The following is a 72,089-nucleotide window of genomic DNA, read 5'->3' as shown; positions in this document are numbered from 1 at the left end:
TGAAAGGTCCAGGAAATGACAGCCATGGGAAATTGATACTGAAGATAAGTTCAGCACAGATCAGCCATGACCATATTAATTGTGGGGGCATACTTGATGATCCAGTTAGCTTTCTCTGCTCTTAATTTCTTCCTTTCATTGTTATGGCTCTGTCCTCTCTCTCAGCCACTTTTGAGGTCTTTAACTTCCAGCTAGGCTTCATAATACCATGATTGACAAGCCCCAACCCCAAAAGATTTTGACTGCGAGTTAAACCATGTCCCAGGTTTAATGGATTCAAAAGGCTTTCAATTCCAAATAAACAAAAACAAAATATAATGGAAAAAATCTACTTCAAAATCAAAAACACTTGAACAATGGCATTAAAGCAGAAAATGTTTTTGTAAAACTCTGTCATGGATGGTCCCAAGCACATCTGAAGAGTGTTGGGCATGGACCTAGTATCCTCAATCCATCAAAATCTGGAGCTACAGAAACACCAACAGAAATTCCAAAAACTTCATTTCTGGGAAGGGAAGGATCTTCAAAGATGGGCTACACCTGGGGACTGGCCCAGGACAACGGACTCTGGTGAATTACTGGCTGTGGCCTATGCCCCAGCAGGGGTGATGGGTTTAGGTAAGAAAGCTTTTTTTGAAGAAATTCTCAAGAAGATTAAAATGACAGATCATTAAAATATAGGGAAACATGAATGAGATACCTTGTTGAAGTTTGAGCAATATAAACATGATGAAGCTTGAAAGGAAAGTGAAGATTGGTAGCTCGGCTGCTTGGTTGTAAGGTTGTTCATCGAGCCTGGAGGTTAGGTCGTAAACATTTCTTCACCAGTCGGGGTGACATCATCAGTGCTCAATTGAGTGTTGTTTCTACCGAGTGCTTGCAGTTATATTTGTGGACAGAAGAAGGGAGAATAGTGAAAGAGACTGGGAAGAGATAGAAGAATTACAAAGGGCTGATGATGATGAAATCTGATAGGAGAGGAACGTAGGGCATGAAATCGTCAGGCAGATGGGATGGGTAGATGTGAACAGTGGGGGAGAGGAACTATTGGGAGGGGTGTGTGGGTGATGGGCAATTGGAATGGATGGAATTGAGGAAAAAAACAGGGTATTGGGAGGATTCTGTAGCTGTAGGAAGAATTGGATAGGTTAGGAGATGGTGGGAAGCCGTTGACCAGAATTTGGAAGTATTCATGACATTGAGGATGAAGGTGACCTGCTATTCCTCCAGTTGGCATTCAGCTGTACTCTGGCAATGGAGGCCATCGCAGACAACCATGAGAATATAGAGATGGGGTGGAGAATTAAAATGGCTTGTGATCAGAAACTCCAAACGGCCTCAGCAGACAGTGTACAGGGACTTGGTAAAGGTACTATCTTCTTTGCCTTGACACCGTGATGTATATGATGCCATATTGGGGGCAGTGGATGCAATACTTAAGACTGGAGGGATTACTTCTGAAAGCTTGCCTCTCCTGAGAGAACTGTTTAGGGCTCTGTGTTATATCTGGGTACCTGAAGCTATAAAGCATCAACACTAATCAGGGAAAAAGAGTGGGGAAATAGACTCATTGGGATGGACAGCCTCTTTCTACATTATAATGAAATACGTCAGGATCACCTCGGTCAGGGTGATCTCTGGCCGAACCTCTGGCTCTGCTGCCCACGGATTACTCATCACCTGTGCCCCCACATCACCTCATGGAAAGTGTTCTGCAGTGAGACCTCAGCATTGTTGGGAGCCTTGCACAAGCTGTAGCCAAGAGGGCTAACCACAAAGCATGCACCACGTCTAGTGAAAGCCCAACTAACCATTCTCAGCAGTGACTTTTGATTTACTTTGTTACTCCCTTCACAGATCAGGCCAGGTTTGTTTCTTGCTGTTCTTCCTTCAGTTATAAATCCAAGCTTCTCTTTCAGTGCTAATTTACTGTCTCAGAGAATACAAAATTTACTCTTGTCAAAACTGCCTCAGGTGATTGCAAAATGAAAGCTCTTTAGTCTGTCAAAATATTCTGTATCACCAGTGAAAATTATTATCAACCATAGGGAATTGCTTCTGTACAGGCTATTATCTTGATCTCCTTTCCATTACAGCTGTACGGCCGATGTCTACAATTGCCCACGCAGAGAACCTTGACATACAGTATTTCCAGTGTCTTATTTCCACATATTTAACTTTTTCTACCTCAACATATCATGTCGTTGATGGGGGCATTGTAACCTCACAATACCCCCTTCCTTTTTTCTTCCAGGGCCATTCACTGTCATTGAGATGGTGCTGAGGTTGAGATGGCTGATTGCTTCAAGTTCCCAGATATGAATATCACCAGCGACTTGTTCTGGTCCAGCCACTTAGATGCCATGGCCAAGAAAGCCCTTTAACACTTTAACTTCCTCAGAAGGCTAAGGAAATTTGGCATGTCTCTGATGACCCTGAATAATTTTTACAGCTGCACCATTGAAAGAATCTAATACAGAAGCATTGCAGTGTGGCTTGGCAAAGGGTCTGCCCAAGGCCTCAAGAACTTGCAGAGAGTTGTGGATGCAACCAATATAATCAAGAACCCCTTCCACCCCAATCATTTTTAAAGGTTTTTAGAATTTATTATGTTATAATATGCATTATATGATCATTTGAATAGCATATATCATAGTTATTATATATTTCAATATAGTATATATTATAATGTGCTCATTATATCAGTTTTAATATATTTCAGTACATGTAACAATACTAAAACAACAACCGATAATCAGTAACATTCTCAAATTCCTCAAACTTTTTTGGTAATTTAGGTGTCATTCTCACTCACCTCTGTCCTGCAACAGTGTCTTTCATTCCACTTTTGCTTCCTTAGTTGCTAACAATTCCTGGACCCTGTGAATAGACGTTGATTCATGCGGGGGTTGATTCATATTGGGAGTACTTCCATAATTCTAAAATGCTGATGGAGCTGAAGTTAGGATATGATTGGCTTGAGACCGAATGACCAGATTGTCATTCCTGCTGAAGGGTCTCGGAAACGTTGTCTGTACTCTTTTCAATAGATGCTGCCTGGCCTACTGAGTTCCTCCAGCATTTTGTGTGTGTGTTGCTTGGATTTCCAGCATCTGCAGATTTTCTCTTGTTTGTGAACAGATGGTCTTAGATGGTATGAGAACAAGCCACTTTTATTTGCCATCATTTTGACTCTTATTATTTTCCTTTATTTTGAATATACTGGCTTTCTGGGAATGTTCCACAGCCTTACCATTGGCAACATATTAGACTTTAGTACATATTCTGATGCCAAAATAGCATGCCCAAAATGTTCGGCAGAACAACATGCAGCCAACATACAAGAAGCAATAACAGCAATAATCAAACCCATTCCCAAACATCCCCACCTGACTATTCACACATACAGATAGGCCTCCAACACCAGGGCAGACTGCTTCTAGGCTTCCAACTCCCAGACCATGGACACAGATTTACAGATATTGGGCTTTCAATCTCCAGACTCACTGACCTTGGGACTTTGACCTCTGGACGCAGCAGCTTCTGGGTTTCGACCCTAGTGCTTGCCGATCACAGTTCTCCAATCTCAGGACCTGTTGACCGACCTCAGGCCTCCAATCCCAGGACTCACTAATCTCCAATTCCTGAATTTTTAACTCTCGGAATCACTGACCATTATTCTTGGGGCCTGCAGACCTTGGGCCTCAAACCACCATCCTGGGTTCACTAACCCCTGACCTTGGAGTCCACTAAACAAACAAAGAAGCTTAAACTGAACATATAACCTTTTAACTGCCACATTAGATTATCTAATCATACCATATCAGAGGACTTGCCTTTGTTCCAACCCATTTCTCAAGAATTTCTCTGCTATCTTGTTTCTCTCTTTCCCAGATCTGCTGAAGAGTGCAGCACTAAAACATTCAAAGCTCCTCGTTCCCTAGGCACTGAACCATTTTCTGTTTTTGTTTCAAAAGACCACGTATCTTCATATCTGAGCTACTGATTTATGTGTAATGCCCTGGTTCATATTTTTACTGTTATGCTGTATGTATTTCACTTTGTGCTGTTCTGTGTGAGCTGCTTGTTTTTAGTTTATGTTTGGGTTATTGTTGAAGATAAGAGATGAGAAGAAATGTCTGCCATCCAATTAGGATGGTCGAATTGAAGGGGAGGCTTCTCTGGTGAGAGACGTTAAGGTTGGGCCCGGGGTTTTTTTTAGTGTGGTTTGAGAGAGATGAAGAGGAAAAATGCAAAAGAGAAGCGATCAAAGGATTCAACCCAGAGCGGGACCATGATTCCACGAAGCCTGGGGTGAGATTGATTGAGGATCGGTGACTTGGGGAAACCATGAGCTCCAACTGGAGCACATTAGACTGTTTCATTAAAATGGGGCCTTTTCTTTTTTTTTGTTCTTTTCTTATTAACCATTTAGTCAAATTAAGTATTATAATGCTGTTTTTTAATTGTATGCAGTGCTCTGTCTGTTATTTCGTGACACTTATTTGTAATAGGGCAGCGAATTACACAACATCCACACAAACAGAGGTTTTGGGGTGGGCATGCATCTCAATCTCACATGTTTGGCAGAGCCAAAGATCGTCTTCCCTAAACTTCTGCAGCTGAGAAAATCAGGGTGTCTCATATGCTACCAGAGGTTTCAAGGTTGCTAGTTACATTAAGTCTATTTTTGCCATTTTAATACAACAAAATCATTAATCTAATACAAATAAAATCCTGAATTTTGCTGCAACCTGTTTAGTGTCTCCTAAATTTTACCTGTTCAACACAAGTTCTTGCCTTCTCATTTTTATCCACAGTTTCACAAATCTTCAGAAAAATAATCACTTTGAAATGAATCATCCATTATATAAAATTATAATTTCCTTCTGAAAGATGTTTTTAAGCTGCTTATTGTTCATGAATCATCTTCGAGCTTTGAACTGATCTATTAACACTCAAGCACAGATTATTAAGACACGTTAAAATGCAGAGTGATACTAATACCAACTATAAACTAAGTGGATGTTTCAATACTCCATATTGAAAGATAAATTATATCTTTATCATAGCCAGTGTGCTCTTCCCGACAATATAGCACAAATGTCAATGACTTTAATTATGAGGAGAGATTGGAGAGACAGGGTTTGTTTCCCTGATATGGAGAAACTTGAGAGGTAGCCTGATAGATGGGGAGACAATAACAGAAAGAACTTTTATAATAGACAATAGGTACAGGAGTAGGGCATTTGGCCCTTCGATCCAGCACCGCCATTCAATGAGAACATGGCTGATCATCCACAATCAGTACCCCTTTCCTGCCTTCTCCCCATAGCCCTTGACTCTGCTATCTTTAAGAGCTCTATCTAAACTCTTTCTTGAAAGCATCCAGAGAATTGGCCTTCACTGCCTTCTGAGGCAGAGCATTCCATAGATCCACAACTCTCTGGGTGAAAATTTTTTTCCTCAACTCGGTTCTAAATGGCCTACCCCTTGTTCTTATACTCTGGCCTCTGGTTCTGGACTCCCAAAACTTTCCTTTCCTAATGGAGCTCATATTCAAGTCAAGAGAGCATAGAGTAAAGGTGATAGGTACGATGATTAGGGGTGATGAGAGGAAGAGTTTATTTTCCATACAGAGAGTTTGGAGTCTGAATGTGGCATTTTTGGTGATAGTAGAGGTGAGGATTTACAAGGCAATTTTAATCGTCTAGGTCACTGGGCCAGGGAATATCAAATGGCATTCAATATGGATGTGCAAGGAGCTGCATTTTGGGAAATCAGTCCAGAGCAGGATTTTCACAGTGCCTGAGGGCTGCTTTAGAACAGAGGGATCTAGAAGGCCAAATATACATTTCCTTGAAAGTACATTCTCAGGTGGAAGGGTGGTGAAGAAGATAAGTGGCATGTTGACCCTCAGCAGTTACAGCATTGAGTATAGGAGTTGGGATCTTGTGTTATATTTGTAAAAGATGTTGGTGAAGATGACATCAGGAGTATAATGCACAGTTTTGGTTACCCAGTTTCAAAAGAGATGAGCTTTGTCATGTATACAGCGAAAGATACAGTGACACGTACAACAAGCTGGAGGAACTCAGCAGGTCGGGCAGCATCCGTGGAAATGAGCAGTCAACATTTCGGGCCAAGCCCCTTCGTCAGGACTCTAGAAGCAGTGAAATGTGACATTTACATCAACGACCTACAGCGTCTGAGGATGTGCTGTGGGTAGCCAGCAACTGTTGCCGTGCTTCTGCATAGCATGCTGACAGCTTACAAACTCTAACCCTCACATCTTTGGGAGAACCTGGAGGAAACCCACTCAGTCACTGAGAGCATCTCCATACAGATGGTGGTAGAATTGAACTAGGTCATAAGCATTGTAATAGCATCACACTAACCATTCTACTAGCATAAACTTCATTAAGTTGGAAAGAGGATTTACAAGAATGTTGCCAGGACTCAAGGGCTTGATTTGGAGGGAGTGATTGGATAGGCTATGACTTTTTTCATTGAAATGAAAGAGACTGAGAGGTGACCTTGTAGAGATGTATAAAATATGAAGGGCAAATAGTGAATTTACGCAGTCTGTTTCCCAAGGAAATGAAATCAAAATGTCAAGGGCATGGGTGAGAGGTGAAAGGTAAAAAAGGGATCTGAAAGGCAACTTCTTCCTGTAGCATGTGGTCCCTATATGGACCTAACTGCCAAATGAAGTGGTTGATATAGACATAGCAACAACATTTGAAAGGTATAGAGCACAGGTGACAGAGGTGTGACTTTATAGAACTGTATAGAATCATAAGGCGCATAGTTATGCTACAATGCTTTATAAAAAATAGTCATAGAAAAAGATTAGAGAGGTATGTATCAAAGGCGGGAGCACTGAACAAGCTTGGATAGACTTCTTGATCAGCATGGACAAATGGGCCAAAAAGCTTGCTTCCATCTAGTGTTACTCTCTGACTCTATAAACATTTACACAACTTGAAATGCCAAGACACAGTGTTTTCATGTGAACAAGGTTGCTGGAGAGACATAGTTATAGAAATGAAAAGTAGTCTTTTATTCGACTCACACAAATATGCGGACAGCCTTTCAGAGTTATGAGGGAGATAGAGAGTAAGGGAGAGAGAGACAGAGTGAGACTCTCTGATCCAACATTACAGCATATTTTTGTATGTTAAAGAACAAAGGTAACAAGATAATTTCTATAGTTACAATGCCCTCATAATGCTTTTTTTCAGTTACATGTTACAGTTTCAAATGCCTGGATTGTCCCACCAAGACCCCAAATAAGTGTTAATTACTGTCATATTCATGCAGTGGGGTTTTGACTGGATCTGTGCATACATAGTTGGTTAAGTGCCTGTCTCCAGTTAGTCTGGTCTGCATTTTACTATTCTGAGTTGCATTTTAAATTTAATCTCAATGCATATTCAGATCTAAAGGTTGGTTGCTGAAGTCAATATTCCCTATATATTCTAACCCTCCAAAACACCCAAACAACAGAAGGCTATTGTCCTAATTGAATTTACTTTGATTAGTATAAGAAGAGTGCAACGGCTTGTGCAAATGTGGTGTGACTCTTTGCTCATTGGATGTCTCCTCTTTTCAATTCCATCTATCCTTCATCTCTCTCTCACTCTCTCAATTGGTTCCCATTAGCACTTTTCTTACATATCATATTCCAGAACTTCTGTTGCCTTTGTGTCTCCTCTCAACACACACCATTCTCCAGTGTCTATCTCTACTTCGGCTCTTCTCTTCCCCACTTGGCTTAAATATCCAACATCCCTCGTCCCTTCTCATCACCCAGTGGCTCCTGTTTCTGCCCTCCCCACTCCTCTTTAGACAGGCTACCTTCCCTGTCCACACTCAGTCCTGATGCAAGACTTTTGATCTGAAATGTCGATAATTCCTTCCACACTTCCCACAGATGTGGTTCCACCCGATGAGTTCCTCAGTAGATTGATTTTCTAACCAAAAATTTGAAGCCTGTCTTTATTTTGAAAAGCCATCTGAGACCATTAGTTGAACAATGCATCATTTGTTGCATATTTGTTTCATGGATTTTTCCTTGGGCATTTTAAAGTGAAATCTGAGACATAATTTGCTGATTGGTAATTTACGACAGATTTTTAGCCTCACTCCTGTCATTTATCATTTTACTAAGCAGCATGATTATCATTTGTACACAAGAAGTGAAGAAGATTAATATGTTTAGAGAAATCCATTTAGCTTCATCTTCATACACTAAATTAACACAACAGTTGCATGTAAGATAGCAGCAATAAACTTGAACAGTAAAATCATCGACAGTGTTACACTACCCATTCATTTAATGGTCGAAGGGAAGAAGAGACTTTTTTGTTATTTTAGCCTAGATCTGCAATTAGAAAATTATTTTGAATATTCACTGTTTCTCCCTATCAGGGAGGGCCTGAGGGCCAGCATTTGCTATTTCTCCAGGGTTTGCATTTGGAATTCTATGCTTAACAGCCTTGTAAAGTCCTCACAGATAAGGTGGCAGGGGATTTAAAAGGGACAAACAAGTGTGGTAGGTGTTTGTATCTTGCTTCTAAATTAAATGTATTTAACTTGTCAATTCTTGTTAAACTGCATAGAGGACTTCTCACTGCAGCCATTCTAACTGTGCAGGGATGTTCTGACTGGGCTGATGGTTGGGGGGGCAGGGGGAGACCTATCTCATTGCTAACCAATAATTTCCAATATTCAATGTTCAAAAACAGTTCATTCCGATGTTTATCTCCCTTATCTTGTTGAGCAATTAAACCGTGAAACGGAAACTATTCATCATGAAGTTTTGTCAATGACAACACCATCCTGTGTTTATAAAGAACCTCTTACATGTTGGCCTTTTGCTGAAGTGTTAAGAGACAAATAGTGAAACTGAGCTACAAGAAGAAATTGAAGCTATTAAGTGGGACTTAAGGGCAATATGGATAAAGGAAAACAATAAGATAAATGCATCAGAAATAGGAAATGGTGGAGGTAATTTGTATTCCCAACCATCTCCACACTTCCCTATCCCATCATTCTCCCATACACCTCCTCAGCACTGCCTTCACGTACCAACCTCGTGTGCCTTGTTTCCATTATGAATGGATGCTTTATGGAGGAGCTCCTGAGATTAGGGTCTTAGCAGCAGAAAACATGACCAACATTGTTATTTTGATTAGAGTTAGTGTAGAAGCCACAACTACCTAATTGAAATAATTGTTTCAAAATATCAAGTAGCTAATTACATGCTCTGATTATTCTTTTCTATGTTCTAAGACTCGTTGAATCATACACCATGGAAAAAGACCCTGAGCTTAACTCGCCCATGTTGACTAAAATGTCTTTCCAAGCAAGAACCAGTTGCCAGTATTTGGCACATATCCCTTAAAACTATTCCATGATCATATCCTATAAAGTATTTGCATTGTGAAATACTAATGATCTGTTTTCTAACTATTCAGAAATCCCTCTTATTCAGTGTCTAATGATTTTTACCACACTATTCTGTAATTCCTGGGAATCCTGGTTCCAGTACTCCCTGAAACTCACAGGGACCCAGGTCTTTACATGTTCTTGAAACTTGCTAGGGGCACGCTTCTCATGGTTCCCTGACACTCACTGAAATCCCTATTCCAGGTGACATGACACCTACTAGGATTCATTTCCTGTGCCCATTCCCTCTGTTTCCCAGAAACTTACCAAAGCTCTATTTCCTGCAACCTTTTGAACTTAACCCAGAACCTTAGTTCCCATCAGCCATTGGAACTCATCTTGCATGGCAATTGATATTTTCTATGAATCTGAAATGTTCCTGTGATTCCTGCTTGGTAGCTGGATATGAAGAGCAACGTTTGCTTCAATTCTGTTCCGGTCCTCTCGCTCACTTACTTTTCCAATACCCTGATGAATTGTCCTTGACCTGAAATTTTTTCTCACTTTCCACAGGTGCTGCTTGATCTGGTGAAATTTTCCAACATTTGACGTAATGATTATATTGAAGATAGTGTCAATGCTGCTTTCTGCTTTCACCCTTGGACTGCAAGTTCTGACAACTTTGCTATTGATATCCATTTCCATTTCCTTCACATTTTTGAACCCTGATTCTTCAGGACCCTTTATCCATATTTCTGTTGATAAACCACCAATCAATACCCACTAAAAAAACATAGACTTCTGCAGCAACTTTGATGGCACATCATTGCAGTCTGCATCCTGTAAAGACTCTCCCAGTTTCTCTACACTGTTGGATCTGATTAAGTGATGCTTCCAAAGCTGGTAGTACTGATGTTTCTTCCCCTTAGCTCAGCCAAGCATTTTCCTCCATACTGGTTGCCATATCCCTTCCAATCCCTAAACCATTTTGTTCCTGTCCTGTAACCAAAATGTAATTTCCTGTCTTGCTCTTTTACTTCCTCCATCATTTCTGACACACTCCCAACTCACTTCCTCAACATCACCTTCCTATACCAACTGTGTGTGTGCCTTGATTCCCTTTTAAATGGATGTTTTAAGCAGGAGTTCCTAAGCCTAGGAACATAGCAGTAAGCAATATGATCACCATTGGTGCTAAGATTAAAGTCCAGGCAGAAGCCACAGAGAGAAAAAAAATCTTATTGGAGTAATGGTTTCATGGTATGAGATTGCTATCTGCATGCACAGATGATTCTTTTCTGTATTCTGAGAGTCATGGATGGGATCCACAGCACACTTCACATGTGAAACACCGATACACTTATCAATCACTCAGTTTAGTGCTGTACGTTTACTCTCACCTCTCACTACGTGGTATCTTCTTTACCTTACAGCAAACCTGTACCACTCTCAAGCATAATTTTGGCTCCAAGGGTAGTCATAGCCGAAGGGTGGTAATGGGGACGAGCTCCCACTAACAAACAAATGCTCTTCATGGCGTGCGTCTCAACCAGCCTCTGACAACAAAGTCCAACTCCTGGCCTTCACGTGTGGCATAGTTCTTATGCCCAGCGGAGCTGTTCCCACTGACAGGAGAAGGGGCAAAGGCGAACAACTGGTGCCTTAAAACCAGTTGGTCTGGGCAGATGGGGCAGGTTAACCACGGATGGTAGGTCATCTAAGAGAGGGAAAACTCTGATTTCAAACCTCTGCTGCCTTGCGGCTATACCCACTCACAGGAAAGTGTTTAGGAGTAAACCCTGAGGAATAATCCGGAGTCGGAGTCCCAAAGGCGGCTCTGCTGTACCCAGCACCGGCACGGCAACTCCTGCAATACTACAGGCACCAAAATGTATCAACTTCTGTTGTTCCTTCGGACCTGTCATCAGCATGGGGAGTGGGGGTCCCACTGCATAGGTAACAGATGTATCTTCATAACAACTCTGCCCTGGATTGCGCCCCGGAATGGCCACTGCCTGGTGACTACCAGAGGTGCAGTACCCATGGTCAACTATGGCCGATGGAGGCCATACAATTCTATCCCTTTAACCTTTGCTCCTGATCTCTTCAGCCTAGGCCTCCTACAGTGTTCCCAGAAAACTTACAATCTTTTCAAGGAGCGGATCTCAGCCTTTGATTAGGCAAATTATATGCATTAATATTCAACATGATTCAAAAAAAAATCAGACCCATACACTCATTGATGCTTCCTCATGATTTATCTTTTGTTTCATTCTGATCTCAGACCACAGACTTCTGCCTTGTGCTACAACAGCATTCATCTCTTTTGCCATGCATAGTCCTTATTTATTAATCATTTGATTCTTTTCTTTTTGTTTGGAACTGTTTTCACTCAAACTACTTCAAGTTCAGATGAAAATTCTCTAGCCAACATGCTGACGTTCCCTGTCTAGTTGTATCCTGATCTGGTATGGAAGCTTAAATGCACAAGACTGTAACAAACCACTAAGAATAGTGGATTCAGTCCAATATATCACAGGCACATCCCTCCCCTCCATTAGTAGTATCTACATGAGGTGTGGCATCAAGAAGCCAATGTCCATCATCAATGATTTCCCCACCGAGCAAACTATGCCATTTTCTTACAGTTACCATCGGGAAGAAGGTACAGAAGCTTGAAGTTCCACACCACGTAGGTTGAAAAACTTCTACTTCTCCTCAAACATGTCAGTTCTGCACAACCCTGGTTACTATATCATTGTAGCAGCACTATATCTACTTTGATCGCTTTGTGCTACAATAACTTTGTTTTCTTGTTTTAATTCTGTCCTTTCTTGTCTAATTTATCTTCTGTTATATTGTTCTTGTGAATGATGCTTACCTAATGTTCATGTCTGTGATTGCACTCATCTGTGGCTGACCTAGTGCAAGATATGGAACTGCCACATACTTGTTCTTGCAGAAATGTGGCTCTAGGACAACATCCCATGCACCATAAATCTTTGGGCCATGTCACTCAGGGACATGTGCTAATATTATTTTTATATGCATGTGCTGTCATAACTGCATGTACCATGTGTCAGGTGTGGCTGCATGTAATGAGTTTGCACCTTAGTGTCATGGTCCGGTCCATGGACTCCAGACTCCAGGTCTTCTGGCATTCCCTTGTTTCATTTAGGCTTAATCATAGGCACCTGATTCTCGTCTTGGGGCCGGGAATATAAGTGGCTCTGGGTTTAAGGCTGGGGTTTGGTTTGTCTTGTGTCTGTCCTGTTGGCATTCTGTCCTCACCTCTGTGGGGGAATTCAGCCTGTCCTTGCTGTTACCCTATGGTGGGATCTGTCGCTCCTGGTCCTTGCCTCTATTGGATAAGTCAGGCTGTCATTGCTATTACCCTGAGGCTGAATTGTTCCTTTCTTTCCCTCTGAAGCCCTGCCCTGCAACCTGTGCCTGGAGCCCCAAACCTGCCTTGCCCCTGCCTGGAGCCTTGCCCTGTTTGGAACTGTCTGTGTCCATGCCTTTGCTAGGTAGGTCCAGCTATTTTGCTGCAACCTAGTTTTGGGAACTGCCTCTGTCCACGTTCATGCCTTTTCTATATAAGTCTGGCCATTTTGCCTCTACCTAGTGTTGGGAACTGTCTCATCGTGTTCAGCATTCTGTGTAATGAGTCCTGGCTCTATGTCCTGTACCCAAGGAGGGGTCCCAGCTTGGTGTTCCATGTTCCTGTTCTCCCTCGACCAGGGCTCAATGTTCTCATCTTGTTGATGTGCCTTGCCCAGCCCAGGAGTACCTTGCCCAGCCTGGTGCTGGGATTCCCTCGTCCTGTGCTGGGGTTCCTTTGACCTGTCCAGGAGTCTCACATCCAGTCCTGTGCCTCTTATCCTATAGCCACGCCTGGTCCTCGCCAGGTTCTGGAGTTCGAGCCTGAGTCAAGACCAAGGTTCTGGGTCCTTGTCCAGTCTCTGGCTTGGAGTCCAAGCCCAGGCTCCTAGTTCCCAGTTCTATGTCCTGGTTCCACTATCCTTGTCAAGTCCTAGCCCAGGCCCGGAATCCTTGTTTCATCCGGGGCCTTTGTCTTGTCCAGTGTCCTTTCTTCCTCACTTCCCTTGCATCCTTCTTGTGCCTAGTCCTGCTCCTGGTAGTTCAGTCTTGCTTTTGGTTCCACTACCTTGGACCCCCCCCCCCCCACCTGTTATGACACTTAGTCCTGGAGGGAAGTTGTTTCATTTAGCTATATACATGTGTGTGGTTGAATGACAATTAAACTTCAACTTGAACTTTATGCTGCTACATGTTCTTCATTGTACCTGTGCATAGAAAGTGGACTCGACCTTGTGTATATGAAAATAGACTTGACCGTGACTGTGACTTTGACTTTGCTAAATTATTTTCTTGTTCTCCATACATGCTGTTTTATTCATTAAACATATCCTTTTATTTCTTTAATGTTCCAGTTTGGATTTGCACAGAATAATCTGTGTTCTTTGCCTTGACAAACTGAGATTTCAATACACAGATCATGAGATTTTCACTGTTGTATTTAAATACACAGTAATCAGGACTTTGACCTTTGTTATCATTAGTCTAATTAGATGCTTAATTGTAAATTAACTCAACAGACTGCTGATCCCCTTTCCAGTAAACACAAGTACACTTGGACAACATTAAACATAACAAGCAACTTTCACTTCTATTCAGAGACAGATGGTATCTGTAGAATAACTTTCCGTGTTTTGAGCTGGAGGCAGGCTTTTCCAGTCAAAAATAATGAAAGTGAAACAAGTAATAGCTGACGGTGAAATAGCAATGAAAGTATCCTGATAATACCTATGAAGCGACATTTTTAGTAGCAGCCTTTCAATTCCATTCCAGCTTTTCAGTACATTTAGTAGAGCTGCTACCTTGCAATTCCAGTGACCTGGCTTTGGCTTTGACCACTGTACTGTCTGTGCGGACTTTTCACATTCTGCTGTTGACAGCATGAGTTTTCCCCTGGCTCTCTGGTTTCCTCCCACATCCTAAAGATCTGTGGACTGGCAAGGTAATGGACCACTGTAAATTGATACTTATTTGGAGCTGATTGGTTGAATCTAGAAGAGATAGAGAGCAGTAGAAATGTTGGAGAAAAAAATAGGAATAATAGGATTAGTGTAAATAGGTATACCACGCTGGGTTATGGACCTTAACCCTAAAGGTCCACTGTCCCTCATGGATGGTGCCTGCCCAGTTAAGTTCTTCCTCCTAGTGTGTTTGTGTAAATGGGGTGTTGATGGTCAACATGAACCTAATCCACTGAAGAATCTATTTCCATGCTGTTTGACACTAAGACTCTGTTTTGATGACTAAAATCATGACAAGAGGGAAAGCTGTTCACTGTCATTAGCCATACATTGAAATAGCACTTAAAAAACTATGCACTGCTTCTAAAGTTTGATCCCATTGAAGAAGACAGATTTCAGCATTGGAGTGCATTTCCAATGTATACTTGTGAAAATGATAAAGGAAATCATGTGCTAGTCTAGTGATTGAAGAAATAGACAAGGGAAATGTAAAGTGGTCTATGAGTAAGAAAGTCACATGGAACTTGAATGACTTCTCCCAGAGAGAATTATTACAACTACTGTGTTAATGGATCAAAGAGCTATTGTTTTGTTCTTTTTATGTAACTCTAAACTGCAAAATATGATAAACGCAATGTGGTGTTAGTTTTATCGGATCAGCCGTAAATGTTTTTTCTGCACTTTAAGTTCCATTATTTCTTTCAAATAATTACTTTTAATGGTGATTAACTGGAGTGTTAATTAATTAACATTTTAATTAGTATCATTTTACTAGACAGTATTGAAAATATTTTCACTTCAGATCTTTAATTAAGTGGCTAAATGAGGGAACGTATAGCTCATGGTGAATTTGTGATGTTTTCAGTCCAACTTAGAGATGTGCAAAACACATTAATTCTCTTGAGAGCTGAAACAACAGGTGTTTCAACAAATCTGTGTTGGGCCTGCAGCCTGACTCGACAAGAGGATAATCGACATTCCTCACATTCAACAACAACTTGTCACAAACAATTGCAAAGCAGTTAGCAGCAAATAGAAACAGAGTTGTTGACCTTGAGTCGGTTCCTTCGCCCCCTAACTGCCACTATATCCATCTTCCTGTTCCATGGCTTTGTTAGAAACCACCTTCAGTTTTAGTTACTTCACTATTCCATTCAGTTTGTAGCAGAATTTGACATTTCTACCTGTCATCACTTTGGCACAGATTCTCCAATTTTGTTTTCCTTTCCTTTTTTGTATAGTCTGGGCTGCAAGGCAGAAAAAGCTTAATCTGATTTTAATTCTACTCAACTGCCATATTAACACTCTAATATTAACCTTTCAAATATATTGTCTTTGTTCCACCTAGCTGTTCCTCACCTTCTCTGCTTTCTGTCCCAGAAGATACCCACCAGATCCCCAATAGCATCTTCTCACTGCTGTTGTCAAGCAGGAGGTGCAGAACCCTGAAATCCTACATCAGCAGGTTCAGGGATGGCTACTTTTCTACAACCCATCAGATTGTGGAATTAGTCTGTATAATCCTAACCCAATGTCAGCAACAAAGCAATACGGACCTCTTCTTGAATTACCATGCACTTGTCTCAGATTGAGCTTTACGCTAATGACTTGCTTTCACAGTCCTTTCTCTCTTCACCAGCTTATATAATTTATGTGTTTGTGTTGGCTGAATCGATATGCCTGTTGCAAGTGTTGTGGCATCCACATCAGACTTCGAGGAGAGTGGTCCCTGGTTCTAATCCAGCCAGCTCCTTGCACACCTTCCATTTGTGTTGGGTTGCTAGCAAACTGGCTTTGTAAAGAACAGAGAAAAATGCTAAGGAAACGGAAAAGTTGCTTGTCGATGTGCCACAAGGTGAGGAAAGGAATAACAACATTGCCACTTGAGAAAGTTTTATAATTCATTTGACTATAGCTGCACTTCCCTTTCTTTTCTCGATTATTTAAGCAGTTTCAGCCATTAAGCTGTTTACATGCCATAGTGATGTCACAGTTTGAATTACTGTTGTGTGGGTCCAGAGTTCTGGGTTTGATCCTGAGGCTACATCCACACTAGACTGGATAATTTTGAAAATGCCGGTTTTGCTTAAAAACAATAGGCGTCCACACTAAGCGTTTTTAAAAGTATCTCTGTCCACATTAAAGATATGTCCATATTTGTCCATATTTGGGTGAATCTCCTCCTCCTGGGCATGCGCAGGACACATCTACAGAAAACAACCGAAGAGGAAGCGGTTTACTACTTCCGTTTCCGCTGCGGCGTTGTTCTATGGCGTTAATGAAATCAATGAAATTCCATGCTGCTGCCACCATCTGTTCTGGTACATCATGACAATATTTTAAAATTTCTCCTGTTACTACGTCCACACTACTCTGCCCAGGTGGTGTTTTCAAAATTACACATTCTGGAGAGTGTTTCTGAAAATCTGTTTTCGGGGGATGAAAACGCCATTGTAGTGTGGATGGAGGGTAAAAACAAAGAGAGAAAGCTTTGGTTACGGATTTATCTGGTGTAGAGTTATAGTGCCATCCCACTGGGTATTACCATAGTTCTCTGATTTCTTCTCAATCTAAAGATGTTCTCATTGCACCACTATAGGAAAAATAATGAGGCTTTGAGATGGTGTAGAAGAGGTTTACCAGGATGCTACCTGGTTTAGAGAGGCATGTGCTATCATGGGAGGCTGGAAAAACTTGGGTTGTTTATTCTGGAGCAGTGGAGGCTGAAGGGAAATCTGAAAAAAGTATATAAGACTGTGAGAGACATATATAGAGTAAACAGGAGCATCTTCTTCCCAGGGTATAAAGCTCTAATAATAGAGGGCATCCATTGAAGGTAGGAAAGAGTAGGTTCAAAGGGGATTTGAGGGGTAAGTTTTTTTTTACTCAGAGTGGTGGATGCCTGGAATATGCTCCTGCCATGGTGGTAGAGGCAAATACACTAGAAGCTTTAAAGAGAAGGTTAGATAGGCAGATGAATATAAGGAAGATGGAGGGACATGGACTGTGCAGGTAAGAGAGATTAGGTTTCGTTTTTTTACATTTACTTTTCAGCTAGGTCAGTGCAACTTTGTGGGCTGAATGGCCTGTTCCTGGCCTGTACAGTTTGGTGTTCTATGCACTGCACTGTTAATTGGTTGTTGTAATTTACCCCAAATGCAGGTAGGTTGTAGGGGAATCTGGAGAATTGATGGGTAGTGATGAAAAAAAGATTACAAAAAAATGAAGGAGAGAATGGGATGGAAAGAGCAAATGACCACTATGCCGTAAGAGACTTTAAATATGAGAAATGAGATTATAAGCCAGCTCTCATTACTCATTTCTATCAAAATTTGTTGCATGTCCCCTGCCAGTATGTCCAGACACTGTTTCACTTACCAATCTTAATTAAGACAATGCAGTAGTCAACTCATTGGATCACAAGTAGATTCATAATTTTCCACTCTGTCCATGACGTGAGTTCAAGGTTTATACTTACAATAGCCCTATATAAGCATCTCACATTGCAACACTAAATTAAACTAGAACTTCAGTGAAGGAAAGCAGTGAGGAGGCTTAGTTAGCTAAAGGGGAATCAGATTGTATCCTGATTTCTTTTTTTTTTCCTCAAGAGATTGGAATGCAGGGAAAAATAATAAACAAAATGAAATGTTCAATATTTTGCAGGTAATTTAAGATATTAATAATCACAATACAATGCAAGATGATTATTTCTTTCTAAATTGAACTTTTTGAAGTGAATACAGAATTTCATTAAGGAAATGTGTTGTGACTTTGATCGAAGTCACTGGAGAGACACTATAGCTGGTGATCTAGAAGTATTTATTCATCCCAACAAGCAGGCATTCTCACGGAGACACTTGTGGTAGAGTCACTCAAACTCCAAAGTACGTCACATTTTTATATCCTAAAGATCAAAGGTAACATTAGGTGTTGCAATACAATTTCAATTGCTATAATGACATTGCCTACTTGAATACTTTGGGCTGACAATGCTTCCTTTAAATTACATTTCTACAGTAATCACCTGAGTTTTCAAACAACCTTGCTGGAACACACCTAATTGATATCCAAGTAACTTCGAAAGACAGAGAAAGAGATACCCAAGAATAGTATCTGTGCAATCTGTCACAATAGATTAGCTACTGATTGCAGTTATACCCGTGACTATGTTTGCGATGCTAAGTGATAACATCAACCTGGTCTGCCATCTTGAACTAAATTCACAGTGGTATGAATAATTTAGCCATGTTGTCTGGTAGATGCAAGACAATTAACGTAACTCCATTGTCTTAATCCCAGCAAGACGCATATGGTAATATCTCACAATCACACCATATCTCTTAATCTGTGAGCCAGCCTGTGCTCCACAGACAGAGCAAAGGTGTGCTTTTAACTTCAATTTACTGATTGCAATTTACAACCCACATTTAGAACTGAAGACTATTTCTTGTTTGAATTAATATCTGCAATATTCACATTACTCCAGACTACTCCCTAACATACCTTCTTCTTGGCCTCTGGACAGAAATCTGTCCTTGGAAGGCTAAACTTTAAGGAGGATCTAATTAAGTAGGGCAACATAAATGTCCTTCAATTTGGATTTATTCCACAATCATAAACCTATCTTGTCCCTAAGTGCATCCATATCTACACTGTCTATCATCTCCAGTTGGCTGCCTACAGACTGAACATCCCAGGCATTTGATCACACACATTTGTCTTGATTTTAACCAATCTTTAAAATGCAGTATTGCCATTCATAGCCTTGTTACCTCCTTTGTTGACCCATTGCGATTTATATATCCCTATCTTCACCCCTTCAGTACGTGATAGTTACAGCTCTGCAGCAGCTTTCAGTAATAACTGTGCACAGGGGTACCAACAAGGTAACTTTGTTTCAGGTTCACAGGCAACATTTCCCATTCCATGCCATGATGGAAGATTGTCAGTAAAACCTGACAATACTCTCATTCAATCCCTTTGATTGATCTACAGGAAGGTTTGGGGTGGTCTCTTTAGAATGGCTGCAAGGACATTGCCCCAGTGGCAACACCTCATGGACTGTCCATTCAGTTGCTGACCCAACCATTGATATGCCCTTCCCCCCTTCACCATTCCCCATCCCCTTTTCCCTCTCTCACTTTATCTCCTTGCCTGCTCATCACCTCCCTCTGGTGGTCCTGCCCCCTTTTCTTTCTTCCATGGCCTTCTGTCCTCTTCTATCAGACTTCCCTTTCTCCAGCCTGGTACCTCTATCACCAATCAACTTCCCAGTACATTCCTCTCCCTTCAGGTTTCACCTATCACCTTGTGAGTTCTCTCTCCCTCCCCCCCACCACTTTTAAATCTACACCTTATCTTTCTTTCTCCAGTCCTGATGAAGGATCTTGACCTGAAACGTCAGCTGTACTCTTTTCTATGCCTGGCCTGCTGAGTTCCTCCAGCATTTTCCGTGTGTTGCTTGGATTTCCAGCATCTGCAGATTTTCTCTTGCTTATGATTGAAAGGGACTTGCTGATTTCTGTCCATTCCCCATTCAGACCGGGATGGCCGTCTTCAGATGCTATGTACAACTTCTCTTCCTCAGTCAAACCTAGGAACTTGGCGACTCTGCCATAACTCGGATCCTTTCCCATCTATTTTGCCAATATCTTTCTACTCTAATCTATGCAACTAATCACTTACCCCTCAGAACTAGCCTTAATTATAGTCACCATTATAATTTAATGATTTATTCAGGGTTTGCTGACATGATGTCTCTGTCTTCATTTGCATTCCATCCTCTCTCATTAGGTTTTGTCAGATGTGATGCAGCAGGCTGGTGTTCATCACTTAGATTCACTCTAATGTTGTTATTGCGAAGACTTGTCCCCTTGTTCTGTTTGTGAGGGTGACAAGAAAGTGAAACATACTGCTTAAACTGAATCCAGTGTTTTCAGTAGCTAAATTACCAGGTCAAGGTCAGAAGCAGCTCCCATCATCCTTTCCGCCTGGGAGAGCACCCTGCCTTTTCAGGAAGCTCCCATACCGTAGCTTGATCACCCAGCTGTGGGAAGATGATATTAAGTCCATCAGAATTTCTCCAGTGAATGGTCTGCTGCTGTTGTTTTGCTCAGTCTCCCAATGTGTTCATCTGGTTACAATGGTCCTTTACGCCTCTGTATGATTTTACTAAACTGGTTCCAGCAGTTTATTCCTCTATACTTGATTTGTGGTCCATTTTCCTCTTTGCCCCATAATCTGCACACTCATTCCCTTTCTGCTCTTTTTTCTCCCCTTTCTGGTGTGCCTTTACCTGCTGCCACTTTGCAGATAGCTGCACTGTTTCTAACAGTTCTTGCCTGTGTTTGATCTTGGGACCTCCTGACAAGATTAGCACACAATATCCTGTCTCCCTTCCTTGTTTGGAGCTGCTGTCTCTTTGTGGGCCATGTTAGCTGCTCTGGGGATAACACGTGTCTGCTGTCCTTAACTTGTCATGTTATTTTTCCCTTTCCTTAATCTATAATAGTGTTTGTCTTAGTTTAGTGATTCTATCCCCAGGATGGTACCTTCATTGCTTGAATACTACCAAAAATACACAGGAAGCTGCAGTCTCTCAGACTCAAGTACCTGAAAATGACTAGCCTCTGCTCTCATTGTTTCACCCCTTGCACTGGTAATGTAAATCGTCTCTCCAGTTGTAGGCAGAGGTTTTGACATTGATGACCTTATGTCCAATCACATTTTATATTTTACATTGCTGGCCCACCAATAAACTTTTATACATCCTTGGGTGATGCTACTGTCAACCATTTGTCTCTTCTGGATGCTGTCCTCATCAGTTCTATAATCTGGTTGGCAATCAAATAGGACAGAAGGCTGCTGACGTATCTGCCAATTTTGGTGGGTGACCCTCCCATTTTCAGACAGCCTCCACCAATGAGTAGGTAAGCCACAGCTGTAACATGCCATCTCCTTTACCCTTCTGTCTCTATTCAGACAGTCCCTTGCTACATGTTGCAGTTGTTGGCACACAAAACAAGATCTTAGTGTCCTCACAGCAGCTCCATCCACTACAGCTACTTTATGACTTCTCTTCCCACTTCTCTGTTCTATCTCCCAGACCATGATACTATCTTGCAGAAGGTCTATCCCACTGCTATCCCCAAATCTAAAACTTTCTGGTAGTCTTTCTTTAGCATTTTCAGGAAGACTGGATCATCCTTCCTTGGATTGTCCAACCCTGACTATTTCTCACATGCTTGATATTTACATTCTGCATAATCATGACAGGCTCATCATCTCTCTGAACCATTGACATTATTGTTCCCTGATTACTCTCACTTTCCCCAAGTCACTGCCTCATTTCCCCCTTAAAGAAGTGATCTCTCCTTGTAACTGGCATCCCCACTCATTCTCCATCCTGATCTCCCTGGCCTAACTTGTCCACATATTCCATTAGCATTTCACTTTTGCCAACATCTGTATATCTTTGAGGTGCATTGGTGAATTCAATTATTTCTTCAAATTTGAGCTAGAATTCTGAATTGTGACAAATGACTTTAAGCAGCTCTGATAAAACAGTGTGCTTCTCCCTGGGAGTGAAGGGCTTATGGATGGAGGCCGTCAGTGTCAAAGACTGACTGGGGTAATCAGAATTCTCAAACTGCTATTGTCTGATCTCAATAGGTGCTATCCCAGCACACATACCTGGGTAGAGCCTCTCCCTCTGTTATTTCCATACTAATTCCCATATTAAGCAAAAGATAAGGGATGAATAAAAATTAAACAGTACAAACCTAAACCCAATGATCATGTACTCAGCAATTTTCCACTTTGGTGCTGCTGAACTCATGATAGTTGTGCATTTAATATTTCAGTAATATTTGAGTAATCTTATAAATATATTTGATTAAACATTCCTTATCATTTATATAATCATTTATGGTCATATGTAAAAATACATGAATTGCATATATCACGACGCTACGATGTGATACGTGCTCAGACTGCTTTAGGAAAAGAATGGAGTTAGACTCATATTTCTGGCTTTCTGGTTTTTCCTTTTAATTAATTTAATTTTTTTGAAGTTAGAAAACATAATGATGATACTTGTTGTATTCCCTTTCATATAAAAGTCTGTTACCCTAAAAGCTCATGAACAAGTATGCCACTATGCAGCATCCTGAATGAGTTTGCGTGCACCCCTCTGGTGTTCAGAATCGTCAGTAACCACCTTCTGCTACTACTGGCCATGTCTCACCAAACTACCCAAAAATCTCTGGTCTCTTACACAAACATACGTGCACAGACATACTATTCTTTATATTTACAATTTCAGCTCTCCACTGTATTCTATGATATTTTATGATCCCATGGTTGTTAGCCTGAATAGATTTAAGTTACTCGTAAAAATATGGGTCCCTCAGACTGCTGAGGTTGTTAGGTCACAAACAAATCTCAGACAAATCCCCAAATGTTGTGACTGTGATCAAAGTCACTGGTGAGACGCTGAGGCTCATGACTTAGAAGTCTTTATTCATCACAATAAGTAGACATTCTTCTGGAGTCTTCAAAATTCTGAAGTACATCTTAGGCACCTATATATAGCTAGGGAGCCTAAGACTTTTGCATAGTACAGTATTTGTCAACAAAGAGTGGAGAGCAAGTTTCTAAATCTGGCAGGAGGGTTGTGGGAAATGGCAGAGGAGAGGGGTCTGGGGTTGCAGACACACCCAACCCTGAGTCACCAGACAAAGTCATTTGATTCCAACCAATTGGTTTATTGATCATTACATAATGTCACTCTGATGCTTCCTGCTCTCTGCCTTCTCTCTTCCCCTTTTCCCAACCATGATTCTTCTCTCCCTGCCTCCTTCTCGCTCTCAGTCCACAACAAAGACTCGTATCAGAAGCAGGTTTATCATCACTCACAAATGTCATTAGGTTTTTTTTGCAGTAGAAGCAGTATTGCAGTATGATACACAAAGTTACCTCAGTACTGTACAAAATTCTTACGCATTCTAGCTATGTATGTGTGCCAAAGACTTTTGCATAGTACTGTAACAGTAGGTGATTTAATACAATTTCAGTAGTTACAATAATGTTGCTTGCCTCAATATTTTGTGCTGACAATACTTCCTTTCAATTACATATCTATGGTGAAGATACCTCTGAAAATTCAAACAACCCTGCTGGGACAAACTAATTAACATATTTTCTAAAAGCTTCTGAAGACAGAGAGCCAGACGTGCAAGATTAGTATCAATGCAAGCTGGCTCTTTGAGTACACAATAGATTAGCTATTGATTGCAACTATTCCTGTAACTATATTTGATATGTTAAAGTGGTCTCCTAGCTTGAACTCTGGGCACAATTGTTCAAATAATTTAGGCAAGTTGCTAGGTTTCATGCAAGCCATTTAACACAACCCCATTGTCCTAATATGTGGCTAATGTATGAATGAATATCTGTAATATTCAATCAGGTTCATGAGTGATACAGAAAGCACTCTCTGTGAATAGATATATTAATCATTTATTTACAAACAGGACAAAAAAATCAAGAAAATATTTATGTTCCCCCAGTTACAGACACTACAAAGCTGAATATTCAACATACACACATTTGCTTTCTAAGACTGGTAGTCGAGACCTCAATTCCATTATTAAACATACATTAAGGATTTGGTTTCAGTTTCACAGATTCTTTGAGTTTAATAACTGTTCTTTCTAGTAAAATCTGCCTTAATTATTGTTTTAAACTATCAATTTCCAGTCAGACCTTTTTAATTTGGAAAACTAAAGGAATAATAACTTTTTTAGTCTTATACAATCCCCTATTGACAATATTTTTCATTTGGTAAATATTTCATCTATTTGTGCCTGTCATTCTTTGATACAATTCAAGGTAGTACATCAGGTGCATACATCAAAGGATAAATTGGCCTGTATCTTTTCCAATATTAATCCTATTTGCAACAGATGTAATATTGAAGTGGCTACTTTAACACATATGTTTTGGTCTTCTATCAAGATAGAACATTTTTGGAAAGATATCTTTAAAACTTTATCAGAGTTCTTGAATTTGAACCTACAACCAAATTTACTTACTGCAATTTTTGGGATCACTCCTCTGGAAGCAGGATATATTCCTGTTTCCACTCAACAGATGATAGCTTTTACAACTTTATTGGCAAGGAGAGCCATTTTGCTTAAATGGAAGGACTCTAATCCACCTACTATTTCTTTTTATTGGCTTACCTCCATTATGTCCTGTCTAAGTTTGGAGAAAATAAGAAGTCGGACATTTGATACATCTTTTAAATTTGAAGAAACCTGGTGACCTTTTATTCAATATTTTCATATGATGTGATCCATTGCTCTTCCACTTACTTGAAATGTTGGATTTAGTCAGAAAGTTTCTCTTTTCTCTTGCTTTTACTCTCAGTAGGAGCTGCCCAGTTCTTTTTTTCCCCTCATTTCTTTTTTTTCATTTAGTGGTTTTCTTTAATGTACATAAAAGTTATAAAAGTTTCTTTATCTTTTTTCTTTTCATGGAAGAGAAGAATCAATTATCTTTTTTTAATTATATACTATTAGATAAATATAATGTATGATCTCAATAATGTTTATTTTACCTTTTATATGAACTGTTATCGATATAAGTATTTGAGATAATTCTCCTCTTGTCTATATCTAGGTACTGTTTTTTAATTAATAAAAAGATTGATGAAGAAGAACACACACACATACATTCAACAAACATGTTTAGTTAAGAATGTGCATGGAGCTCACCTTCCCAATGGTCATGTATTAAACAAAGGAAATGGAGAGCAAGCCCCTTCCACGTGCTATTTTATACACCCAGGATATTTGAAACTGGACACCAGGCAGTTATCCAATGGGAAAAGCAGCAGTAGCTTCTAAACTAACCAATCACAACTTTCAACAATCAGAATAAGATACGTCCCCACAGGACGTGCCACCCTTCGAAAGTTGCATTCGTGATGATCCAACCCTCAAACTAGTGTGACTCTTATGATCTCCCAACGAAGTTATACATAGATCATGAGTAGAATAACCAGTACTGTAAACCCAATCACCTCCCAGTGTACAAATATAGTCCACCAGCTTCTCTGTGCTGCAAAAGGCCACCAGCTCCACCCTGGAATTTAATAGCCAATGAGCTGGTCCCTCACTTAATTTTATACACTGACTGAGATCCGATCAACCAGGTGAGTGATGTTCACCAACCTGTCAGGAATGTAGGTGCAGCATCTTTAACCAATAGTATGCAGGTGCCTCCTTCCTTTGTGAGCATGTAATCCAAGGCACTGGTTCCTGAAAGAGTCTGGCTGTACAATGCTGAGAAAGGCTATCATTCAAATGCCCTTCCTTTGTAAAAGCCCCCTTACGGACCAGCATTGAGAAATTGCTCATCCAAGGCTCTGAGGTGGCATACATACAGCACCCCAAATCAACTGCCCACCCTGTGGAAACAGTGGGTAGGTAGACCTAGGAACTGCGTATCCATTAAGTCCATTCTGCATGCAACAAGTGGCCAGCTTCACAACACCATTTGACAAAGACACAACTGTCCCAGGTTTGTGTTCCTGCTCACACTTGCCATTCACCTTTCACTTTGTACCTGTACTCAACATACCACCTACACCAACACTCTGTCATGTGGGGAAATCACTAAGACTCAAGACTTTACAATTATATAAATGGTACATAGAGAAGTACCAGCCCTTAAAGCACTTACTCCACTAGGACTATTGAGGCTCAAGTTCCTTAAGGCTGTTACCATACTCTGTATTGAGGTTGGCTGAAATAGATTACTCCTTCCCAGCTCCCTGAAAACAGAAAGCCAAAACCCAAGAAGCCACATAGTTTCCTCTAACAGTCTTGTTTTGTTATTAAGGGGATCAATATCAGTGGCATCCTTTCTGTGATGTAGTAAGGAGTCTTCATACAAATTCAGCAATCTGACACATTGGTCCAGTGTGGAAACTCAAATACCATCCACAGGAATATATAACAGCATATCCCACCACAAATTAGCATCCACCACCTTGCCATTCTGTAAGGCAGCTTGATACAAATGCACTGGCTCCTGATCACTGGGCATTTAGAAAACACAAAATAATAGAGCTACATGAATTGCTTCCCAATTGCTCAATTCCATGTGAAATGTAGGCATATCATACCCAGAATAAAGTTGCCCAAATTTTGATCAAATTTCAACTCAAAATTCATATGGCCACCATGAAAAATGAGTCATCCCTAAAACCAATTACAAAAACCATGGCAAAGTAAGTAATAAAGTGGCAGATTAAGGCACAATAAACATTTAACAGATTAAAACACAAAACACAAATCACAAAGCCTGGGTTGTACTCTTCTTTAAATCTTCCTATGGAACTGCAAAAACTTAAAGCAGACAGTTAATTTCTCAGAGCAGCAGCAGTTATTAGAGAACAACTGGTAAGGAAAAAGCAATTGGGCAGGACCCAACACATTCACAGAGTCTCTTAAAGGCCACACACACACACAAGCAAACTAACTCATGTGGCCACACCTCACATTTCTCCACATTCAAATCATTCACTCTATTTACAGGGAAGATGGATGCAAGTTGAATGACTCCCTCCCTACAAGAATGGGGCCCAAATGTACTAACCACCCATTGCTGGCAATTGTTAGCTGATATCCTTTGCAGTGAACCCTGAATGGAATGCAAAGATTTTGGCAGAGGACAAAAAGAACCCTAATCTGCAGAGGACTAGAAGAATGACTCTTCCCCCTTAACAGTTTCTTCTTTTGCTCCTCCTGTCAGCACTTCCACATTGCATAGAGGAAGGGGGTTGGAACCCCATTGATCTGCTCCTCTGGAACCCCAACTTTAAGCAATGCCAAAAGCATTTCTTTATGGGACTTCAGAATCCCCCACTTCTCATCTGCTTATCTCATATCTGTACTTGGCTACACGTACCCTCTTCTGCATACTCTAAACATTGTAATAATTGAATTGCTGTACCTACAGGATGACCAACTAATGGTGCTATTACAGACAGCACTACCCCTTTAATTGGATAAACTGCCTCCGTAAACATGTGTTCCACCTTTCCAGAAATTTATTCAATAACCTCTGTGGGATACCACTATCATAGTATATTTCTGTGATCAGAACCCACTGGCATAGAACTTTGGTATCTTCCTCTACTACGCTCTATTCCATTTAGAGTTTTAAATTCCACTCAGTAAGAGTGGAATACCAAAGTTTAACTGTTGCTATTCCCAAATCCATAGTGATTCATTATGCTCAAGGGAAGCAAGCAGTATTCTCAGGGTGTTGGGATGATAGGCTCCATAAGGCATGTTGGGATGATAGGCTCCATAAGGCACCCATCTCTCATTAGATAAGCTCACTCTGGTATTCCCCTTAGCCCAGATCTTCAATAACGATGTAGCCAAAAATGCCCCAGCCTTTTGTCTGTATCTATTTCCTAAAACTGCAATTTCCTTAGCGGAGAATTCTTTGAGCTCTGTTGTTTTGAAGGTGTCCATTGCACCATCCCCAGCACATTCCTCAGCCTCCTCCCCTCCCCTTCTTGAGAGGAAGAAGCTGCAGGCCAATGCCCCCTCCCCATAGTGGGTGTAGGAACATGTAATCACTGGCCTGTGTTTCAGACACACAAGGGAGGGGAGATCATCTCAAGGATTAAGCCAAGGGGTCCACACTACTTGCTCTCTCTTTCATATTCATTATCCAGCCAGATATTCCCATCTCCCAGCCTCACAGTAGGATCATTGCCCTGTCTCAACATGACTCAAACCTTTATGGGATTAGGTTCCCAATTGCCCCTTGAAGCTGCCTCTAAATTTTGTACTTCTATTAGCCGACAGGCTATCTGTACATTCATATCTTCTTACTTTGTAACCCTTCTCTGAACCATCAATAGTGATTCACTCAGAATTATACAGTGCTGACTGAGGTCTTCCAATTTATTCTTAAGTCTCACTATCGTTTTATAGTGATGTCTTACAAATGTTGCAAACAGAAATCATCCTGGCAGCTATCTTTCCTCCTGGGAAAACCCAATGTTTTAAGTATAGAAACAACGTGATGTCCCATTTCAACGCCGGTGAAATATAACTGATATGACCAATTTACTGGCGTCCCATAACCAGTCAGTACATTAATGAGACTTCCAAAGCCTGCACTATTATGTGTCCACCCTGGAGCTCATACTGAAAGTCCTCTCTTTTAAATAACCCCTTAAAGAACTGCATTTCTTCTCAAAAGGCCGCATTCTGCTTGCAGCACACAAATAGGTATATTAATCATTTATTTATAAACAGTAAAAAATCAACCAAGTATTCATATTCCCTATGCTGCAGACTCTACAAAGCCCGAATACTCAACAGACATATGTATATTCAACAAAGATGCTTGGTTAAAAGTGCATACAGAGCTCATCTTCCCAATGGTCACTTATTAAACAAAGGAAGAAGAGAACAAGACCCTTCCACATGCTATTTTATAGACTCAGGATATTTCAAACCAGGCAGTTATCCAATGGGAAAAGCAGCTGCTAACCAACCACAATGGAAATGACTTTCAGCAATTGGATTAAGGTATGCCCCACAGGACAACATCTCAAATACATCATTTTGCAAAGTGTATCCCTTAGTCTGTGCTCCACGACATGCTTTTAACTTCAATTTACTGCTTGTAATTTACAATCCACATTTAGAACTGAAGACTATCTCTTCTTTGAATTAATATCTGCTATATTCACATTACTCCAGAATACCTACTAACATAATGTAGATTTATAAAGTCCAGCATTCAAACAATACAGTGTCTACTGGGAAGGTAAGGATCACAAAACTAGATTCAGAAGATGGCTCTTGGATGAATAGTCACCTTCAAATTAGAAGCTTCATTCGATGACTCACTGCCTAGCAACAGGAATATAAAACACTAGAACTGCACCCAGTATTGCTTTAGAATACAATTTTGGAGAATTAAATTACATGCAAAGTTTAGAAATGGGGAAGTTGTTCAGTCTTGAGAGGAATCAAATAACAAGTGACATTCTAAAGGCATACATGATATTAAATAATTTGGACATTTCTTTTTGCATAGCCTTTTGGAATGGGAGGTAGAACAGCCAGATGACTTGGTACATATTGGTACCAATGACATAGGAAGGAAAAGCAAAGAGGATCTAAAGAGAGAATTTAGAGAGCTTGGCAGAGTACTGAGAAGCGGGATCTCCAGTGATTTCTGGATTGATACCTGTGTCAGTGAGGGTAGAAAGAAGATGATTTGGCAGATAAATATGTCAAGTCAAGTCAAGTCACTTTTATTGTCATTTCAACCATAATTGCTGGTACAGTATGTGACTGAGAAGCTGATGTAGGGGACAGAGTTTCAGGATCTTGGGTCATTCAGATCTCTTCTGGTGTAGGTATGACCTTTATAAAAGGATAGGTTGCACCTGAACTCGAGGGACAACGATATTTTCATCGGCAGGTTTGTTAGACCTGTTGGGGAGGGCTTAAACTAATTTGGCAGGGGGATGGGAACTGGAATGAAGGGACTCAGTTTAGGATGGATGGTAAAAAAACAAAGATCTCATGCAGCCAGACTTTCAGGATAAAGAAAAGATATCATTGCAGGCAAATGAGAGGACAAAATAGCAACAGCAGGTGAGTATCAGTGCATTATGGCTGCAGAATCAAAAAAGGGAGCAAATACAGTACTCAAAGTATTATATCTTGACTCATGGAGTATATCAAGGTGGAAAATCTACTTGCACTTTTACAAATTATCAGGGATGATGTTGTGACCATAACTGGATCAAGGTTGAAGGATAATTGTAGTTGAGAGCTGAATGTCTAAGGTTACACATTCTATTGGAGGGTTAGGAAGGTAGGCAGATGGGGTGGTATGGCTCTGTTGGTAAAGAATTGCATCATGTCATTAGGAAGATGTGACATAGGATTGGAAGATGTTGAATTCTTGTGAGTTAAGTAAAGAAACTACAAGGATAAAAGGACCCTGATGGCAGTTATATATAAGCCTCCAGAAGCTTGGATGTGAACTCTGATTACAATGGGAAATAGAAAAGGTATGTCATAAGGGCAATGTTATGATAGTCATGGGCAATTTTAGCATGCAGGTAGATTGGGAGAATAAGGTTGGTAATGGATTGAAAGAATGGATTTGTTGAATGCCCATGAGATGACTTTTTAGAGCAGTTTGTCATTGAGTCTTTTAGGGATTAGTTATACTCGACTGGGTGTTATGTAATGAACAAGAGGTGATGAGAGAACTTAAGTTAAGAGAACCCTTAGGAGAGAGTGATCGCAATACGATGAGTTCAACTTGAAATTTGATAGGGAGAAAGTAAAGTCTGATGTAGCAGTGTTTCAGTCAAGTAATGGAAATTACAGTGGCATGAGAGAGGAATTGGCCAAAGTAAATTGGAAGGAGATGCTGGCTGGGATGATAGCAGAGCAGCAATTTCTTGAAAATCTGGGAATAATGAGAAAGGTACAGGATAGATATATTCCAAATAAAAAGAAATACTCAAATGGCAAAATAGCACAATGGTGGATATTAAAGCAAGTTAAAGCTAACGTAAAAACAAAACCAAAAATTAACGGGAAGATAGAGAATTGGGAAGCTTTTAAAAACCTACAGAAAGCAACTAAAAGAATCATTAGGAGATAAAAGATGAAATATGAAAGCAAGCTAGCAAACAATAACAAGGTACATAGAAAAAGCTTTTTCAAGTATATAAAAAAATAAAAGAGAGATGAGAGTGCATATAGGACCACTAGAAAATGAGGCCAGAGAAATTATAATGGGGGACAAAGAGGTGGCAGATGAACTAACTAAGTATTTTGCATCAGTCTTTTTTGTGGAAGATACCAGCAGTGTGCCAGGCATTGAAGCGAGTGAGGGAAGAGAAGTGAGTGCAATTACTCTTACAAGGGAGAAGGTGCTCAGAAAGCTAAAACACCTATTGGTACATAAGTCACACAGACTAGGGGAACCGCACCCTAGGGTCTGAAAGAGGTAGTGGTAGAGATTGTGGAGTCATTAGAAATTATCTTTCAAGAATCGTTGCACTCTGGCATGGTTCTGGAGGAGTAGAAAATTGCAAATGTTGCTCCACCCTTTCAGAAAGGAGGGAGGTAGCAGAAAGGAAATTATAACTCAGTTAGCCTGATCTCAGTGGTTGGGAGGATGTCAGAGTCAATTGTTAAGGTTGAGGTGATGGAGAACTTGATGACACAGGACAAAGTCAACATGGTTTCCTTAAAGAAAAATCTTGCTTGATGAACCTGTTGGAATTCCTAAAGGATACTACAAGTAGGATAGACATAGGAGATACAGTGGATGTTGTATATTTGGATTTTCAGAAGGCACTTGACAAAGTGCCACACATCAGGCTGCTTACCAATTTAAGATCCCATGCTAGTATAGGAAAGTTACTAGCATGATTAGAGCATTGGCTGATTGCTAGGAGGCACTGAATGGGAATTAAAGGATCCTTGTGTGGTTGGCGGCCAGTGACTAGTGGTGTTCCACATGGGTCGGTGTGGGGACTGCTTCTTTTTATGTTGTATATTAATGATTTAGATGATGTTATAGATGGTTTTGTTATCAAGTTTGCAGATGATACGAAGATTTATGGAGGGGCAGGTAGTGTTGAGGAAATAGGAAGGCTGCTGAAGGACTTAGACAGATTAGTAGAATGGGTATGTAAGTGACAAATGAAATACAGTGTTGGAAAATACATGGTCATGCACTTCGGTAGAAGAAATAAATGTGCAGACTATTTTCTAAATGAGGAGAAAATCCAAAAATCTGGTATCCAAAGGGACTTGGGAGTCCTTGTGCAGAACACCATAATGGTTAACTTGCTGGATGAGTCAGTGGTGAAGAAGTCAAGTGCAATGCTAGCATTCATTTCAAGAGGTCTCATATACAAGAGCAGGGATGTGATGCTGAGGCTTTATAAGGCACTGGTGAGGCTTCAACTTGAGTATTGTGAACAGTTTTGGGCTCCAGATCTAAGAGAAGATGTGCTGGCTTTGCAGAGACTTCAGAGGAGGTCTGCAATGGTGGTTCCGGGAATGAAAGGGTTATTATATGAGGAACATTTGATAGCCTTGAGCCTGTGTTCACTGGAATTTAGAAGGATGCGGAGGATCTCATTGAAATCTTTCAAATGCTGTAAAGCTTAGATACTGTAGATGTGGAAAGGTTGCTCCCCATAGTGGGTGAGTCTAGGACAAGCGGGCGCAACCTCAGGATAGAGGGGCATCCATTTAAAATAGAATGCAGAGAAGTTTCCTTAAACAGATGGTGGTGAATTTGTGTAATTTACTACCACGGAAAGCTTAAGGTATTGGAACAGAATTAGGCCATTTGGCTCATTGAGTCTGCTCCACCATTCAACCATGGATGAATTATTATCTCTCTACATCCCATTCCCCTGCCTTCTCCCCCTAACCTTTACTAATCAACCTTTACTAGCCCTTACTAATCAAGAACCTAGCCACATCCGCTTTAAATATAAAGAATGATTTGGCCTCCCCATTCTTCTAAGTTCCAGTGAGTACAAGTGCAGTGCTATCAAACGCTCCTCATATGTTAAGCCTTTCATGTCTGGAATCATTCTTGTGAACTTCCTCTAGACCCTCTCCAATGCCAGTATGCCCTTTGTTAGATAAGGGACCCAAAACTGCTCACAGTACTCCTAGTGCTGTCTGAACAATGCCTAATAAAGCTTCTGCATTACATCCTTGCCTTTATATTCCAGTCCTCTTGAAATAAATGATAACATTGCAATGCCTTCCTTACCAATTGCTCAAGCTGCAAGTTAACCTTTGAAGAATCTTGCATGAGGACTGTGTTCCTTTGCTTTGCTGATTTTGGAATTTGTTTCCCATTTGGAAAGTAGTCTATGCCTTCATCCTTCTACCAAAGCATATGACAATACACATCCCTATATCATATTCTATCTGCCACTTTTTAGTCCATTCTCCCAACCTGTCCAACACCTTCTGCTGACTCCCTGCTTCCTCATCACTACCTGCCCTTCCATCTATCTTTGCATCATCTGCAAACTTGGCTGTAAAGTCAACGATTCTGTGATCCAGGTCATTAACATATAATGTCAAAAGAAGCAGTCCCAACACCGACCCCGAACATTAGCCACCAGCAGCCAATCAGAAACAATTCTTCCCAATCTTTTCTCCTGACATCCAGCCAATCTTCTAACCATACTAATACCTTTCTTGTAATACCAGGGGCATTCATCTTATTTAGCAAACTCATGTATGGCACCTTGTCAAAGGCCTTCTGAAAATCCAAGTGACTATCCTGCCTATTACTTTCTTAAAAAATTCTAACAGATTAGTCAGGCAACATATCCTTTTAAAAAAACCAAACTGACTTTGGCCTATTTTGTCATGTGCCTTCAAGAACTCAAAAAAGCTCCTCCTTAATAATGGACTCCAACATCTTACCAACCACTGAAGTCAAACAAACTGGCCTGTAATTTCCTGCCTTTTGCCTCCCACCATTGAAGTCATTGTATATTTTTCTTCTTTGAGGTATCTAATTCAAAACTGTCTTTTCAAATGAATATTTCAATACCATGGACAATTCACCAATGATACCACTATTGTTGGATCAATCACAAGTAGTAATGAGTCATGGCACAAAATCTAGGCAGCACTTGATTGAGTTGTACTGCAACAATAACTGCTTTTTCAATGTCAGTAAAACTGAAGAACTTATTGTTGACTTCAAGAAGGGGAAAGAAGGTAAACATGGGTTAGTCTTCATTGATAGACTGGCAGTGGAGAGTGTCAGCAATTCTAAAGTCATGGGAATTAGCATATCAGATGAACCATCCTGGGCTTAGTGGTTATCATAGGGAAGCACGTCAGCATCTTTACTTACTTTGAAGGTTAAGGAGGGTTGGCAAAACCAACATCAATAAATGTAATGTTGGAAGTGTCCTGACTGATGGCATCATGGTCTTTCACAGCAACATCAACTATGATGCAACCAGTGAGAATATTTAAGAACCTGAAGAGAGTAGCAGACAGCCAAATACATCACTCCTCACCAGCAGTAGTATCTCAAGAAGGAAGCATCTAACATCAATCATTCCCACTATTCCTGCCATGCCATCTCCTCACAGTTTTCAATATAGAAGGCAAAGGATCTTGAAGGTGCACAGCTATAGGTTCATGAACAGTTAAAAACATTCTTTCTTGAACCAAAGTACATAACCCTAATTGCTAATCCAGTATAGGAACACTCAGGCCACTTTCGCCGCTTTGCAGTATGATGGATTTTAATTTTTCATTGTTCACTTGTGTTGTCCTGCATGATACTGTACAATTTATGTTTTCTAGTCTCTAATGTTATGTCCCTATGATGCTGCTACAAGTATTATTTTCACTGAGCCAGTGAATATATTTACTTGTGCATATGATAATAAAGTTGACTTTGACTTTGACTCTAGGGTACATTACAGTGGCTAATTAAGTTTTCCTACTACACACTTTAGGATGTGGCGGGGTGCTGAGAATTGCAGCATTTGAAGTAAGCCACAGGGTTGCAGGCAGGGTGTGCAAACTCCATATACAGAACCTAGAAGATCAGCATTGAAACTTGGTTGCTGTAAGGCAGATTCTCTCCTAATTATACCACTTTGCTTCCCTGCCTTTTTCATAGGTTGTTCTGTGAGTAGGTCCCTGTACTTCCCCTACTAGTGAGTTCCATTCTGGAGATAAGGGCTTTATTGGACACAGAAAGTAATCTCAGGCACCAGACACATGGATATCTCTCAAGGACCACCTCTTGCCAGCATCAAGCTGGCATTTAATTCATGACTATAAGAGAACACCAGTTTGATTGTGTTCAACAAACTGGAAGTTAAATAATTTAGAATAATAAAAGAGCAGGGGTATACTGTGTAGTAATCATCATAATTTAATTGTCCTAAGGCTGAAGATATCACCCCTGACATCTTAATCAAATGTAATGGAAATAAATTGCCTCATCATTGCAATTAAATAACAAGTCCTAGAACTTTACAATATTTATTTATAACAGCAGGGTTTAGATGATTAATTGGGGTATTGCATTTGCAGCTGCTGAACTATCATGTAACAGTAGAAATGTCCATTTATCTATAGCCTTTGTTACTGTGAGTTGACAAATTTCATATATTAACAATTAATGGAAGATATTGCTTGTTCAAGAAACCAATGACTTGTTTAAATCTAATGACCTGTTTCCAAGTAGCAAGCTGAAAAATACACCATATTATCAAACAGCTGGAAGCATCATCTATGATGTCACAGTATGGAGGGGTGACCTGGTGACTTGTCACAATATAAGGAGGCATCTCTTGCTATAATTTCAGATGTCAGTACAAAAAACTGGTCATTTTGTTAATATGCAGGGTATCAGGTGGATGTTCAGGTATGTTTAATAGAAAAGCTAATGAAGAGCATTACACTGATCCTGACACAATCTGTTGTTTGTCCTATTTGTTGTCAGTTGAAGATAGTCACATTAACTTCATGGTCCATTTGTCTCTGCTGCAGGTTTTTGTCACTTGTAATGAATTTGCTACAAGCAATTGAGAATGCTGTTATTTATTAGAATGCAAGTGTGGACAGAACTGGGCCTGAAGCATTTCTGAACCTAATGTGTTAAAATGCAGCATTAATGTATCAAATTGTGTTGACTTATCTTGGAAATTATTCACATAACAGTACAGATTTGAGAAGATTCTAAATGGCAAGAATTTAGACAAGTGAGACAAACAGCACTGAAAAACACTTACTGTTCAGGACTTGCTCATGAGTGTAATAAATTACAAATTCATTGGCTTGTCATTGAATGTTCTCTTCAGAATATCCACTAATATGGCATAAACCAGCTTCCTTTTCTGTTGCTTCTTCTTATTTCCCCTCCCTTCTATATCATTGCCAAGTTGTCTCGGGGTTTATTGTGCCTTTTAGGTTGAAAATATCCCAAAGGAGCCAAAAGTATCAAGCAAACTTCGAGAATAGGCAAAGACAGATGATGATAGGTGGAGATAGCTATAGGGGTTAGATTGTGTATGAAGAATGGCAAGGGACATCCATAACTATCCGTAAGGAAAGTTGTCCATGAAGATCCAGCAATATCCATGGTGCCAATGTTATTTCCCTGATTTTAGTTGCTGTCAATTGAAGTTGAATTGTCCAGAGGAGAGATGACATCATAATATGAGGACAGCCAATTATATAAAAAAAAATTCTCACAGGAATCAGGAAGCAACAGCATTAATTTTATAATCAGAAGTAAAGGTAACAGTATTTGGATCAAATTAAGATAAAATATGATCAATCAAAAGCAAAAGTTATAACAATTGTCAAATATATCACTGGAATTTTGAAATAATTTTCTGATGAAATAATCCACTCTGGTAAATTATTTGATATCAATGCAATCATGGTTAAGCAGTAATTATGACCTAACAGAACACAAACATTGAAATACAGAAAAATAGGAGCACAAGTAGGCTATTCAGATCTTTGAGCCATGCCACTATTCAATAAGATTATGGCTGAATGACAGAGTTGATTGTTTATCTTAACATTCTTGCACACGCCACTAATGATTTTTTTTGTATCTCAAAATGTATCTGAAATTTATCTGGATCTCTGGGGATTCAGAAAAAAGAGAGAGTAAAAAAGGGAAAAATAACAAATAAATAAATAAGGGATGGGGTAAGAAGCCTCTCCTCCCCTTCTTACCCCATTCCTTATCTATCTATCTATCCATTTATTTATTTATCTATTTATCCATTTATTTATTTATTCATTCATTTATCTATCTATCTATCTATCTATCTATCTATCTATCTATCTATCTATCTATCTGTCTATCTATTTATTTGTTTGTTTATTTATTTATTTAATCTTTTTTTTCCCTTTTTTCTCTCTCTGTCCCTCTCACAATCACTCCTTGCCTGCTCTCCATCTTCCTCTGGTTCTCCCCTCCCCCTTTCTTTCTCCCTAGGCCTCTCTTCCCATGATCCTCTCCCTTCTCTAATCTTGTATTGCTTTTGCAATCAACTTTCCAGCTCTTAGATTCATCCCTCCCCCTTCTGTCTTCTCCTATCATTTCAGATCTCCCCCTTCTCTTCCCACTTTCAAATATCTTACTATCACTTCTTTCAGTTAGTCCTGACAAAGGGTCTCAGCCCGAAACATCAACTGTACTTCTTATAGATGCTGCCTGGCCTGCTGCGTTCCACCAGCATTTTGTGTGTGTTGCTTGAATTTCCAGCATCTGCAGATTTCCTCGTGACTGTGGTTCAAAATGCTGTTTCTTGCTTCTATTGTTTGAATGATTTGGTGATTTTTTTTCTTTCTCCGCTTATTGGTTTTGGGTTTTTTTTTGATTGGGTTCTTTCAGGTTTCTTGCTTCATGGCTGCCTATAAGCAGACAAATCTGAAGGTTGTATAATTTTTGCATTCTTTGATAATAAATGAGCTTTGAATCTTTGAATCTTAAATATATTCAGTCATTTGTCCTCTACGGCCATGAAGGTGGTGAATTTTAAAAGTTCTCCACCTTCCGAGTGAATAAATTTCCCTTCATCTCAGTCCTGTGTGTCTTACCCCATGTCCTGAGACAGTGACTCCTGATTCTAGTGCCTCCAAGCCAGGAGAAGTATCTTTATTGGACACAGAATGTAGAATCCTGTCAGATTAGATCAACTGGATCCTATCTCATTCCTTGAAATCAGGAGTTCCCAACCTGGTGTCCACATGCCCTTTGTTTAATAGTAATGGTCCATGACATTAAAAAAAAGGGTTGGGAACCTCTGCTCCAAACTGGAGTTACTACAAACCAAGTCAACACAGACAATCCTCATGTGGCATTAAAAATTTCACTTCCAGCTCATTTAACAAATTATATAACTGCTTTATCAGACTTTCCCGTCTCACAAACTTCAAGATAATGGTGTCTCAATCAAGAGATTTTTTCCAGAAAATAGTCAAGCAACAACCAATACTGGTGATGTTCTCAAAATATTACTATATGGACCACTTATCAGATTCTTCCAGCACAGGACTAAAAAATTTGGCTCACCATCTCCATTCTAACCAACAAATACCCAGCGACTGTATCGACCATATATCAATACTTAGTCCATAGTCCATGCATTGGTAATTCAAGTGGTAATTCAATTGGTAATTCAATTTTAACTATTTTGAGGTATAAGTCTCTATTATGTCCTCAAGCAGTATGTTTCATATTCCAATCATCACGAGGTAAATATGTTTCCATAGGTCCTCTTGAACTCTTTATGCTTTACTTTAAGCCTACACCATCTAATTTTAGGTACCTTTGCAAAGGAGAATGGTTCCCTATTATCTACCATATATCTGCCCCTCATAATTTTGTATATCTCTATCAGATTTCCCCATTGTCCTTCCCTGCTCAAAGACAAATGAACCAAGGTATCCTTATAATGTTCTATCCCAGGCAATTTCTTGTTGAATCTCCCTTGCATGCTCTCCAGTGCAATCATGTGTATCTAATGGAGTGGTGACCTGAATGGCAACAGCCTAATGTATGTTTTATAAATGTTTCACAGGTACATTCTGTCCTATCAATAGGACACACTTACCAGAAGTGGTGACACCATAGTGTATAGGTGGAAGAGAATGTTCCAAGCGCACCCAACGTTTCTCAGATCTCATGAAACACTTAGTCTTGAAGGTTACAGATGTCAGACTGGCTCCATGGCAGATGGTGAGTGAACCAACATGAATGATGACCTTATATTCAGCACCCTACATGTGGCAACTGCAATTGTTAATGATAGTATTGATAAAAGTTACCACCATAAGTCCCTGTGGTGGCAAAAGTCATTCTTCATACTATAGACACCATCCATATATTATATGAAACAATAACCATACTAAACACACATGAATACAAGTAAATCAGAGCAGTGGTAGGCTACCAGGCCCATTAAACTTACCCTCTACCATTCAATATGATCACTGCATGAGTCAAGACATGAAATCCTCCTTCGTACAAAATCCTCAAAACCCTCAACTCTTCCATCGTCCAAATATTCATCTATCTCCTCCTTAAATATATCTACAGATCTTGCCTACAACACTCTCCCAGACAGAGAATTTTGGAGAATTACTACCTTTTGAGAGAAGAAAAGATCATCTACTTATCTTGCAACAAGATCCCTTGTTTGTGACACTTACCCTCATGAAAAAAAATCAATGTCATCCTTGTCAATGTCAAGTTCAGATCCTATACAGTGCATTTGAATAAGGTCATGTTTTATTTTTCTCTAAACTTGGAGGAATATAAGTGCAAACAGTCTTCTCTTAAAAGCACTGAACAGATCTGGTAACTGTTTGTCCATAAAGCACTTGGGATATAATCAACAACAGAAGTGAATGCCATTGCAATGCATAAGCTCGTACCCTGAGGAACCTCTCACTTTATAATTACAATCAAGCCCAGGCGTTCAGGAGTGTGGATGGGAGTGCCAAGAGTAGTACCAGATACAAAAATGGGCGGAGTTAAGACGTTGTCAAGTGGCTGCCTCTTCATCTGCAAAAACAGCTGAAATTCCTCTCTTTAGTGTATTTTTTTTTTCCCTTTTCAAGGTGGTTGGGGTTCTATTGAAGTCCTGATATGTGAGTAGCATTCAAAATGCAATTTTTTAATGGCGGATGAGTTCCTGTTTCTGGAGCTCGTCAGCTGACCATTTTCCGACATTCTCCAGGCACAGCTTTGAAGATGGTGCCTCCGGGGTGCAGCCCTGCAGATGACTGATTCTAAGCTGGTGCTTCTGAGTGAGGAGTCGCGGGAGATGGAACATCAGGCTTTCACTGTGGCGATTAAATGGAAAGGTGATGTGGCAGACTGGAATGTTATAACAGTGATTGTCAGTCTCCCCTTTTGCTGTGAAAATGTTTGATAGCTCTCTGTTCCTTGCTAGTGAGAGACAGACAGTGGCATGTAGTTTTTGTTGACTGCAGATCATGATCTTTCTTTGGATGCTCTGTTGTTACTTGATGGGTGCTGACACTTTTTTGCTGAAATGGACTTGGGGAGAGGGAAGAGGTTGTTGCATGGATTCTTGTTGATTTTAAAGTTTTTCTGTCATTCATATTGTAACACCCAACAGGCTGGTATATGTCTAGGGGAAAAGGAGATCCAGCCACTCACCAACCCCACCTCCCGTACACGCAGGTGCTGTGAGAATCAAGTTTATGCCGCGCGCACACACAGTATCAAACACACACCAGATACCGTTACGGAATACACTTTAAAGATTTTATTAAAACTTAAAGAGTTCTATGCAATACAGTATATATGAAAGAAAAGAAAAAGTAAAAGGCGCCAACTTATCAAAGTTCGGTCAGTTTAGTGCACATCATTGGAGCTCAACCATCGAACCATTTGACCCCTCGTCACTTTCCTCCGACCTCCACGTCCTCGCACCTGGGACCACCCCCGATGGTCGACCGAGCAGTGCAGCGCACGTCCACCTTCCTCAGCATCTCCTTCCTGCCTCCCCTGAAAAAAACCAAGCTCCCATCCTCACAAGACAAAATAACATTCCCCATTGGTTAACAAATGAATACAATCCCCATATCTGCAAGTCTAAAGCTAAACAACTGTGAGAGAAAACACTGATCAGACAAAGAAGCATTCCTACTCTTAACAAACCAAAGAAGCCATTTTGAGTAACATACACAGTACATTGTACAATATTTTTGGGGTTCTTCTGTTTTTCATGGATGTCTGTGAAGCCAAGTATTTCAGATTGACTACTGTATAATTCTCTGATAACAAACAGAACCACTTGAATTGTTTGAAGCAGTAATATAAGATCAAATGCACCCTAAATAACATACAATAGAGCTAAGCAATTCCACATCAGATTAGGTCAATGCTGCAGCACATTTACCCGTAAGGAATGGTGGAGGATTGAATAGCTGACAAGGAGATGAGTCTCCAAAAATGTCCCTTTCCTGAATAAAAGTGAGTGCAATGAGTGGTTGCTACATGCAAGACTGAAGCATTTGCGGTCATGATCAGTCAGCAGTGCCTTGTGTGCAATACATCTGGTTCCTCTTGTGATCATCAGGATCACAAAAGTCGGCCTTAAACTAATTCCTTTCACTTTACATTATATCAGGAAATGGTTAAGAGCCCTGCATTGTAACTGAGAGCTGGAAATATACACTTGGTGGTCACTTTATTAGATGCCTCCTGAATAAAGTGGCCGCTGAATGTACGTTTGTGGTCTTCTGCAGCTCTAGCCCATCCACATCATCATTTGATGTGTTGTGTGTTCAGAGATGGACTCTGCACACTATTGTTATAACATATGGTTATATGAGTTACTGTTATCTTCCGGTCAGCATGAACCAATTCTCCCGTGGCCTCTCTCATTAGAAAAGCTTTATTGCCTGCAGAAATGCCGCTTGTTGGATGCTTTTATTTTCGTTTTTCATACCATTCTCTGTAAGCTCCAGAGATTGTTGTGTGTGAAAATCCCAGGAGATCAGCAGTTTCTGAGATAATCAAACCACCACATCTGACACCAACACTCAATCCACGGTCAAAGTCAATTTGATCATATTTCTTTCCTAATCTGATGTTTGGGCTGAAGAACAATTGAACCTCTTAACCATTTCTACTTTTATGTATTAAGTTGCTGCCACATGATTGGCTGATTAGATATTTGCATTAACAAGAAGGTTTGCGGGTGTACTTAATAAAGTGGCTACTGAGTACAGTAGATATTTTAGAGAGAATCTCGTTTTCTACTCACACAATATTTTACATTTTTAAACACAAAGACAACTGTTCCAATGACTATAATTACCTACTTTAACAATTTTAATGTAGACAAGTAATTACATATTTATAATGGGAGCACATCAAAACTAACAGAGCCCCTTTGAATTTTCAGTACTGATGGGTGGTCTGAAAGCAGCTCTGATCAAAACCTCCAGACACCCAAAATATACCTCTTTTGTTACAGTGTTGAGTGATGGCTTCCTGATTGTATAGTAAGCCAAGCTATTAGGGGTCAAAACAGATCTGCCCTGAACTTCACATTAAGTGGGAGGGATATATTTTCAACAATTTATAAATACAGAATATGGCCACTTAAAGCCTTCCCTGATTGCAGCCTAAGGTTTCCAAAGAGCACCAGTTAACAGTCATCTGTTTTCTTCCACTGTTCCAATGCTATAGAGTCAAAATGCCCGACACATTGGTTTCAATAGCCTTAATGTATCAGTTGAAGTTAACTGCAAAATAATCTCTAATTCCCTGGCAAGAACAAAACATCCAGTACCAGGTAAAATCTGGGTTTGGTACCTAAAATCTCAGTGGCAGAAAAAAACAGTTTCTCCTCCAACCAAGCTGTTCCAGCGAGGTGACATGACTGGCATTTATGTGCCATGTGGAAAAGTTACAGGAAGGACAATTCCAGTTTGGCTGATTACTGTTCAATCAATCTTCTATCAATCATCAGTAAAACATTGGCATAACCTATAAATATTAGAAGGAACAACACACACAAAATGCTGGTGGAACACAGCAGGCCAGGCAGCATCTATAGGGAGAAGCGCTGTCGACGTTTCGGGCCGAGACTCTTCGTCAGTGCTTCTCCCTATAGATGCTGCCTGGCCTGCTGTGTTCCACCAGCATTTTGTGTGTGTTGTTTGAATTTCCAGCATCTGCTGATTTCCTCGTGTTTGAATATTAGAAGGAAGTGGTATTTACTTTCCAGTAATATGCTCCATGCTGGATTTGCCAGTTTCATGCTGTTTAGGACTACAACAAACGTGGACTGAAGAGCTAAATTCCAGAGGTGAGCTGAGAGTCACTGTCCTTGACATCAAGGCAGGATTTGACTGAGTTTGGTATAACAATCCCAAAATCAATGTATATTAAAGGGAAAAAATACTCCATGAGAGAGACCAGAAGATCACATGATATAGGAGCAGAATTTGTTCATATGGCCCATCAAATCTGCTCCACCATTTTATCATGCCTGATCTATTTCTTTCTCAACCCCAATCTCATATCTTCTCTCTGAAAACCATAATGCCCTGAGTAATCAAGAACCTATCAAACTTTGCATTAAATACACCCAATGACTTACCCTCCACAGCCATCTGTGGCAATGAATTCCACAGTTTCACCATTCTCTGTCTAAACAAATTCCTCCTCATCTCTTTTCTATATAGACATCCCTCCATTCTGAGGTTGTGTCCTCTGGTCCTATAATCCCTTACCATGGGAAACATCCTCTCCACATCTACACTATTGAGGCCATTCAATATTCAATAAGTTTCAATGAAATTCTCCCTCATATTTCTGAATTCCAGTGAGTACAGGCCCAGAGCAATCAAATGCTTCTCAATCCCAGAATCATGTTTGTGAACCTCCTTTGAAACCTCTCAAATGTCAGCAAATTCTTTCTTAGATTAGGTGCCCAAAACTGCTCACAATACTCTAAGTGAGGTCCTACCAGTGCCTTAAAAGGCCTCAACATTACATTCTTGTTTTTACTATCTTGTCCTCTCTAAATGAATGTTAACATTGCATTTGCCTTCCTCAGCATCGACTCAACCTGTAAATTAACCTTTAGGGAATTTTGCACGAGAACTCTTAGAACTTTTGCACCTCAAGTTTTTGAATTTTCTCTCCATTTAGAAAATAGTCTACACTCTTATTTCTTCTACCAAACTGAATGACCATACACTCCCCAACACTGTACTCCATCTGCCATTTCATTGCCCATTCTCCTATTCTGTCCTTCCTTAGCCTCTGTACATCCTCAAAACTACCTGCCCCTTCACCTATCTTTGTATTATCTGCAAACTTTCCAACAAAGCCATCATTTCTGTCATCTGTCATTGACATATAATAGGAGCGGTCTCAACACAGATCCCTGTGGAACATCACTAGTCACCAGCAGCCTACTGGAAAAGGCTCCCTTTATTCCCATTCTTTGCTTCTTGCCAGTCAGCTATTGCTTTGTCCATGTTAATATTTTTCCTGTAATACCATGGACTCATAGCTTTTTTAGCAGCCTCATGTGTGGCACCTTGTCAATGGCCTTCGGAAAATCCAAGTACACAACATCCACCGACTCTCCTTCATCTCTCCTGCTTACTATTTCTTCAAAGTTTTCCAACAGATTTGTCAAGGAAGATATTCCCTAAAGGAAACCATGCTGACTTCAGCCTATTTTATTACATGGCTTCAAGTACCCTGAAATTACATCCTTAAGAATTGACTCCAGCATCTTCTCAATCACTGAGGTCAGACTAACAGTCCTATAATTTCCTTTCTTCTGTCTGTTTCTCTTCTTGATGAGTGGAATGAGATGTCTATAATTTCCTTTCTTTCTGTCTCTCTCCCTTCTTGAGGAGTGGAGTGACATTTGCAATTTTAATCCTCTGAAACCATGTCAGAATCTAGGTGATTCTTGGAGGATCATTACTAATATCTTCACAATCTCTTCAGCCACTTCTTTCAGAACCCTGTGGTGTACACCATCTGGTCCAGGTGACTTATCTACCTCCAGACCTTTCAGTTTTCCAAGCACCTCCCCCTAGTTGTGGCAACTTCACACACTTCTGCCCCCCTGACACTCTAAAACTTCTGGCATTCTGCAAGTGCCTTTTACAGTGAAGACTTATGCAAAGTATTTATTTAGTTCATTTGCCATTTCCTTGTCCCCCATTATAACCTCTCTGGCATCATTTTCCAGTGGTCTGATATCTACTCTCACCTCTCATTTACTCTGAAGAAGTTTTTGGTATCATCTTTAATATTATTGGTTAGCTTAGCTTGATACTGAAACTTTTCCCCCTTTATGATTTTTTTAGTTGCCTTCTGTTGGTTCTTAAAAGTTTCCTCATCTTCTAATTTCCACTAATTTTTGCTCTACTATATACCCTCTCGTTGGTGTTTATGTTGGTTTTGACTCCCCCGTCAGCCACAGTTGAATTATCCTGTCTTTAGAATACTTCTTCTTTGGATACATCTATCCAGTGCCTTACAAATTCTCCCAGAGACTCCAGCTATTGTTGATTGGCCATCATCCCTGAAGGTGTCCCCTTGCAATCCACTTAGGCTAGCTCTTCTTTCATGCCTCTGTAATTTCCTTTACTCCATTATAATACTAATATATCTGACCTTCAGAGTATTCTGTCATATTAGGAGGATTGTTTCCCTTAGTGTTTCTTTGCCTTGAGCTCACTAATCAATTCTAGTTCATTGCACAACACCCAATTCAGAATAGCTGATAGACAGATTTTTACACAAGTGAGAATATTTATTGGTTGAACAGTCAGCCCTGGAATATTACTGTTTAATCAATGACCTTTCTTCCTTCATACTATCAGGAGTGGGAACAGAGACACAAGAGACTCCAGATGCTGGAATCTGGAGTGAAAAATCAGTCTGCTGGAGGGACTCGGTGGTTATAGAAGATCTCCCCAAGATATCAGCTTGATATGCTGACAATTCGTTTTCATCAACAAATGCTGCTTGAACCGTTAAATTCATCCAGTAAATCCTTTGTTTCTTCATGAAAGGGAACATTCATTGTGAATTGCAACTTCTCAGTGAATGACGTAACCTATGCTAACAGTTATCAATTTCTGCATAGCATGCAGGCATGGGCTGACATGGCAAATAATATTCATAGCTCAAAAGTGCCACTGAGAAATTATGCAACTACCTCTAACAAAAGTGAAGTCTACTACACACCTTGGTATTCAAGAACATTATCACTGAATTCCCAGCTCACAGTATCTTGATAGTCACCATTAGACAGAAATTACACCAAATTTAAAAGCACCATGCCAAATTGAAAATATTAGGGCATCAAGGTCAAGGGCGAAGGATGAACTGATGTTCTACTCATGAATCCATGAGGCAGGCTTTACTCGTCTCAGTGCTGAACTGTCTCTGCATCTGTGCCCCACAGCCATTGGACTCCTGTGTTGCCTCAGTGCTGAATTGGCTCATTTGCTTTGGACTCACTTTTCAGGATTCGGTGCTTCATGTTCTGTGTGATATTCGTTCACCTTTTTATTATTTGCATGATTTGTTCTTTTTTCACACATTGGACGTTTGACGGTCTTTGTTGTGTGTGTTTCTTTGTGGATTCTATTGTGTTTCTTTGTTCTGTGGCTGCCTGCAAGAAGATGAATTGCAAGTTTGTGCATGGTATTTTGAGGCCCTCCATTGGTCGTGGTCAACCATTGATGTTGTGCCCTAGCTGTCCACGTGCTTTGCAAGCCTACACAATACAATATAGAGTGTAATCTCTCGCACATGTAGCAGGCTAGAACTCTCCATGCTGCTGGTGAATCAAAAGGAATGGCAGAGATTGATACAGTTTGGCACCAGCATGGTCAGTCAGCATTCAACTCAACGTAGGACTGCCTTAGGGACTTCAGCTCTGGATTTTTCTTTGGGGTTTACTCCTGAAGCCTTCCTTATGAGTGGGTATAGCCACAAGGCAGCGGAGGCTTGAGATCAGAGTTTTCCTTCTCCTAGATGAGCTGTCAGCCATGGCTAATGAGCCCCATCTGCCCAAAGCAACTGGTCTTACGGCATCAGTAACACACCTTTGCCCCTTCTCCTGTCAGTAGAAGGGGTTTTGCTGGGCTTAGTAGCTAAGCCACACATGAAAGCCAGGAGTTGGATTTGTTTGTCAGAGGCTATTTGAGACACACACCATTGGGAGCATTGAAAAGGTTGAGGGAGCTTTTTCTAGTACCTCCTCTGGCAATGACAACCTTAAGGAACCGTATATTGTATGCATACTTCAATAATAAATGTATTTTGAATTTTTGAACTTTCAGCATTTAAGTACAAAAGTGATCAAAGTTTAAGTATCCTATGGAAAATATATAAAATTATGAGGGATATGGATAGGAGAGATAAAAACATAGAAAAACTACACCACAATACAGGCCTTTGGCCCACAATGCTGTGCCAAACATGTACTTACTTTAGAAATTACCTAGAGTTACCCATAGCCCTCTATTTTTCTAAGGTCCATGTACCAGATATTAGGACACATGATCCCATGCCATGCTGGGAAAAGTGCTGCTGTCGGAGGATTCATTTATCAAATGATGCATTAAAGTGATCTCTTGTCCACCCCCTCGCATAAATGTAAAATATTTTCTGGTACTATATTTTGTAGAAAAGCTGGTGAGTTATCCATGTGTTTCATTTGCTTTTTCTTTGGGAACTGGCTATGGATAAATTGACAGTTGAATTTCCTACCTTAATGAGATGGCTACAGATGGGTTGCACCATAGAACAGTAGTAAAGTTGCTGTCTTCAAGCTCCAGTGACTGGTTCGTTCCTGACTTCTGATGACCTTGGTGTAGAATTGCTCATTGTCACTGTGATTTCATAGGTTTTGCGCAGGAGCTTCAGTTTCCTCTCCTATCCCACAGGTTTGTAAATGTTGCCACTCTATGTTATCCCTATTGTAGTTGAATGGCAGAATCTGGAAGTAGTGGATGGGAATGTGGGGAGAATAGAATATGATTAGTGAAGTATTTGTATAAATCAGTGATGGCCAGTATTGACTCAGTGGACAGAAGGGCATGTTTCCAAGTTGGAAGGCTCAATGACTTGAAAAGCTTTGAGCTGATCTAAGATAATAAAATACCCTATATAAATGCACAAACACAAGAAAATCTGTAGATGCGGAAATCCAAAGCAAAACACAGAAAGTGCTGGAGGAACTCAGTAGGCCAGACAGCATCTATGGAAAAGAGTAGACAGTCCACCTTTCAGGCTGAGACCCTTCATCAGGACTGACTAATGTAGCAATTTTTTTCCTGTATACATTGATTACTGGATGATAACTAACTTAGTGTTAATTTAGTTCTGCAGGGTAGTTAATCTGTGGCATTCTCAGCCTAGGGGGAACATTGGAGGTCACCTTATTAAATATGTTTAAGACACTTAGATAGATTTTTACATAACTAGGGAATTAAGGATTACAGGGAAAAGGGAAAAACGTGGAAACGAGTCCATGGCCAGATTGCCTACTCATGCTTCTACTTATATTCTTATTTAAACAAACATGTACAGAGTGGGACTGGATTTATAAATCATAAGTAAACAGATGAGATTAAATTTAAATTGAGTGATTTAAGGACAAGAAAGACATGGAAGGTTGAAGGAACTGTTCCTATGCTGTTAGGAATTATGAAGCTCAGAAATGGCTTACTCTACCAATTATCCCACCTCTTCATTATGTTGTTACTAAAAGTAAGAGCTGAGGAGTGGGACAATAAAGATGGAGACACCAACACCATTGGGCACTGACTCCCTGCTGGAAAGCCACAAAGCTAGTTACAGCCACCATTGCCAATGTCACTGGCTACCCACAGGAGATCGTCAGCCACTGGGCAATGCAACGGTATGTGCGTGGGTGGGTCAGGTGACATTCCCACGACCCAGTGATTGGTCAGGAGCCCTGCTGTCAGGTTGAGTCTGTTTAGGCGGGCTTGGAGCTGAACAATAAGTGTGGAGGGGTTGGGCATCACGTCAGGGGTCTGGCCCATTGTTCTGGGACACCAAGCAGCCAGTTCATATGTAGCAGGACTGCATGAACACAAAACCAAATCAATTGTTAGATAGTCCGAGTCCTTTCTATCCCCCCTCCCTGAGAGCGGAAAAATCAAATTCCAGACAGCATAGCTTTAAGTGAGTGGTGAAAGTTTGAAAGGGAATAAGAAGGATTTTTTTTTTTTGCAGAGAGTGATAGGTGCCTGGAATGTGCTGCCATTGGAAATGTTAGAAGCAGATATGATAGCTCTCTTTCCCTGTAGGCCCCCTTCCTAGTCCCTGCCAGGTCCAGTTCCCATGCTCTCTCTCCCCTCCATTAGGACAGAAAAACAAGAGTGTGCTTAAATGGAAGTTTACAAAGTTTATTCCAATGTTTAGAGCTCTGAAGGAAAAGTTACCATCCAATACAAATCACATCTTGCCATAGAATACACAGAACACAGAGTAGTACAGGAATGTTGTGCTGAACTAATTAAATTAGAAATCAAATGGTCAACTTAACTAATCTGCCTACACAATGTTCATATTCTTCCATTTTCCTCACATTCATGTGCCTATCTAAGCATCTTTTAAAAGTCCCTGATGTACCTGGTGATGTATCTCTATCACTACCCTGAACAATGCATTCCAGGCACCCACCGCTCTCGGTGTAAAAAACTTGCCTCTCACATCTCCTTTGAAATTACCCATGCTCACCTTAAATGCATGCCCTCTGAAATTAGACATTCCAACCCTAGGAAAAAGATACTGTCTGTCTACTCTATCTACGCTTCTTATAATCTCATAGATCTCTAACAGATCTCCCCTGAGCCTCTGCCTCTCCTGAGAATACAACCTAAGTTAGTCCAACCTCTTGTTATAATACATGCCCTTTAATCCAGGTAGCATCCCATTAACCTCTTCTGCACCCTCTGCAAAGCCTCGACATCCTTCCTATAATGGAGAAATCAAAACGTATGCAATACTCTAGATGCAGCCTAATTAGAGCTCTGTTAGGCAGTTCTGGTGACAGAAGAGCACTCAGGGCCTCCAGGAGAAACCTCATCGTAGTATCAAGAGGGCAAACACTGCCTACGCAGAAAACAATAAGGAACACCTGTCCAATAATAATCCCTGCTGTATGTGGCTGAGCATCAAAGGCATTACTAACTGTGCAGGGGAAAACAGGGTCGACTGCAGCAGTGATGCCTTCCTCCCTGTCGCTCTAAAAAAAATCTTATACACACTTTGATGCACATAACACAGTGCTAGCCCCCCTCCCAGCTAAGCAGCCATTGTCTGTGAAAGAATTGAGAAATACAAGATGGTGGTGTGACGCAGCGCGCATGGCCACTCCAGGAATGAATATCTGTTATCTGTAAATAGGGGCCGTGTACAATCCTGATTTGATGGAGATGTTCGTGTGAAGCACAGAGGAATATCTGGTGAAACTTTTGAAATGCCTGTTTCACTGCCGCTGCTACTGTGCAATCGGAAAAATCTCCGGGAGGAAGGCCCCGAATCCTCGGCTTTGCCTGTTGCTTGGCGGCCGGGGCCGGGGTCGAAGTGCTCGGCAGAGATGGTGCTCGGTGCTCGGTGTCGGAGGGCTGGTCGGAGGCTCGAAGTTTTTGGATGGACTCAGAGTTGGCAGTGGTTGGAGCTCCCAAAGTGCTGTATCGGCAAGCTGCGGCGCTGGAGGTTCATGGCAGGAAGAGTTTTTCTTCCTTCTACCGTCTGCGTGAGATGATGGGCTGTCAGGACTTTGAGACTCTCTTTTAAACCGTGCATGGACTGCTCTTTATCAGATTACGGTATTGCTTTGCACTGTTGAAACTATGTGTTATAATTATGTGGTCTTTGTCAGTTAGGCTTTTATCAATTATGATATTGTCTGCACTGTTGAAACTATATGTTAACTATAACTATATGTAACTATGTGGTTTTGTGTAGGTCTTGTAGCTTTAGGTTTGTCTGATGGGTTTGTAGCTCCTTTCTGGGGAACGTGCTAAGACGGTAGTGCAATATCGATACACAGCAGCCTCTCCGGACTCTGGATAGGGGATTACCAAACGTTATGTGGATTTTCTTGTGTCGTCTGTTTTGTCCTTTTTGGTGATATCATTCTGGGGGAATGTTGTCTCATTTTTTAACTACATTGTATTTGTGGTTTATAAATGACAATAAACTGAATCTGAATCTGAAAGTAATCTGCAGTGAGTCAATCCCCGTAAGGTGGCTGGGCCAGACAACATCCCTGGTGGTGTACTCAGGGAGTGAGCACAACAGCTCACTGACATCTTCAACACTTCACTCACCCTGGCTGCTGTCCACACATGGTTCAAATCAGCCACCATTACCCCGTACCAACGAATTTCAGAACTTCAGAACACGTTTAGAACTAAACGACTATCACTGATGCCAATCATCATGAAGTGCTTTGAATGGCTGGTTATGGCACATATCAGAATCTCCAAATGCAGCAATATGCTTACTGACAGAACCACTCTATGGTTCTGGCCCTGGCACACCTAGAAGACAAGGACACTTACATCAGAATGCTGATACTGGATTTCATTTCAGCACTCAACTTTATTGTGTCACAGACCTTGGTGAACAAACTCCTCTTCCTCAGTCTAAATACACCATTCTGTAACTGGGTGTTGGTCTTCCTAATTAACAGACCTCTGAAAGCATGTACAAACTCTCCTCCCTCCCCATCTTCAGCACGGGTGCTCTCCCCTCCTTGGGGCTCTGTGCTGATCCTGTTGCTGTGCACTCTGCTCACATGGCCATTCTCCGCATAAACTCGTTGCCAAGTTCGCCAAAGTTACGATAGAGGTGGCCTCACCACCAGCAATGATGAGACGGCCTACAAAGAGGTTGGTGGAAGAGCTCGAGGCATGGTGCCAAGCAAATAACATCTTCCTCAATGTCAAGAAGACAACGAGGACGGTTGTTGACCTCAAGGGAACTGGCACCACTCAGACCCCCTCTTTGAAACTGTAAACAGTTTCAAACTTCTGACAGTTCACTTCTCACACATCCTTCACCGGTCCCTGAACACGTTCTGGGCAATCAGGAAAGCTCAGCGACACCTCTACTTTCTGAGGAGGTGGAAGAGTGCTGGATTCCACACCTCTTTATTTATGTCTTCTACAGATACGCAGTGCATTGCATGCAAACAAGCTGCATCACTGCACGGTCTGGAAACTGCACTGCAGCAGACAGGAAGGCTCTTCAACAGCTAGTCAAAACTGCCCAACACATCAATGGTATCAGCCTATCTGTGATCAAGGATATCTATACGTAGAAAGGTGCTGGAAAAGGACCAGTAAATTCATGAAGGGTCCACCCACCCTGCTCATGGACTGGTTGTCCCACTCCCCTCAGGGAGGAGGCTAAGTAGTGTTGGCACCAGGGCCACCAGACTCAACGAACAGTTACTTTGTCCAAGATGTAAGGCTGATCAACATCTCAAATCACTATCCAACCTTCCACACCCCCAGCCACCACTACTTTACCATTTCCTGTCAGTCACCTTATTAGCAGATACTCCTATGCCTAGCGCTACTTTATTTAGATACAATCAATCTAAGTATATAAGCTGTTGTTTCTGTTGATTATTGAGTTCTTTATCTTTTTTTTTGGGCTGCTTTAGATCTGGACTAATAAATATTTTGACCTCCATTACAACTTACATACTGGAAATGACATTAAACAATCTCTACTCTTGAATCTTGAGCATAACTTTCCTACCTTTGAACCCAATGCCTCAATTAATCAGGGTGAGCATGCCATATGCATTGCTAACCACCCTATCAAACTGTGTAGTAATTTTCAGGAAGATATGAAATTGGACCCTTAAGAAATCTTTGCTCTTCAACACTGCTAAAGGTCTTGAGTTTAACAGTGTACTGCTCTTTACATTTGAACTACCAAAGAGTAACACTTCACATTGGCCAGGTTAAACTCCATCACCATTTCTCCACCCATATATGCAACTGATCTATATTCTGCTATATTTTTTGACAATCTTCTATGCTATCTACAACATTACCAGTCTTCATATTATCTGCAGACTTACTCACCCGCCCATCTGCATTTTAATTTGAATCATTTACATTTATCACAAATAGCAGAGGACCCAGTACAAATCCCTATGGAACACTACTAATTATAGTCATCCGGATAGAATAAGCGCCTTCAATAATTACCCACCGTCTTCTATGGAAAAGCCAGTTTGGAATCCAAATGGCTAATTCACCCTTAATCCCATGCATTTTAATCTTCTGGATGAGCCTCCCATAAGCAATCTTGTCAACATTTTACAAAAATCCACATAGACAACATCCACAGCTCTATCTTCAGCAATCACATGGGTAACCTCGTCAAAAAGTTCAGTCAAGTTTGTAAGAACTCACCCCTCATCAAGCCATGTTGGCTCTCCCTGATTAGACCATGGTTTTCCAAATGCTCATAAATCCTACCCCTAAGAATTCTCTCCAGGAACTTTCCTTCCTCTATTGTGGGGCTCACTGGTCTGTCATTTCCAGGATTATTCTTGGGTCCCTTCTTGAATAATGGAACAACCTTTAGCTACTCATTGGTCCTCCAGGAATTTGCCTGTGGCTAGACAGAACACAAAGATACTGGGCAAGGAGCCAGCAATTTTTCTCTTGCCTCCCTCAATAATCTGGGCATGGGGACTAACCCACTTTAACCCCTCACTTTCCTACAATCTCTGGTCTCAAGAGGTCTTCATCTTATGTTCTCAATACGTATTGCTTATTTATTTAGTTAGTTATTTTTCTTGTGGTTTTTGCACAGTCTGTTGTCTTTAGCACATTAATTGTTTTTCTGTCTTGTTGAAGCAGTATTTGATTCCATTCCTTCTTGTACTTCCTGTATTTTCACAGTTTTTATTATTATGTATTGTATTGTATTGCTGCTGCAAAAACAACAAATTTCATGCCATATGCCAATGATTTTGAATGCCCACAAGAAAATGAATCTCAGGATTGCATATTGAGTCGTATATGTACTTTGATAATAAAGTTACTTTGAACTTAGAACTTCAGTGCTCTTAAGGGACCCAACAATAATTCTTTTTCCTCAAAAGCCCTACATTTCAATATGCTCAGCACAGATCTCGTGTTTTTCCCCTTGAGAAATACTGATATAAAGTACTCATGATGGAACTCGCCCACATCCTCAACATTTTGTTCCCTCCTTTATCCTCGAGTCATCTCACCCTCTCCCTAATTATCCTCTTGTTCTTGATGCATGTATAGAATGCCTTGGGATTCTTTTTAATCATACGTGCCAAGGACTTTTCATGGTCCCTCATGGTTTTCCTAATTCCCTTCTTGAGTTCTTTTCTGGCTTCTTTATAATCCTCAATGGCTCTGTTTTATTCTATCTTCTTAAGATTTACATAGTTTTCTCTTTGTTTCTTGACTAAACACATCACTTCTCTCAACATCCACGGTTCTCTTACCATGCCATCATTGTCCTTCATTCTGTCTGGAATGTATTCTGTGTAGTCACTTGGTCTTTGAACAGTGTCCACATGTCAGATGTAGACTTTCTCAAAAACAGCTGTTCCCAATAAATAAACATGGAGGAACCATCATGAACTTCCATAGCCCCCAACAATCCTGTTATTTCAGTCTCTGAGAATGACGTGCAAGCATCCTTCAGGAGGCTGAACCCACAAAAAGCATCTGGCTCAGACGGTTTACGTGGCCAAGTATTAATGACCTGTGCTGATCAATTCGCTGGAGTGTTCACTGAGATCTTTAACCTCTCGCTTCAGCAGTCTGAGGTATCCACCTGCTTCAAGCAGGTTTCAATTATACCAGTGCCTAAGAAGAATGTGGTAGCCAGCCTCAACAACTATCATCCAGTAGCACTTGCATCCACTGTGATGAAGTGCTTTGAGAGTTTGGTGATGAAACATATCAATGCCTGCCTAAGAAGCAACTTGGATCCACACCAGTTTTGTCTACTGGCACACCAGGTCCATAGTAGATGTCATCTCATTGGCTCTTCACTCAACCCTGCAACATCTGGACAGCAACGATCCATATATCAGGATGCACTTTATCAATTACAGCTCAGCAAAATCATCCCCTCAAAGCTGATCAATGGCTTCCAGACCCTGGACTCAATACTCCTTTGTGCAATTGGATCCTTGATTTACTCACTTGCAGACCTCAGTCAGTTTGAATTGTCAACAACAACTCTATCAACACAGTGTACTACAAGGCAGTGTGCTTAGCCCCCTGCTCTTCCTGCTTTACACCTAACTGTGTGGCTAATCACAGCTCCAACGCCATCTTCTAGTTTGCTGATGACATCACTTTCATAGGCCGAATTAAAGTAGGTGACGAATCAGCATTTAGGAGGGAGATAGAAAATCTGCTGAGTGATGTCATAACACCACCCTCTTACTCAATGTCAGCAAGATGAAGGAGCTGATTATTGACTTCAGGAAGAGGAAAGCAGAGGTCCATGAGCCAGTCCCAATTGGAGGATCAGAGGTGAAGAAGGTCAGCAACTTTAAATTCCTTGGTGTTATTATTTCAGAGAACCATTCCTGTGCCCAGCACGCAAGTACAATTATGAAGAAAGTGCAGCAGTGCTTCTAAGGAGTTTGGCATGACATCTAAAACTTTAATATTTTCTATGGATGTGTGGTGGAGAGTGCAATGATTGTCTCCATCACGACTCTGAGCATACCTTTATGGAGCGTTGTCGCAGGAAACAACATCCATCTCAGGGACCCCCAGCACTCACTGCTGCCATCAGGAAGGAGGTACAGGACCCTCAGGTTCAGGAATATTTATTACCCCTCAGACATCAGGCTCTGGAATCAAATGAGATAACTTCACTCAATTTCACTTGCCCCATCACTGAAAAGTTCCCAAAACTGATGAACTTACTTTCAAGGGCTCTTCATCTCACATTCTTGATACTCATTACTTGCTTGCTTATGTATGTATGTATGTATTTATTTATTTTAATTCATTCTTTATTTTTTGTATTTGCACAGTTTGTTGCCTTTTTCACACTGGTTGAATGCCCAAGTTGTGTAGTTTTTCATTGATTCTCTTACGGCTATTATTCAATTATAGATTTATTGATTATGTCTGCAAAAAAATGAATCTTAGGGTTGTATATGGTGACATGTATGTGCTTTGATAATAAATTTACTTTGAACTTTGAGATTAAACTCTTGTAATTAGCATTCTCATAATTTGTCCTGCTCCAATTGAATACTCTCTTGCAATGCTCACACTTACCTTTATCTATAGCTATCTTAAAACTTAAGGAGTTGTGGTCACTGTTCCTTAAATGCTCACCCACTGAGTGGTTGGTCACTTGGCCAGGCTTATTACCTTACACCAGGTCTGGTACAAGACCCCACTTGTTGGCTTACCTACATAATGATTTAAGAAACTTCCCTGAACACACCTGACAAATTTTGCCCCATTGTAATCTCCTTTGCTCAGAAGATCCCAATCTGTAATAAAGATGTTGAAGTCCCCATTACAATAGCTCTCTTGATTTTACACTTTTCCTTATTATTAACATAGAGATACGTCTGAATATAACAAGACAATTTTTGGGAATGGAAGCCAAATGTTACATGTTATGGTCGTATTTGGTCAAAAGTAAACATAGTACTCTTTTTCATTAGTCTTCATCCATTTGAGAATTTAATCCATGAGCTTCTGTTTTCCTAACATTGCTGTGTTTCCTAGAAATATTTGTATATAGTTAAGCAAATATATCATGTATTCGGATGACATGATAAGGGCATCTCATGTATATGTGGCACAAATACCCTCATGAACTCCTTACTATTAAAATTAGAACAAACTTGTTTGAAGTTTTCCTATCCTGTAATTATTATTGAAAACTAAACTTAAAGAAATCCAGTTGTGTCCAAGATCTATCATTAGAATTGGCAAGTAAGCTGCTTGTATGGCAGTGCAATAGAAAGATCAGGTGGGAAAAGAAGTCTCTATCTTTGGATTGTGGTTCATTGATACTGGATGTTGTGTGAGTCTCCAAATCTCTGTGTAAGTGGCACGATATCATAGAAAAAATGTGCAGAATATTTCAGCTCCCCAGTATTTGGTCTGTAAATTTATCAGTATTGGTTCTGGCCAGCTGGTGTGGAGAAAGAGAGAGTGAAGATACAACAACTTGGCTTCCTAGACAGCACCATTTGATTTTGAAAGAAGTGAGTAACTTCCAGCAAAATTAACGCAAGTCTGCAATCAGTGGAAGAGGCAATGAGTAAAAGTAAATGCACGCAGGAGCTTGAGTACTTGGCAAGAAAAGAAGGAAAAGGCTGGTTCAAACACAAACAGGCTTCAAAGACAGCCAGAAGGTACATAACAAGCCTGGTGAATCACTAACATTGGATGTGAGCTGGAAGGCAGTGCTGAAATTATGCAGGCATTAGATGCTGCAACAAAGGATAAGGTGGAAGTAATATTACTGATAGGATTGCATACTCACAAAATGAAACAATCCAAAGAAAGCTACAGATATTGTGTTTGCTGAGGTGATTCAGAATTTGGAAGAATACTTGAGGTACAGCCTGATGAGGCAGTGGTTAGTTATAAGTATGTTGGGTCCTCAGTCAAACTATCTTCAGTTCCTTCATGAATGATGTTCATTTCATTGTAATATCAGAAATTGAAATGGAGACAGAAGAGACTGCAAATGCTAGAAGCTGGAGAAGTGGGAACGTTTGCTAGTGATTGCAAAATATTTAATCTATTTGCCACTCCTCATCAAATGAGGAATCAACAATCAACTATATTTGACATATACATTTACATTTGCTAGAAATCTTTTGTGGTGTGCTGGTCAGAGTGTGACGTGTAACAAAAAAACAATTATAAAGAATAAAGAATTATATAAAAATAAAAATGCAGCCTCTGCCTGCAGTTACCAAGACCAAGACAACATGCAGGCTTGAGATCATAAATGGCATAAAGCACTGGTGAGGCCTCACTTGGAGTATTGCGAGTAGCTTTGGGCTCCTTGCCTTAAAAAAAGATGTGCTGAAACTGGAGAGGGTTCAAAGGAGGCTCACAAAAATGATTCCAGGATTGAATGGCTTGTCATGTGAAGAGCGTTTGATGGTTTGGGGCCTGTACTCACTGAGAGTCAGAAGAATGTGGAGAGAAACCTTGAATTGAAACCTTTTGAATGGTGAAAGGCCTTGATAGCCTGGATATGGGGAAGATGTTTCCTATGGTGGGAGAGACCAGAGGACATATCCTCTGAATAGAGCGGTGTCCTTTTAGAATGGAGATAAGGAGAAATTTCATCTGCCAGAGAGTCGTGAATCTGTGGTGTTTGTTACCACAGGCAGCTGTGGAGGTCAAATCTTTATGTATATTTAAGGAGAGGTTGGTAGATTCTTGATTGGTCAGGGCATGAAGGGATGCGGGGGTAAAGGCAGAAGATTGAGCTGAAGAGAAATGGAGGAGCAGACTCAATAGGCCTAACTCTGCAGCTATATGCCTCAGAAGAGACTCTCAGTAACCATCTCTTAACAAAAGACAGGCCGACGCACTTCAGCTTTCAAAAGCATTACTCTGATCAAATTTCCAACCAAAAGCATTTTGGAGGTCACCATCAAACAAAAATTAGACCAGCAATATTTTGACTATGAGAAGAGATTGGAAATTGAGTATCCTGTGGCAAGTATATCGCAGAAGATTGGACAGGCTTTAAATGATTGGCATTATCTTCATTTAAAAGCCCATCAGAATGTTATAACTTTGCTGTCTTTAGGTTGTATTCTCAGGAGTGAGTTAATAAGTGATCTAAGAAAGATCCTATCGGATAAGCCCACATTTGATACGGAGTGCAGAACTTTAATTTCTACGGAGATGACAATTGAAATGGCTGGCAATTCTGTCCTCATAGCAATAGCTTACTGTCAGGGACATCACCTAAGACTGCTTTAGAAGCAAAATCTGTGTGAGGTGACACTGTTAAAAAGTTTCCAGCATTTATTCTATGCACAGCTCTCCCAAAATCTAATTGATACTATTTTTTGGGGGTGGGGCAGGGATATTTTACATTCACTTGTAAAATGAAGCACAAGACAGAATACTGGAGTTAATTTCAAATTTGACCATAAGATCATCAAACATAGGGGCAAAAATAGGCCATTCAGTCTATCAATTCTACTCCACCATTCAATCATGGCTGATTTATTTTCCCTCTCAGCATCACTCTTGTGCCTTCTCCCTGTAACCTTTGATACACTTACTAATCAAGAATTTATTATCCATCACTTTAAATATATCCAATGACTTGGCCTCTACAGCAGTGTTTGGCAAAGAAATTCAGATATTCACCATGGTCTGGCCAAAGAAATTCCACTTTATCTCTGTTCTAAAGTGACAACCTTCACTTCTGGCCCTCTGGTCCTTGAATATCCCACTACATAATAGAAATATGGTCTCCATCTCCATTCAATCTAGGTCTTCCAATATTCTGTAAGTTTCATTGAGATACCCCTCATTCTTCCTATCTCCAAGAAGAACATGCTCAGAGCCATCAATGTACAGTACATTAACACTTTCATTCCAGGGGTCATTCTCATAAACATTCCCTTCACTTTCTTCAATGACAGTACATCCTTTATTAAATAGTGTTTCCAAGATTGCTCACAATATGTATTGCCTGACCAATGCCTTATAAAGTCTCAATATTAGATCTTTGCTTTAGACCATAAGGCATAGAAATAGAAATAGGCCATTTGGCCCATCGAGTCTGCTCTGCCATTCCATCATGGCTGATTTATTATCCCTCTCAACCCCATTCTCCTGCCTTCTCTCCATAACCTTTGACACCATTACTAATCAGGAAACTTATCAACTTTCACTTTGAATGTACTCAATGACCAAGTGATCCATAGCAAAGAATTCCATAGATTCACCACTCTCTGGATAAAGAAATTCCTCCTCACATCTATTCTAAATGGATGTCCCTCTTTTCTGAGGCTGGACCCTAAGGTCCTAGACTCACCCAATTTAGGAAACATCCCCTCCACATCCACACTATCCAGGGCTTTCAATATTCGATATAATTTACTCCTCTTGATATAAATAGTAACACTGCATTTGCCTTCCTTACTACTGACTCAACCTGCAAGTGAAGCATTAAGGAACTGTGCACTAGGACTCCCAAGCCCCTTTGCACCTCCGATTTCTGAATTTGTTCCCCATTTAAAAAAATAGTCTGTATCTTTATTCCTTCTACCGAAGTGCATGATCTTACATTTCCCTATGCTGTTATCCATCTGCCACTTACTTGCACATTCTCCTAATCTGTCCAAGTCCTTCTGCAGATTCCCTGTTTACTCAACTCTACCTACCCCTCCGCCTATCTTTGTGTTGTCTGCAAACTTGGTCACAGTGTCATCGATTCCTTCCTCCAATTCATTAGCATATAATGCGAAAAGGAGTGGACTCAACCTTGTCCTTCGTTAAGTGTAGATGGGATGGTTAAAGTAGTGGAATGCTCCTCCCATGAGACGTCGGGTTTCAGGGTACTTAACTGTCTGGCAGATGGCTATTTCTGCTGGAAGTTCACCCAACTTCAGCTCCTGACTTACAGGGTCAAGGAACTGGAGGTTGAAAACCTTATAGATGAATATTTACTCAAGTGGTCATGCCCATAATGAAACTTTCAGGTAGTAGATAGTGGAACTCCAGGAAAAATATGGGGTGTTTTAATCAGTGCAGCTTTCCCTTGTGTTCATTCCGTTTAACAATAAGTATACCTCTTTGGATACTGCCATACTGTCATGGTATCATAGCAGTTACCATGACACTCAGGTTGTTGGAGTTCAGAGTTAATTTCTGACGCCGTCTCTATGTCCTCCTGTTGGAGTGAATGGGTTTTCCCCGGGTCCTCCGGTTCCCTCACACAGTCCAAAGACATGCTGGATGTTAATAGTTCATTGTAAGTTGTCCCATGATTACGTTGGGGTTAATTGGGGTTGTTGGGGGTTGGTGGAGCTATGTGGTTCAAAGGGCCAGAAATGTCTACTCCACGCAGTATCAGAAAATAAATAAAATAAAATAAATACTGCAACGGGTGGGAGTGGGGTGACCTATCAAACCACAGCAGCAGCTGCTGCTTGGCCAGTGGTACGGTGACCGTTCTGAGGCCAGCCAGAGTGATAGTGATGGAAGACTCAATCGTTGGGGGGGAAGGACAGGCAATTCTGTGGCCACTAAAGAGACTCCAGGACAGGGTCCAGGATATCTCAGAGTAACTGCAGAATATTCTCAAGGGGGAGACTGAGCAGCCAGAGGTCATGTTGTATATTGGCAATAATGACATAGAAAGAAAGTGGATGGAAGTCCTGTGCAGAACAGGATGATAGCCCAGATGAACTGGTGGCAGAGAAACTGGTGGAAGGGGTAGTGTTTCAGGTTCTTGGATCATTGGAACCTCTTCTGAGGCAGGAGTGACCCATACAGGAAGGATGAGTTGCACCCAAACTGGAGGGGAACCAATACCCTGGGTAGGAGGTTCACTAGTGAGATTAGGAAGGATTGATTCTAGTTTGGGAGGGGGGTTGGAAAGAAGATCTTCAGATTAGAATGTAGAGGGATGGAGAGCATTGTAGAGGTCAGGGCCAGTAAAAACAGGCTAGATATGATGGGACCGACAGTTTGAAGTGTATGTACTTCAATGCAAGAGCTATTATAGGTAAAGATGATGAACTTAGAACATGGATCCATATAATGAATTATGATGTTGTGGCCATGACAGAGACTTGGTTGAGAAAAGGGAGGGAATGGGTGCTTAATGTTCATGGGTTTTGATGTTTTAGAAAAATAGAGAGGGAAGTTAAAAATGGGAGGGTATTTGCGCTACTAATAAGGCACAAGATCAGACTGCATTTAGGGGGGAGTCGTCCACTAAATCTCTGTGGGTAGAATTCAAAAATAGGAAGCTACAATCACTCTGATGGGATTGTACTACAGATCCCCCAATAGCCACAGGGATATTGAGGTGCAGATATGCAGGCAGGTCAAGGAGAGGTGTAAAGAGGTTGTTGTCCTGGTGATTTTCAACTTCCCAAGTATAAACTAGGACCTTTAAAGTGCAAGTGGTTTAGATACGTCAGAATTTGTTAGGCACATCCAGGAGGGTTTCTTAAATCATTATGTGGATAGTCTAAAAAGAGGAGGGGCTATACTAGATTTGATATCTGGTAATAAGTCTGCCCAGGAAAGTGACCTTTTGGTTGGTGAGTAGTTAGGAAACAGTGACAGCAGCTCCTTAAGTTTTAAGGTAGCTATAGAGAGGGGGAAGAGTAGACCTAATGTGAAAGTATTAAATTGGAGCAGGGCAAATTTTAAGAGCATTAGGCTGGAACAAGGGAGAGTTAATTGGGAACAGTTGTTTTTTTACACAAATCCACATCTGAAATGTGAAGTGAAGATTGGTGGTGTAGTGGATGACCAACAAAGAATACTGTGAGATATAGATCAGTTGCAGATATGAGTGGAGTTTTGGCAGATCGAGGTTAACCTGGCCAAATGTGAAGTGTTGTACCTTGCTAAGTCAAATATAGAAACTCAGCACACTGTTAAAAGCAAGACCCTGAACAGCATTGAGGAGCAGAAGGATATTGGGGCCAAGTTGGTAACTCCCTGAAAGTGACTACTCATGTTGATTAAAAAGGCTTGCCATTATTAGTCAAGGCTCTGAGCTCAAAAATCAGGAAGTTGTGTTACAGCTTTATAAAACTAGTTAGGCAGCATCTGAAGCATTGCATACAGTTTAAGTCACCCCAATATAGTAAGGATATCAAGGCTTTGAAGAGGGTACAGAAGAAGTTTAGCAGGATGTTACCTGGATTAGAGCGCATGTACTACAGAGAGGTTGGACAAACTTGGGTTGTATTCTCTGGAGTGGCGGACTAATTGGAGGTTATGAGGTTTATAAGATTATGAGAGGTATAGATAAAGTAGACCAACAGTATCTATTTTTCAGGATTGAAACATCTAAAACCTGAGTGCATGCATTTAAGATGAGAGGGAGCTAATTTCAAAAGAGATGTGTGGAATAAATTTTTTGACACAGAGTGATGTGTGCCTGAAATGTACTTCCTAGGATGATGCAAGAGACAGATACATTAGTGAATTTTAAGAGATGTTTGGAAAGGCACATGACTGTGGAAGGATATGGATGTTATATAGGCAGAGAGGATTAGTTTAGTCACTCATATGATGACTAATTTATTTGGTTCAGTACAACAGATGGCCTGTTCCAATGCTGTACTGTATTGTGTTCTATGTTCTATGTTTTATCAAACCTATATAGCTACATTTAAAACTATGTTCAGAATCCTTGCAGCGTCCAAGGTCAGAAGCTTTCCTGCCTCATGACTTTACACCAATAAAAATGTATGAGGAAGAAGTTGGATGATAACTAACAGAAAACATGCAAATTATCAGCCCAATGTCACGTGCCATCATGGACAAGATTCATCCAGATAATTTTTTACTTGCAGACATAAAGTATTCATGTTCAATACCTTCAGTTACTACTTACCAGTAAGAACAGCAGTGACCTGATTTTTGTAGAACTATCAGCCTCAATTCATTGAGCACCTATTCTAAGAATAGGATCAGCCTTATTCTAATCTGTTAGTAGAGAGGAGAATTAGGTTCCTTTCCTAATTATTTTTTCCTTGCACTGAACAGCCTGTAAACTTTACCATCAAATGAAGATTTGGAGAAATACCTCAGAATAACCTGCCGATAAATACGATTCCATACGAACAGCAGTCAATGAGGAGGAGGCCATTTAAATTCCTTCAAGGTATTTTTGACAAGATGGAACTGTCAAAATAAAAAATTGTAATTGTTCTCTCTTTTGGAAAATGGCTCATTTCAAATCAGTTCCTGACATCTGTAAAATTACTGAGGAAGTGATCTTATTCCATATGATTTAAATATATCACAATTAACAATTGATTACTTCATAACTTGAATTAAGATATTAAAATTTTAATTACAACTATTATAAATGCACCCACCATTATTTCCAATCATATCCATGCAGTTACTTTTTCACACCATCTGCCATCAGTTTAATAAGACATCTAGCTGCTTTGTCCCACCCAACCTGTCATAGTTAAATAGGCTGCCTGCTTTTCCTTGTATTCCAGTCATTATATGACTAACTGGCATCATTCTGCCAAAAGGAAACCAGCCTATAAGGACGAGTAATTCATGTGTAGCTGTGCATGCTAAGGCTGTAGTTCTATATTCAAAAACAATTCAAACTTCCTATATGCTGGATTGTCACCACTGACAGATATATTGAAATGATAGTGTCCATTGTCTCAGACTGAGAGTCTCAATGGTGCTCTTTCCTTGTGACTTTCTTTACTTCTGATGTATACAGTATGTGAGTGCTATGTGTCTATGTTTTGGTTTTTGTGACCCACCATGACAGAAATTTTGAAGAGTGATTTTAGAGCAGATTTGAGCTCAAACAATTATAATTAAGACATGGAATTCTTAGGTAGCTAATGTTCATTGATCTACTGGCAAACACAAACTTCAAACCTACTTTTACAATCTTAAGGTCATTAAACTTTATTTTATTACCTCTTTAGTTTTTAACATATCATCAAGCGTTTCTTTTAACTCAATAAAAGGACAGGCAACATACAATTAGAGGATCTTGCTTGCCAACATATCCCAAAATCCTTCACAACCAATGATGTACCTTTGAAGTTTAATTATTAACATAATGTTAGAAATCCTCTAGCCAAATTTCCTAAGAGTAAGGTGTATCCTAATTCAGTTAAATGAATGGGCAGAATTTTTTTTCAGGGTTGAGAGAGAAATATTAGATAGACACTAGGAAGGAAATTGTGACAAGAGTCTTTAATGCTAATGGCTCGGACCTATATGCTGGAGTTTCTGAAGTAAGGATTGAGACATTGTATTGAACTGGATCGAGAATCAGAGCACAACACAAACACTAGACAAAATCACATGTAGGCTTACAATTGAGCAATGAACTTCAATTCAGGTGCTCCTTAAATGTTTAATCTTTGGTGCCCAAAACATGGTTGCCAATTAGCAGGACTGTCCTGAATCTTTAAAGGAGCTGTGCCAGCTATCCATACTCTGGGGAGTTAGAGCATTTAAACTTCTGACGCTGGCATGGGTGTGTGTGTGTTGTAACAGGAAATAATAAAATCAGAATTGGTTTGAAAATATTCTCGGCAGTATCCAAAGTTGCAAGTGTATCTCCACGTGCCATGGAGGGACAGAGGAACCAGAACACCAGATTGCGTACAAAAGATGTCAAACTGATTCAAACAAGGTACTAGATCTCTTCACACAATGTGCAGTATAAATCATGCCAGTCACCATGTTGTGGAAAGTATTAATAAGAGAAATTCTAGGAGGAGAGAGATAAGTCATATCGCAGCTTTGATCTCCATGCATTGTTTGTTTAACAGCATTTTAGCATCTGCTTGGCTGCAGTACAAATATAAAGATCAATGTGAAAATGAATGTTCCTGTTTTATAAATACCAGAATACAAAAATTAACAAATATCCTTTGTGCCTTCCCTTAATTCAAGGGTTCGCAAACAATGGCCCTTGGGCCAAACTTGATCCGTACAAATCTTCTTTTGATGCCCTGGAGGAAAACCGATGTGTGAGTAACACAAGCTCTCTCTGTTGAGGAAAGTGGAGATCAAGACCATAAGGTATAAGATAAAGGAGCAGATTTAGAAAACTCAGCCCACCAAATATGCTCTTCCATTCCAACATGGCTGATATATAATCACTCTCAACCTTATTCTCCTGCCTTCTCCTCATAATCTTTGATGCCTGACTAACCATGAACCAATCAAACTCTGTTTTAAATATGCTCAATAATTTGGCCTCCACAGCTTCCCTGTGATGAAATTCAGAGATTCACCCCTTTCTGGCTAAAGAAATTCCTCCTGATTTCTTTTCTAAATGGACAGTCCTCTATTCTGAGGCTGTGTCTACTAGTCCTAGACTCTACCACTTTATGAGACATCCTCTCCACATCCTCTGTATCTGGATCTTTCAATATTCGATAGGTTTCAACAAGATCATCCCTCATTCTTCTAAACTCCAATGAAAACAGGCCCAGAGTCATCAAAAGCTCTTCATATGTTATCTCTTTCATCCCAGAATAATCCTCGTTGTGCTTCTCTGGACCCTTCCAACTCCAGCACATCTTTTTTTAGAAAAGGGATCCAAAAACTGCTCACAATACTCCAAGCACAAGTTGACAAATTCCTTATAAATTCTCAGCATGACACCCTTGCTGTCATATTATAGTCCTCTCAAAATGAATACTAACATTGCACTTACATTCCTTACCAATGACTCAACCTGAAAATTAACCATTGGGTTAAACGTTGAACTCCCAAGTCCCTTTGCACCTCTGATTTCTGAATGTTCTCTCCTTTTAGAAAATAGTCCAAGGCTTTATTCCTTCTACAAAATACAATTTCCTATGCTATTTGACATTTGTTGCCCATTCTACAATCTATCTAGGTCCTTCTTCAGAGTCCCTGCTTTATCAACACTCCTTGCCTCTCCATTTATCTTTGTGTCATCTGCAAACTTGGCTACAAAGTCATAAATTCCATCATTCAATTTGTTGATATATAATGTGAAAAGAAATGGTCCCAATACCAACCCCTGTAGGACACCAGTAGCCAAAAGCAGCCAGCCAGAACAGACCCCTGTTATTCCCACTTTTTGCATCCTGCCCATCAGCTAATCTTCAATCCATACTAGTATCATGTGTTCTTATCTTTTAGCAGCTTCATGTGTTCCACCTTGTCAAAATGTGTTTCACCTTTTGAGAATACAAGTAAACAGTATCCACTGACTCTCCTTTGTCTAGCTTGCCTATTATTTCCTCAAAGAATGCTAACAGATTTTTTCAGGCAAGATTTCTGTGTAAGGAAACCATGCTGAATTTGGCCTCCTTTATCATGTGCCTCCAAGTATTCCAACCATGGAAATCCTGCTAACTGATCTATAATTTATTCTTCTGCTTCTCTCCCTTCTGAAAGAGTGGAGTGCAATTAGCAATGTTCCATTCCTCCAGAACCACTTCTGAATCCAGTGGTGCTTGGAGGATCATGATTAATGCCTTTTCAATCTCTTTAGCTATCGCTTTCTGAATCCTAGGGCTTTGTCCATCTGGTCCAGGTGATGTTTAACTTCAGGCTTTCAGCTTCCCACACATCTTCTCTTTAGTAATATCAACTACACTCACTTCTATTCCCTGACACTCTTGAATTTCTGGCATACTGCTAGTGTCTTCCACAGTGAAGACTGACACAAAATACTTCATCTGCCATTTCTTTGTTCCCATTACTATCTCTCCAACGTAATTTTCCAGCCATTAAAGATCCACTCTCCCCTCTCTTTGAATCTTTATAGTGTATATCTTAAAAAATCTTTTGTTATCCTTTTTGATATTATTGAAGAGTTTACCTTAATATTTAATCTTTTCTCTTCTTACGTTTTTTTGTTGCCGTCTGTTGGTTTTAAAAGCTTCCCATTCCTTTAACTTCCCACAATTTTTTGCTTTATTATATGTTCTCTCTTCTGCTTGCTTTGATGCTGTCTTTGACTTTTCTTGTCAATTGTATTTGCCTCATTCTCTCTTTAAAATACTTGTTCATGTTTTGGATGTATCCATCCTGTGTCTTTTGCAGAAACTTCAGACATTTCTGCTCTGCTGACATCCCTGCTAATGTCCTCTTCCGAACAACATTGCCCAGCTTCTCTCTCAAGCCTCTATAATTCATTTACTCCTCTGTAATACTGATACAGCTGTGTTTATCTTCTTCCTCTGAAATTGCAAAGTGAATTCTATCATACTATAGTCATTGTCCCCTAAAGGTTCTTTCACCTGAAGCTAATTAAATCTGGTTCATTAGGCAAAACCCAATCCAGAAGTGTGTTTCCCTTAGTGGGATCATCCACAAACTGCTCTAAAAAACCATGTCATTAGCATTCTACAAATTTCCTCCATTGGGATCCGGCACCAACCTCTTTTTCCCAATCGACCTGCACATTGAAATCCCCAAATTTATCTTAGCATTGTTCTTAAATACATGTGTTTTCTATTTCCTATTGAAATATCTATTCCACATCCTTCATGGGCCTGTATATAACTTCCATCAGGGTTGTTTTACCATACTGTTGCTCTGTCCAGCAGGATTCTACATCTTCTGATTATGTCACCTCTTTGTAAGGATTTGATTTCTATTTTTACCAATAGAACCACCCTACCCCTTCTACCTACATGCCTGGCATTTCAATACGAGATGTTGAACTCCCATCTATAATTGTCTTTCAGTCATGACCCAACAATGCCCACAAAGTTCTACCTGCCAATCTCTAACAATCTGCTTTATTTTTCATTTATCAATGTAGGTGGTTTAGAATGTAGATTGCTGGTTTTGGACATAAGGTTGTCATAGTGTGGTTGGGTGGAAGGAATAGATTATGGGTGATCAGAGGTTGGATCAGGTGATGAAGTAATTCAGTATTGAAGTCAGAAGTTTTGAAGAAGACCCTTCCCTGGAGGAACTTGGATAGCAAGACAGTGTCTCAGTTCTTGATGGCCTGGTTAGGACTGTTTCAGTGTTCTGGGGTTGTGCCTGCATTGGGATGAATAGACACAGTTGAATTTTGTGAGCTCTTGCCTCAGCCTTCTGCTTGGATCTGAAAATGGCTTTGCAAAACCAATCTTTGGGCACTTGAATTTCACATGCACTTGCTCTACATGATGCTCCTACATGGGGTTCTCTCATTGCATTAACCTTACCAATAAAAGCCACTAAATTGCAAGGAAAGATGTTTCAGAGGACTTTGTAAGCACTCGAGCAAATCTGTGCCTATTTCAGACTGCACAGTCTCACTATGAGTGTTGACATTCTGGGCTTGTGTGACTGACATGTAACAATGACAGGATCTCAAATTCTAACAACTTGAGGGATGCAGAATATTTATACTTCTCAGAACTACACATTCAGTTCTGGAGAATTCTGAGAGGGTGGTGAATCTGTGGAATATTTTCCTATAGAGAGTTGTGCAGGATGTTAATGGGTACAGTTAAGGCAAAGACTGCCTTCTCCCCATAATTATTAAACTCTTCTTGATTGATAAAGGGATTAAAAGTTATAGCAAGAGGGCAGAAGAAAGAGGTTGCCAAGAAATCAGCCAAGATCGAATGTCAGAGATGTGATGGGCTAAGTGGCCTAATTCTGCTCATATATCTTATGGCCTTATGAAATAACTTGTCACCTGAAACACGGGTGATCAGGTGTCTGATCACATTTATCTTCTTTGTCTGCCACTGTAAAGAATGGGATCCATATTCCATGCAAGCCCCCTGCAAAGTTGGTACTCTACTCCTCATTACTCTTTGATATTGTGATTAATACCTCAAGTATGCCATTGGGCAAACAATATTTCCTTTTTCATTGATTGTCCAATCAAAAACTCATCTGACATGTTGCAGCAAATTCTTTGGCCTTTCCTTCTGGGAGTTTGCTCCTGAGGTACCCCCTCTTTCTGCCCTACCAGGAGATGACACACATCCAATGATTTGGACTGTGATACTTGTGTATTTGACAATAGACAATAGACAATAGGTGCAGAAGTAGACCATTCGGCCCTTCAAGCCTGCACCACCATTCTGAGATCATGGTTGATCATCTACTATCAATACCCGGTTCCCGCCTTGTCCCCATATCCCTTGTTTCCCCTATCCATAAGATACCTATCTAGCTCCTTCTTGAAAGCATCCAGAGAATTGGCCTCCACTGCCTTCCGAGGCAGTGCATTCCAGACCCCCACAACTCTCTGGGAGAAGAAATTTTTCCTTAACTCTCTTAAATGACCTGCCGCTTATTCTCAAACCATGCCCTATGGTACTGGACTCTCCCAGCATCTGGAACATATTTCCTGCCTCTATCTTGTCCAATCCCTTAATAATCTTAAATGTTGCAATCAGATCCCCTCTCAATCTCCTTAATTCCAGCGTGTACAAGACCAGTCTCTCTAACCTCTCTGCGTAAGACAGTCCGGACATCTCAGGAATTAACCTCGTGAATCTACGCTGCACTTCCTCTACAGCCAGGATGTCCTTCCTTAACCCTGGAGACCAAAACTGTACAGAATACTCGAGGTGTGGTCTCACCAAGGCCCTGTACAAATGCAAAAGAATTTCCTTGCTCTTCTACTCAATTCCCTTTGTAATAAAGGCCAACGTTCCATTAGCCTTCTTCACTGCCTGCTGCACTTGCTCATTTACCTTCAGTGACTGATGAACAAAGACTCCTAGATCTCTTTGTATTTCTCCCTTACCTAACTCTACACTGTTCAGATAATAATCTGCCTTCCTCTTCTTACTCCCAAAGTGGATAACCTCACACTTATTCACATTAAATGTCATCTGCCAAGTATCTGCCCACTCACTCAGCCTATCCAAGGCACCCTGAATTCTTCTAACATCCTCATCACATGTCACATTGCCACCCAGCTTAGTATCATCAGCAAACTTGCTGATGTTATTCTCAATGCCTTCATCTAAATCGTTTATGTAAATCGTAATCAGCTGTGGTCCCTATACCGAGCCCTGTGGCACCCCACTAGTCACCACCTGCCATTCTGAGAAACACCCATTCACCATTACCCTTTGCTTTCTATCTGCCAACCAGTTTTCTTTCCACGTCAATATCTTCCCCCCAATGTCATGAGCTCTGATTTTACCCACCAATCTCATATGTGGGACCTTATCAAATGCCTTCTGAAAATCAAGGTACACTACATCCACTGGATCTCCCTTGTCTAACTTCCTGGTTGCATCCTCGAAAAACTCCAATAGATTAGTCAAGCATGATTTGCCCTTGGTAAATCCATGCTGGCTCAGCCCAATCCTATCACTGCTACCTAGATAGGCCACTATTTCATCTTTAATAATGGACTCTAGAATTTTCCCCACTACTGATTTTAGGCTGACAGGACATTAGTTATCTGTTTTCTCCCTCCCTCCTTTCTTAAAAAGTGGGATAACATTAGCCATTCTCCAATCCTCAGGAACTGATCCTGAATCTAAGGAACATTAGAAAATGATTGCCAATGCATCCGCAATTTCCAGGGCCACCTCCTTTTGTACCCTAGGATGCAGACCATCTGGACCTGGGGCTTTGTCAGCCTTTGGTCCCATCAGTCTACTCATCACCATTTCCTTCCTAATGTCAATCTGTTTCATTTCCTCTGTTACCCTATGTCCTTGGCACATCCATACATCTTGTTCCTCAATTCTATTAAGGAACAACAGAACTTAACTAAAAAGGCAATATGGGGAGAAAAAATGAGGTACGAACGCAAGCTAGCCAGGAATATAAAGGAGGATAGCAAAAGCTTTTTTAGGTATGTGAAGAGAAAGAAGGTAGTTAAGAACAATGTTGGGCCCTTGAAGAATGAATTGGGTGAAATTGTTATGGGAAACAATCTACTGCATCTGATCTGATAGTTCTTCTCTATTATCATTGTAATGTTTTGTAAAATATTAAACAAATTCAAAAGAGGACACTGGAATCCAAAATGTGGATCAAACTTTGAGTTTACTTAAAACGAGGTGTGCACATATCACATGTTAGAGTGATGATGTATACAATTCACATATTTACACATAACCTATAATAAATTATTTATACAACAAGAATGTTTAATCAACCAATATATACTATATACAAGATTAATTAAACATTACTTAAATATTAAATGCACAACAATCATGTTTCTTCTTCCTGCTCTTCCACACCAGGTTTCAGT

The 72,089-nt window shown here is 40.4% G+C and overlaps 1 long non-coding RNA gene across 1 annotated transcript; it reads right to left on the bottom strand.

Annotated features, from left to right (window-relative positions):
* Positions 1-40,879: 40,879 nt before the first annotated feature.
* LOC132377516 (uncharacterized) lies at positions 40,880-56,021 on the bottom strand. Its single transcript, XR_009506668.1, has 3 exons — positions 55,893-56,021; positions 47,871-48,099; positions 40,880-41,108 (listed from the first exon to the last, which is right to left on the bottom strand). It is a non-coding gene; the product is annotated as an uncharacterized LOC132377516 (long non-coding RNA).
* Positions 56,022-72,089: the final 16,068 nt, after the last annotated feature.

Source organism: Hypanus sabinus, chromosome 18, assembly GCF_030144855.1.
Source record: "Hypanus sabinus isolate sHypSab1 chromosome 18, sHypSab1.hap1, whole genome shotgun sequence".
Lineage (NCBI taxonomy): Eukaryota > Metazoa > Chordata > Chondrichthyes > Myliobatiformes > Dasyatidae > Hypanus > Hypanus sabinus.
This window is presented reverse-complemented; position numbering and strand designations above follow the sequence as displayed.